The following is a 72,089-nucleotide window of genomic DNA, read 5'->3' on the forward strand; positions in this document are numbered from 1 at the left end:
AAGTACAAGGTTTGGATTCAGCATGACAGCTCAGATATCATTAATCACATAACTGATTGTTATTGCCAGTGTCCTACTGGATACAGAACCATAGGGGTATCGTGTGCCCAGTATCGTAGCCAGAATCCTTTACTATTTAGGATAGTACATGCATTTGGAAACCATTAAGCCTTTGCATCCAAAAGTCAAAAGGTTTAAGGAAAACCTCAAGTAAAATATATTTCGTTACCAACCGTCATCTTCCAGGTATAAGATATGGTCGACCATACATCTTTTTTGTCATTTTGGCACAAAAAAGGGCGCTATGTCTTGCGCGTGTACATGTTTGGACTTAAATGCCTATTTGTAAACGTAGGACTACGGAGGCTACCAATATCACATACAAGCTATCGTATTTTCTTCTTATGCCATTTTGAAACCCCATCGTTACTTAAACAACACATACGTATGATGACTGACTAATTAGTAAATTAACGATCAATGTATAACGCTAAGGCGCCATATAACATGTAATATTATTGAGTAATGTAGGGGACCTTGATTTTCGATCTAATAACATTTCTGTTTAGCAGAGCGTATAACTATTTGATTACCTTACGAAGCACTGAAGCTTAAAACGAACACATGGAAACACTTCTAGCCAATGCTCTCTTTTCAATCACCATTAAGTCCGTATCTACGCCAGAAGTCACTCTACGATGTGATTTACTCGGGATTGACACGAAGCAAAGGTCGTGTAAACATGGCCGTCCTAAGAACTGTTTCTAATATCACAAGAAAGCCATTCCTGTGATAAATCTGTCGTTTTATTTACAAAGTCTTCTAGATTTATTTTCTCCATGCGCAAACGTGTATCTTTCGCCTATAAAAACACCATCTTCCTTGTATACAGACTCTACCATGTGTAAAACGCCATCTTCCTTTTATATAGACTCTACCATGTATAAAAACGTAATATTCCTTGTATACAGACTCTACCATGTATACAGACTCTACCTTGTATAAAACGTCATATTCCTTGTATACAGACTCTACCATGTATACAGACTCTACCATGTATACAGACTCTACCTTGTATACAGACTCTACCTTGTATACAGACTCTACCATGTATACAGACTCTACCATGTATAAAAACGCCATCTTCCTTGTATACAGACTATACCATGTATCAATACGTCATATTCCATTTAAAGCAAATGTGTGCTACTGTGATAAAATTAGGCAGTGTTAAGCCATCGAGCCTAACGTCCGGACTTTTGGCACAAATGGTTACAACACTCGTCTACCAAGGGGGAGGTCCCGGGTTCGATTCCCGGTCCGGTCGCAACAAACTACTATTATCCTGTTCAGCACAATTCTGTATAAGAATCAGACCTGATTTGTTAACAATTTCTCAAAATAAAATAACTTCCTTCGCAATATTTATTTTGGTAGTTGAATTACCCGAAATGAACACTTAGTGACAGTGATATTGTTGTATTGTGAAGGAACAAGACGAGCTATCATTTCAACTCTTTGAGCCAAACGTATTTATGTTGTATTTACACTAGGGGTTTTCATAAACTTCCACTTTCGTTCGAAGGAGTCGAGTAAGCCTCCCAGTATTTTCCTGCTGTATAGCATATAACTTATTCATTTATTTATTTGGATTTATTTATTGTGTTGATTATGTATATTTAGAGTCATTTACGTCATCAAATTCAACTATCTTTAAAGAGAAAACATTCCGGAAAATACCAAAATATTCTAAAATAAGAAACGATTGGTAAAAATCACGGAAACAATGTCTCGAAAATATTTATGTAATAACCCGCATAATAGCCCGTCGTTAGTGATATGAGTTTATCATGTATAAGTCACTAGTTGACCCTGACCCGTAAATGGCGTAAGACAGTGACTCCCTCTAGAGTTCGACGCACGGGTACATCCACATGAAGGATACGCGATCTTGAATGACGATGGACATGCATTAATGATGAGCGAGCGCGCATCCCTGTTAAAGATACCCGACTGAGAATGGGAAACAGAGCAGTTTTTATTGAGTATCGATCGAAAATGTCGCCCTTTATAACGGGCACAGCATCAGCATCTGTGTGCTACCCTATAGTGAGTACCTGTTGTAACGCGAGCCTTTAGCTGGAGCTCTCCTGTACGTATAGTTATATATAGCGCTTTACCTATGTACATAATGTATATAAAACAATCTTATTAGTGATTTATTTGTGACTGCTAGTGCTGCAGGTGAACAATTCTGTCATTAATATTTGATTAAATTGCAATCAAATTATTGGAATCTGTTGATCATGGTTCTGGACGGTTCTTGGTTTGTGTAAGACTCATGTCATGCACATGCGCACACGTGTTGTTGGTGTGTCTGGGAATTCCGTTCGTTATTCTTACATCGAGAGACAAAGTCACGGAACCAAACAACCCACAACTGTACAGGTAAGTGTGATAATTACGTCTACATTGTCTGTCTCCTGTCCGGTCACGTCCGTTATAACGTCTAACTTAGTCACGAAGCTTGTGTCGTCCTACCTCACAATGATACCGCGTGGATATTGTCTGGAAAGTTCTGATTGTGTGACAAGGTTTGTCTAAACCTGATGGTATAACTATCGGATAACAAAATATGAAGATGTGTTGATGGTGATATTTCACAAGAAGGATGTTTAACGGGGTAGTGGATGCGAGGTAAGCGATAAAATGTCAAAACTTAATACATATTCGCGCAAATATATTTACAGATAAATTAAAGGCAGTTAAGCTGCTTTTTAGGTTACAAAAATCACCATTTTTTCACATTGGGATCAAATATTTAAAGCACATATATCAGTCATATATTTCAATTATGAAATGAAATAGTCTAGATGTAATTCCTTCTATAACATGAAGTACTTTAGCAAATTTACAAGAAATGGATATTTCTTTTTGAAGAGACACGTTATTAAGTTATATATTTTTTTAAACGTTTGGCACCATATTGGAAATATAAGACATATTTCGTTACATTTTCTAAAAATAATAATAATAATACATTACAGTTTTTTTTTATAGAACATACGTGTGTAGTGTATTGTATGTGTAATGTTGATACCATATACAGTAATAACTCATCGCGTCATGGTACGTGACAATGCGTGACAAATCCAGCACGAACTAATATGCGCGAGCCGGAAGTAGGGTAGACGTAGCGTGTTACCCATCACGTGATAACCGGTGCACCGAATGCCCGGATCTTTCTCTTCATCTCGTAGGCTGAACACACTTTTTTTCAAAATGTTTTATTGATGAAAAGTTGGTATTTCTATTCTATTCTCGAGAGAAATATTCCCGTTTATTGATACCAACGGACATAAAATCGTCAGTTCCTTAGTTCAGTATAGAATTATCAGAATGACATATTGCCTTTTAATTTTAATTTATCTTTGCATAACTCTGACACAGGGACCTGAGAGTATCTTACAGTCAATGTGTTTTGGACCTTTCCTAGTGTGTATAGCACATTTTCGTGTGTGTATAGCACATTTTCGTGTGCGTATAGCACATTTTCGTGCAAACGTTTCTGGGGTCTAGATTGAAATTCGATAAAAATACACATAAACTGTAACAAGTTCCCAGGTCCCTGTACTCTGTAGATATCGAAACGTACGTCACCTGACGGCGATTTAGCATTAACACCGGAAGTGAGAACTCCGCTCAATATATTAAAACTAGTACTTACTTCTGTTGAAGTGATTGTCCTCATTAAGTTCTTGATAATCACATCTTACCGCACCTTGACAATATCCTTTATACAAATATATCATAATATAAAGTGTATACAGGTGTGTGACATTTTCATTTTCCGCCATTTTACATAAGTCATAAGTGTTTGTGTAACATTTTATTATTTTGTCGACACAGTTTCGTTATAAAATATGTTTAATAGTCAATAAATCTATAGGTACATGTAACATTTTAATCTATGACTTCATCCCGTTATCTGTCATCACAAACACGACATAAAACTCTTAAAATGTTCGTGAAATCTTACTCTTTATTATCGCTTCCACAATAACCATTTCAAAGTCCACCTGCTCTCGTCACCCAAGTACATGTACTTTTAGCAGGTTCCACCTATGGAAATAATGTTGAGAGAAGCCGCCGTTATAATGTCCCTTAGTATCATCTAATTTATTCCATAAAATCAGATTAAAATCACTTCAACATCAACAGAAACAATATATCATGATTTCTTTCCCCAGAAAGTTCCTTTAGTATGTATATGGTAGTACTATACACAAATCTTTATATCACATGTAGGGACCTGAGAATATCATCTACCGGTATATATCACAGGGACCTGATAATATCATCTACCGGTATATGTCACAGGTACCTGATAATATCCTTTATATACCCCCAGGGACCTGAACATAAACTCTATATATCACAGGTACCTGATAATATCCTTTATATACTAGTATCCAGGGACCTGAACATATCCTCTACATATCACAGGGACTTGAGAATACCCTCTATGTTCCCAGGGACCTGAGAATATCCTATATATTCCAATATATCACAGGGACCTGCGAATATCAGTTTCTGTCACCAACCACAGATTTTTGCTGGCATTGTTCACAGATATGTAATCCATTTTACTAGATCGAGATACATCTGTCATACCCTAGGGTGTGATATCTCAGTCAACTATAGGGTACGTCAAATCGCACGTTCTTACAATACAATGACGTCACGGCAATAATCTAAGCACACTACGTCAAGAATGTGTTGCAGTGCAATTTTTTTCCCAATATATCATATCAAAACAGTCTGAAAAGGAGAAAAATAATCATCCCATCCCTTAAGGATGTGACAGAGAAATCATCAAGGGATGATATTCATGATTGTCTAACCCTCAACAGACCCTCGGGTTAGACAAGAAAGACTATTATCCCTCGGGTTAGACAAGAAAGACTATTATCCCTCGGGTAAGACAAGATAGACTATCATCCCTCGGGTTAGACAAGATAGACTATTATCCCTCGGGTTAGACAAGATAGACTATCATCCCTCGGGTTAGACAAGATAGACTATCGTCCCTCGGGTAAGACAAGATAGACTATCGTCCCTCGGGTAAGACAAGATAGACTATCGTCCCTCGAGTAAGACAAGATAGACTATCATCCCTTGGGTTAGACAAGATAGACTATCGTCCCTCGGGTAAGACAAGATAGACTATCATCCCTCGGGTTAGACAAGATAGACTATCGTCCCTCGGGTTAGACAAGATAGACTATCGTCTCTCGGGTTAGACAAGTTAGACTATCACCCCTCGGGTTACACAAGATAGACTATCGTCCCTCGGGTTAGACAAGACAGACTATCATCCCTCGGGTAAGACAAGATAGACTATCATCCCTCGGGTTAGACAAGATAGACTATCATCCCTCGGGTTAGACAAGACAGACTATCATCCCTCGGGTTAGACAAGATAGACTATCGTCCCTCGGGTTACACAAGATAGACTATCGTCCCTCGGGTTACACAAGACAGACTATCGTCCCTCGGGTAAGACCAGATAGACTATCGTCCCTCGGGTTAGACAAGATAGACTATCGTCCCTCGGGTAAGACAAGATAGACTATCATCCCTCGGGTTAGACAAGATAGACTATCGTCCCTCGGGTAAGACAAGATAGACTATCATCCCTCGGGTTAGACAAGATAGACTATCGTCCCTCGGGTTAGACAAGATAGACTATCATCCCTCGGGTTAGACAAGATAGACTATCGTCCCTCGGGTAAGACAAGATAGACTATCATCCCTCGGGTTAGACAAGATAGACTATCGTCCCTCGGGTTACACAAGATAGACTATCGTCCCTCGGGTTACACAAGACAGACTATCGTCCCTCGGGTAAGACCAGATAGACTATCGTCCCTCGGGTTAGACAAGATAGACTATCGTCCCTCGGGTAAGACAAGATAGACTATCATCCCTCGGGTTAGACAAGATAGACTATCGTCCCTCGGGTAAGACAAGATAGACTATCGTCCCTCGGGTTACACAAGATAGACTATCATCCCTCGGGTTAGACAAGATAGACTATCGTCCCTCGGGTTACACAAGATAGACTATCGTCCCTCGGGTTAGACAAGATAGACTATCGTCCCTCGGGTTAGACAAGATAGACTATCGTCCCTCGGGTAAGACAAGATAGACTATCGTCCCTCGGGTTAGACAAGATAGACTATCGTCCCTCGGGTTACACAAGATAGACTATCGTCCCTCGGGTTACACAAGATAGACTATCGTCCCTCGGGTTAGACAAGATAGACTATCGTCCCTCGGGTAAGACAAGATAGACTATCATCCCTCGGGTTAGACAAGATAGACTATCGTCCCTCGGGTTAGACAAGATAGACTATCGTCCCTCGGGTAAGACAAGATAGACTATCATCCCTCGGGTTAGACAAGATAGACTATCGTCCCTCGGGTTAGACAAGATAAACTATCGTCCCTCGGGTTAGACAAGATAGACTATTATCCCTCGGGTTAGACAAGATAGACTATCATCCCTCGGGTTAGACAAGATAGACTATCGTCCCTCGGGTTAGACAAGATAGACTATCGTCCCTCGGGTTAAACAAGATAGACTATCGTCCCTCGGGTTAGACAAGATAGACTATCGTCCCTCGGGTTAGACAAGATAGACTATCATCCCTCGGGTTAGACAAGATAGACTATCGTCCCTCGGGTTAGACAAGATAGACTATCGTCCCTCGGGTTAGACAAGATAGACTATCGTCCCTCGGGTTAGACAAGATAGACTATCGTCCCTCGGGTAAGACAAGATAGACTATCGTCCCTCGGGTTAGACAAGATAGACTATCATCCCTCGGGTTAGACAAGATAGACTATCATCCATCGGGTTAGACAAGATAGACTATCGTCCCTCGGGTTAGACAAGATAGACTATCGTCCCTCGGGTTAGACAAGATAGACTATCGTCCCTCGGGTAAGACAAGATAGACTATCATCCCTCGGGTTAGACAAGATAGACTATCGTCCCTCGGGTTAGACAAGATAGACTATCGTCCCTCGGGTAAGACAAGATAGACTATCATCCCTCGGGTTAGACAAGATCGACTATCATCCCTCGGGTAAGACAAGATAGACTATCATCCCTCGGGTTAGACAAGATAGACTATCGTCCCTCGGGTTAGACAAGTTAGACTATCATCCCTCGGGTTAGACAAGATAGACTATTATCCCTCGGGTTAGACAAGATAGACTATCGTCCCTCGGGTTAGACAAGATAGACTATCATCCCTCGGGTAAGACAAGATAGACTATTATCCCTCGGGTTAGACAAGATAGACTATCGTCCCTCGGGTAAGACAAGATAGACTATTATCCCTCGGGTAAGACAAGATAGACTATCGTCCCTCGGGTTAGACAAGATAGACTATCGTCCCTCGGGTAAGACAAGATAGACTATCGTCCCTCGGGTTAGACAAGATAGACTATCGTCCCTCGGGTTAGACAAGATAGACTATCGTCCCTCGGGTAAGACAAGATAGACTATCGTCCCTCGGGTTAGACAAGATAGACTATCGTCCCTCGGGTTAGACAAGATAGACTATCGTCCCTCGGGTTAGACAAGATAGACTATCGTCCCTCGGGTTAGACAAGATAGACTATCGTCCCTCGGGTTAGACAAGATAGACTATCATCCCTCGGGTTGAAGTTTTCTCCATGACACCCTCAAGGTCGGAGAAGATTATATGGCTTTCCCGTTTTACATGCTCCAAGATTTCTCTGTAACCCCGTTGGGGATGAATGACAGCACGTGCTGTTAACAATACAATGACGTCACATCGACTAAATCATCACATCATGTCAACATTGTAGCGTAAATGAATTACAATATGTTTTAGTTAATTGAACAACTGGGCACTGCGTAAATGAAATAGCAAGATTGGATAAAAATAGCCACTACCCTGAGGAGGGAGAAATCTCCAACCCTCAGGTTCGTCTAGTCCTCATCAGAATCTCGGGTTACACAACCTAGAAAATCAACCCTAGAGGTGATTCTTTTCATTATCCTACCCTTATATCAGTTCTATAAAGAACCATTCATACCTTGTATTAGAGTTGTACAACTTAACAATATCAAAGAGTATAGACACGGGAATGGTGATATTAGTGTTCTATCCACCCCATATGGACATCAGAATTAGTTTACGTTTGACATATACTTTATAGGAAACATAATTATACGTTGGAGGAGTGTCTCCACTCTTCAAGTCCCTGTGTTTCTACCCAGTTGACAATTAACTACACTTAAGAATGATCATAATGCTCCAGTTTACTTTGTGTTCTCTGAGCACCATTAGTGCCTATTGTAACGACGGTATAATGCACTAGGTTCCACGTGACTAAGAGTCTCGTCAGCCTCCAACTTCATGACCGCCTCGGTTACATTACTCAGTGTGTCGTTTGTGTTCATTAGTAACAATCGATATCGACTGTAATTACGCCAGGTTACCCGGACAGGTTACCCGGACATGTTCAATACGGGTACATTACTGTCAACAGTCCTGGAAGGACATCAACAAGACTATGTTATATTCAGTAATAAGTTATGTTAATGACATCATGGGTACGGCAGGACTTTACATTCAGTTTTACAACAGGTGTCTGCATCTGGTTAGTGTTCATATCATGGAAATACTTATGTTTTCCACAAAATTATAAACACAGTTATCAACAAAATTATGACGTCGCCGAAAGTGTTTATTGACAATAAAATAATTATTGTCTAACTCCTTGTAACAAACCTAAACTGAACTGAATTTTTGATGTAAACAACATGATGGGCATATACACACTGTGATATCGTCGACATGTTAACAAAATTAACATGAACGTGTTATCAGTGGCTTTTTACCGACCGCGGAGCGGTTTGTTTCGTTTCGATGTCACGTTGATTGCGTCAACCGGAAGTTGATTTTGGTGACGTTGACCGGAAGTGTACTGCAGGTCGACTAAGCGGTCGATATCTAGCACTCGCTCTTCGAATTCACACATACCAGAAAAGAATATCCATAAGAGAACCAGAAGTACGAATAGGCTGACCTCACTAGAACTTAAGTTCATTCGGGCCAGTTCGGTGTTGATAATTTACGCAATGCATAGTAACAATTAAAATATAGAGAAACAAATAAGATAAAAAAAGTCCTCACGCTGTCATCTCGATTAAGTGAATGGAAGCCAATCGATGTATCATACAGATATTCTAGTTCGCCTGAAACGCCGCTGAAAATTTGAACATCTCTACGGAATAAATATCATATTTAATTTCACAAAGGCGGCGTATGTTGATAATGTATCTATCACCAAACACTGTTAAATGTCAAATAAGTATTTAATGTTCTTGCGAGCGAGGCGATAGAATATGCAATAGTATAAAAGTTGCAAACACTGATGCAGGTCTAATAACAGTCTAATTATCTCTTTATCTGTATGAGTGTATTATTTATTTTTATGGAAAATGTTCACGTTTAACTCCGAATTATACTATCGTCCCGAAACCAAACGGTGTTGTCTGGTGACCCATACTTCCAACTTTACATGAACGGTTAAAGAGTGGATCCCCCGGAGAGACGAAAATGTCACCGCCATGGTGGGATAGACAGGAGATAATGAACGAGTGGAGATTTATTATATGTTAATGCATTTCCAAATTTATAACGACGCCGGATAGATGTTTGGTATTTAGTTGAAACTGTTTCTCGGCAAATGCGCAAAAACATTGTTATAAGCTAGTGTGATGTTTTACACGTGTACTCTATGTACAGTAACAGTTATATGAAGAAAATCCTTTAAAACGTACATCTAATGTTAAACAGTAGAGTTTAACGATCTTAAGCTTGTTTGGTCGAAATATTTAGGTTTTGTGAGCATGTCTCTCCTTGAAATTAGTTTCCGTTAGTAGCTTCCGGTTTAGATGTTTCGTAAACAGTTGGCGACTTATTTTTTCCCCGATTACTTTTGAGGCTGATTTTGTTGTAACATCACATCGCGAGCTGGGTACATAGTGACAAGATAACAAACACTAGACTAGTGATCTGAAGTAGCTGTAACAAAACATTTATATACAGACTGCACTCAACCCAGTCAGCGACAACTACTCCATAAATGTCACTTTGATTTGAATGGGATTACAAACAATGCGACGATCGATCGCTGTAGCATTAGATAGTGAACTGTTCAATCATCGGTGAACCTGTTTGCGAATTTTTATGTATTTTCATGAGAGTGGTTCTTTGATAACATCAAACATCCAGATGAGGTAGAAATCACAGTCAGGAGCACGCTTTGGTTCATACCAAGTCATTGACACACGCAGGCTGTCGGGGAAGGTATAACGTACGTCACATCAGTTTGTTACGACAGTCATGGGGATGTAAAATCACGGCGTAGAAACCGTATCAGTAAGGCGGGATGTACCACAAAGCTCTACTCTGATAACAAAATACTTTATTTTGTTTAGACCAAACATTTCAATCAAGGGTCCGTGTACTGTAAGTCTGTGAAACTAAGACACAATGGCATATACTCTGGTTCCCTCATGTGTAAATCCATGATGCCCGTGGAGTTTAGATTTCCGTATATCCAGGTACGATTTTGGTCTACTTGCTTAAAGTGACCAATTCAGATTGTTTTTGGTGGGGGTCATCGTCATGCGTCCGTAAACGATTTACATTTTCGATATTTTCTCAGAAACCAGGGGAGGGGATAAACTTTACTATAGTTTATAGGGAAATCACACTTATTCAACATCATTCGTTGAATTGCCAATGGACAATATAATTCAAACTTGGTGAGATGTATCAGTATCGGAAACCAGTTTGAAGCTTTGCACATGTTTGCCAGGACTGACCCCCCGGGGCTGATTGGCGGAATCAAAAGGGGTCATATTTACTGAAATATATACTTTGGTGACCGTTCAGGCCTTTGGGTCACTTGTGATATAGTCAGTACCTTAGGACTGTGTTTGAAATATAGTTGTTGGGCTGATCTATAAGTAAATTAGGTCCATACCAGTGTGTATAGAGCATTTTAGACATTGTTTGGGAAATGTAAAGATGTCCAAAGTGTAACTCTGCTGCAAACCAGCCGTCGGTAAATGATGATACTTTACTTAAATTCAAATTCAAATTAATTTTGTTTCTCTTTTCACTAGATTATGCATAGAGAAAACATATTTACCATATACAGCATACAATTATAAGCAGCTCCATTTCCCAGCCCAATCAAATTAAGACCAGACCGAGTTCCGTTTAATTATTTTTTGTACTGAACCAATATTTTTGCTGTTTCGTTGTCTGAAAAAGAAAACCAGTGGAAATCCATACAAGGCTTGTCTCACCATGGGACTGTAAGCTCCTCGGGTTACTAACAAAACCTAGCCGACGTGTTACATGTAGTAAAGTCTTGTCAATGGTATTACGAAGAAAACACTATTTTGTATCGCCGCCCGGGGACATTTTTAGTACTAATATTTCTGTTTTAACTTGGCATTGCAACAAATTGCAGAATCCTGAAGTCATATAAAGTTGAGAATTTGTACTTCACTGTTGAAGGAATGACGTATACTAGCATTCGCAACTTCTAAACAATATATATTGTCAATGGTGCGTGGTGTTTTTTTCGCACTGTACATTACGCTAATATGATTTTAGGCATGGCCTATGTGAGAGCGCAGCAATCCTGGTGCCCATGGAATTCGAGAAACAAGCACACATAATCTAGTGTACTAGATTCTAGAATAGTAAATCCCACGTTACAAAATGAATATATTGCCAACATATCTATACACTGGTTTGTAATAAAGTATATATCAACAAGAATTATGATTTAGATAACTTACTACAAAAACTAATCGTAGAATAAGTCTTAAAATAGACTGATTAAGCGATGACAAGGTGACGGGACAGCAGATCTCGCAGATGAGCAGCAGACGACAACAACAAAATTCGGAAGTCCTCTTTATTTTATGTGCTATATTTGGTAAACTTGTATGCAACTCGAACGGACCGGAGCTGCACTCGTAAAACACCGGAAATATTTTCGTTGAAAATTATACCGTTACGTTTTGAATATAAAAAATTAAGAACTAGTTCGTGATCAATTTTATCAACAAATTCTAACTAGTGTGAAATCAAACATTTGCATATTTTTAAAATCTTGATATTTTGTAATCTCCCGAGAATGTGACTTTGAATACAGTCTTGCGCAACACTATCGTACTCAGCCTCTGTATAGTTAACGGTCTGATATTATCTATCATACTCAGCCTCTGTATAGTTACCGGTCCGTTATTATCTATCATACTCAGCCTCTGTATAGGTACCGGTCTGAAATTATCTATCATACTCAGCCTCTGTATAGTTACCGGTCTGATATTATCTATCGTACTCAGCCTCTGTATAGTTAACGGTCTGATATTATCTATCATACTCAGCCTCTGTATAGTTACCGGTCCGTTATTATCTATCATACTCAGCCTCTGTATAGGTACCGGTCTGAAATTATCTATCATACTCAGCCTCTGTATAGTTACCGGTCTGATATTATCTATCGTACTCAGCCTCTGTATAGTTACCGGTCCTATATTATCTATCGTACTCAGCCTCTGTATAGTTACCGGTCTGATATTATATATCATACTCAGCCTCTGTATAGTTACCGGTCTTATATTATCTATCATACTCAGCCTCTGTATAGTTAACGGTCTGATATTATCTATCATACTCAGCCTCTGTATAGTTACCGGTCTGATATTATCTATCATACTCAGCCTCTGTATAGCTTTCGGTCCTATATTATCTATCGTACTCAGCCTCTGTATAGTTTTCGGTCTGAAATTATCTATCATACTCAGCCTCTGTATAGTTACCGGTCCTATATTATCTATCGTACTCAGCCTCTGTATAGTTACCGGTCTGATATTATCTATCATACTCAGCCTCTGTATAGCTTTCGGTCCTATATTATCTATCGTACTCAGCCTCTGTATAGTTACCGGTCTGATATTATCTATCATACTCAGCCTCTGTATAGTTTTCGGTCTGAAATTATCTATCGTACTCAGCCTCTGTATAGTTATCTATCATACTCAGCCTCTGTATAGTTTTCGGTCCTATATTATCTATCATACTCAGCCTCTGTATAGTTTTCGGTCCTATATTATCTGTCATACTCAGCCTCTGTATAGTTTTCGGTCTGATATTATCTATCATACTCAGCCTCTGTATAGTTACCGGTCTGATATTATCTATCATACTCAGCCTCTGTATAGTTAACGGTCTGATATTATCTATCATACTCAGCCTCTGTATAGTTTTCGGTCTGATATTATCTATCATACTCAGCCTCTGTATAGTTACCGGTCTGATATTATCTATCATACTCAGCTTCTGTATAGTTACCGGTCCGTTATTATCTATCATACTCAGCTTCTGTATAGTTACCGGTCTTATATTATCTATCATACTCAGCCTCTGTTTCGCTTTCGGTCTGATATTATCTATCATACTCAGCCTCTGTATAGTTTTCGGTCTGATATTATCTATCATACTCAGCCTCTGTATAGTTTTCGGTCTGATATTATCTATCATACTCAGCCTCTGTTTCGCTTTCGGTCTGATATTATCTATCATACTCAGCCTCTGTTTCGCTTTCGGTCCGATATTATCTATTGTCCCCGGATTTAATGTATTTATATATATTTTTATTCGTTTGTATTAGATTAAATTTTTGTGACAAGTAGTGTGTATGCCGTTTGCGGTGTATGATGATATATAAAATTCAGATTACAAGACATTTGTAGTATCGGGCCTTTTGAGTAACGGGGTTATACCTCGGTCACCGTGTAGGGCGTGTGTATGCATTACACATGCCTTAATTACGTGTGATGGTTGTGGTCTGGTAGAAGGGACAAGGGATACTCTGTATATACAAAACACACGACCAGAGGTTATGTCAATGGATAGGTTTAGACATTTTGTTTTCGGTTGGCCGAAAACGTACATTGCTGTATTTACCCATAAGCTGTTCACGGACTGTTACAAAAAGATTCAAGCCGATAACGATTAGTAAAAGCACTCCGAGCTACAACAGATACGTGTTTACACTAAATAGCCACGTATATGAAGGATGAATCATTAAAGGGGACACAATGAAAATAGGAATACTGTTACTATAATAGAGTTAATCTAATTTTTTTTTATTAGTAAAAAGATTAATGTTTCCTATTGCTCATTTATTAAAGAAATTCTGCAGTTTCAATATAAATTGTAAAATCGATATTAAAATGTAATTTTTTTTTTTACATATTTATAAATCTCCTATGATCTAACGTTACATGTATATCAATAATACAAAGTCACAAACCGTGTCTTTATGTATCTTGAGTCCCTGTGATATGTAAGCGTCTAAATGACGTTGATGATAGTTCTATGGATCTGGAATTTCTGAGACGGGTAAGCGTGTAAATGACGTTGATTATTGTTTATGTACCTCGAGTCCCCGTGAAATGCAAGTTTGTAAATGACTTTGGTTATAGTTTTATGTAGTCCCTGTGATATGTAAGCGTCTAAAAGACGTTGATTAAAGTTCTATGTATCTCGAGTCATTGTGATATGTAAGCGTGTAAATGACGTTGATTATAGTTTTACGTATCTCGAGTCCCCGTGATATGTAAGCGTGGAAATGACGTTGATAAGTTGTATGTATCTTGAGTCTCTGTTACATGTAAGCGTGTAAATGACGTTGATTATGATCTTACGTATCTCGAGTCCCTGTGATATGTAAGCGTGCAAATGATGTGATTATAGTTGCAATAAAGCTCCAACTAAATCTGTTCTTTCAAATATATTGTGATGGAAATCATCATCAAAGATAGAAATTAACTATTGAACACGTCTTATTTTCACTTTGAACTTATGCAGTAATTATTTACGAGAATTCATTTACCGGTTGCACCTTGCTCCGTCGGCGTCTTCAAAATGTTTATGAATATTCTACACGTGAAAATAACATTTGAAATGTTCAATTGTCCTTGAAGTGGCTATTAACAACTAAAAGACATTTATCATCCAATGTTTCGCATACCAGATGCCACTAATGGCCCCACGAACGCACTGCTATCTCCATACCTTTTAGAAGTCGTGTAAGACTCCCCATTGCGAAGGTACCCGAGGAACAACGCACCTCGCGCCGTACTCTAGTTTGTCTGTAGTATAGGGTATCAGTAGTGCACATATATAATCGCAAGCACAAAATGATCAATCGATCCTACATTCCAATTATCCCAAACCGTGTTCCCTTTACTTTACAACTTGGTTGTAATGAATGACAGGATTACCTGAGAAAATCCATACACCAGGAGGACACGGGCGACTAGATCGTCCCTCGATCATTGTCAGCGCCATGTCTTAATAACAGTTTGAGATCATGTATGCGAGACACTGGGCTATTTCCCTGAACCTTAATATATATCACAGGAGTGGAATATTGATAAAGAAGTACAGCCTGTACCTGTATTTATAGGTACAAACTTTCGTGTTACACGCGAGTTGAATGGTCACATCCCCGATCCCTCCCCTGGACGCCAACGTAATACCACTAATACTACCGTCACATGTACTGACGATAAGTTAGCCGGTAGGTCTTCCTACATCTACGTATACAGGTACGTGCATGGGGTATTACTGTGTGGTTACACGCGAGATGACAGGTGCACGTTCCGCTCCTTGATTGCTACTAATACTACTGCCGGTGCCCTACGAATAGGGTGTTTCGCTCCAACGCCCGAACACTTAACCATACTACTCGTGTTACGGCTTCAGCTCGGAGCTCAACAGTTAACAAAATTCAAACATGGAGGAAACATTTACGATACAAGTGTGTGTTTACTTTCTCTGCAGTGACGTGTGCTGACCCCCGGGACTTGATTGTGGGATTTACCTCGGAGGGTCGGGAGGTATGAGGCGTCGCCATGACACTGCTGCGGACCCTCCATCTCTGCACATGGATTACCAGTCTATTTCTGCTCCTAACACAAACTCAAGGTAACTTGTCACTATCTTTATATACAAAGTAATTTAAACCTCAGCCTTAATGTGTACGTGTGCACCCCGATACCTTCACTGTCTGGCATGATATATATATATATACTGTAGTAGTGATATTCAAATGAGTTTCCACACATTTACATTAAAATATTACCTCTCGGTAAGTATACCTATTATATAGTTTACACTTTACATAGATTGTCGACGAGCAGAACAGGTAAACACTCAACTACATGTACATGTATACAATATTGATTCCAGGTACTTTATTGCCGGGTGAGTCCTATTGCGATAAATTACCTGGCCAATAGATTAATGTACATACATGTTACGTCTTGGTTTTTCCGACTTCATAAACCACTTTTTTTTATTTTACTACTTTTTAAATTTGCTGTAGGAAAAATCATTAACTTATAAGCCATGAGATTGTGTGCGGCTGTACATGTTTTTCTCGTGCTGGATGGTTGATCTAAGGGAGCAGGAATCCATACGGACAAGTTTGAACAATGATGCACTATTCTTTGTTGATAGACATCTTCTATACCACCCACAAAAATGGTACGATGCCGGATAAAATATTTATCGGTGCAGGCGATAAAGATCGGCCATTACTGGGACCCCTCTGGGACATACATAATACACATCCAGACAATGTAACGTAATCATGACGGACACAGTTGAGTGCATTTTGGGGGGTTTACTAACAACATGAAAGTGTAAATGCAATAATTAAAAAAGAACTTTTAAATTATTGCCATATTTTAAATCTGAACACATTATAGCATTATGGATATTAAAAACCAAAACAATAATACGGGCAGGATTGTTGAAAGCTATGCCTTTGGAAAAGTAAAAGAAAAAAGATGGCTGTCTGGTTTAAGGTAGCTGTCGGATTCGAAATAAAAGATATTATCAAACCTCTTTGATGGGAGCTATGATGGCTGAACGTATTAATATTTAATTCAAAAACGAACGCTGGAGCTCTAGGGAGAACATCTTCCAAACTTTTGAAATAAAATGTGTTATTGAATAATTAATTCGAAACTAATTGTAGAAATTGATAACAATAGTGTCTAGGGATCCTCATAACGTTTGAACTAGAGTTATATTGGATATGTGACGTGTGAATTAGTCATAGAAACAAACACCTGTTCATGTTATAACGACAGCGCGGATGTCTGGGTCCACGTACCCCGACCCCCGGGCAAGGTACAAGCGAGTGTATCTGTACGCAGCCTCCTTACCCCAGATCATATATGTATGTTGTATGTACGAGTGTGTATTGATAAACTAATCTATACCGGCCTCAGTCCCGGGATGATGAATAGTTAATGCGACATTAAAATAGTCAACTGTCTGATACCCTCACATGTACCGATATAATGATCCCGACCCCTCACCTAAATCAATATCCCGATCCTCGTAATTGAAATAGGGTTACAGTATGTTGATAAGTAATTACAAATTACCATTAATATCCAGTTTTGTGAGAAGTCCGTGATAAAACCTCAGATTACCTGATTTCTGCAGTAATAAATTGATTCCATGGGAATCCTTTGAGCTGAAGCCATAGAAGAGGCCATCAAACAGTTTGTATTGAGAATCCTCAGGATTAGTCCGAAACCTTTGACTAAGACTAAAATCCGAATATGGAATTAAAACTACCGTATGCAAATTGGGGCTTCGTGATTAGATGTTATGAAAGCATGCCTTAAAAGTATCATTAAGTCCACATGACAGGGTATATGTCATTCAAACAAAGCCAAGGCAGCAACAATCGGAAATATTTCATGAGACTCCATGTTAATTTTATGTTTGTTTGTTCAAAATTAGAAAGAGCCAAGACCCATTCCTCCTTAGTGGTATTAAAATGTGTCATCACAGGCATTTATTATTGAAATATATAGAGATACTGAGCCTCATTAATAAGATAATACCAATATTCGTTTTATATATTATAATTAATCTTACAATATTATAGATGCACATTGTTATTTACATATCATGGTATCATATTATTTATTACACCCATAGTAAAATTAGCAATCATTTTGTAATATGGAATGTTACTATACATATATCGTCACTGTAATCATCATTTGATCTATTAGGATAGAATGACAGGATATTTTACAACTTGAAAATACCAAATGTAATATCCCTACTCTGAGCTTGTGTACACTATCTTGTCACTTGTAACGAGAAGTTCATAGACATGCCAAAATTGAATACCTTAATCCGAACACGACAATGGTGACGTTAGGGGAAACGTGTGTATGGCTATGTTTTGAACAGCACCTGTCTGGTGCGCGCGTGTTGGAATTTCAGATTAATTGGAAGTAATGCATAATTCAAATACTGTATTGTTGGTATTGTAGACAGGTCCTTGTATCGACGTGAAAGGTCGACCAATCCGTCTACCCGGACAGACTTCCGGCTGAAACACCCGAAATTTAATCCCAGATCATTTTTTGTGAGTGTTCGACTGGTCGTGATGACCGATTTAGACGCTTCCGTGTCCAGTTGGCGCCCTAGAATGTTAACATTGTCAGTGGTCAAGTTCTAGATTGTGTCATTGATAATTTGGGTCATCTCGAGCGCGATTCACACCCCCGGGACAGGTGCAAGTCGTGTCTGTCATGATGAACTAAGAGGGTCTTTGTCCTCTCGTTAAACTAGAGAATTGGAACCTACCCTATGAGTAATGGTGTTTGTTCAGTGGTTTTTGTCCCGTCTGTAGCGTACTGTCATTAAGTGTCACATCTGACTGATGACGGACAAATTGATAGATTCACTGACAGACACGGGTAACGTGTTAATGTAAACATCCTAACTTTGTGACATTTCCAATGAGTTTTTGCAAGTTTAAACGACGTGTCCAGTATACATTATAACACGCACACTCTCCGTTCTATACCCCATCCCCACATGGCAAAGTCCTTTCATTTAGATAATTATACAACTATTCCAGACCTTGATAATTATTATACAACCATTGTAAACCGCGATAATTATTATACAACCATTGTAAACCGCGATAAATATCATACAACCATTGTAAACCGCGATAATTATTATACAACCATTTTAAATCCCGATAAATATTATACAACCATTCTAGACCTGGACGGTATTCAGTTGTAAGACTTTTCTTCAAACCCTGTTAGAGTTTACCATAATATCGCATATTGATAATAAGAGCTAGTTACATCAATGATTGATAATAATGATGGCACCTCTCATTCAGATACAATATTGCAAGGTTGTAAAATTCGAAGTATTTGATTTGAAGATTTTCGAGATTCTTTGTTCTTTCGTAATTAAAGAATTGGGAGAAAAGACGTGAAATTATTCAGAAAAAGAGTGTAATCTTTCTTAACAACTTGTTGGCATTTCTTTTTCAAACAAATTAGTAATTGCACGACACCCCTAGTGTGAATTTTCTATGCTTTAGTTCACCACTAATTAAAATGAGAACTAATTACAATACCGGAAGAAATATTGCTGTTCAAGAATAATGTAATATTGTCATCCAATATTGATTGGGAGGTTGAAAAAACCTGCCGTGCAAAATGTTTTATTTCTGTAAAATATTCAAAAACTACAAAATGCACACAGAAAGTGCCATTTTCTAATTTGTTGTTTCTAGTGACAAAATTAAGCATGATCTGATAATCCCATTTCACATGTTTCTACTATTGAAAACTTGGAAACGGTAAAAACATTTTCAGAACCGTTTTATAAACAAAATCCGTGAAGTTATGTTTGTGTATTTTTTCGAAAATAACTGAAACATTATCCATGAATGTTTCTGTAAATAATTTTGCTATCATAAATTACAATTATATTTTAATAGACAAATCAACCGCATATGTAACGAACACAATCGTTTTATACTCTCACTTTCAGATCTGGTTTTCCTTATTTTTCTGTCTCTAACATCACTGACGCGTGACGAGTTATATAAGGACGGAACAGCTGTATCGGTGGACTTCTTCATTCATTAATCGTCCTACACTGTTTCTATTCCTAAATTCATATTTAAACGTTGGATTCCCCTGTGTGTATTTTTTACAGTCCTTAAATATTGATATAACGGTTGTATACAGAAACTCTTTTATGAATGACACAAATTTCCGACCCACCGTCATTGTTTTGTTGGGACCCAGTGTTTTGTTCTATTGCGTAGACGACGAGAAAAAATTGTATGAAAACCAATGGATTTGAAATGTGCGTATGTTATTACACAAAGGCAGGCTGGCGTAACCGTTGTTGTCGGTACCATGAAGTAGGCGAGCATGGATTGAATGAGTGATAGGACCAGTTACATCTGCTCATATGACTAACCACAGCAAGTGTCGCCAACTTTAAATTTCATTAAAGTATTTGTCACAGATGATAAAATGCACGTGTATGTTATATAATTGTTATACGCAGTTACAACAGCATCATGCTATTTGTTTCTGGTTACAAGTCAAATTGGTCGCCATACGCTCATGCAACAATTTTAGTAGGACTGTGCACGTCTTTGATTAATTTTAAATGACTGCTTGCCGAGATCAAAGTACATGTATCTGTAAATATCAATAATTTGTCCTCGGGTTCTCTTAGGATGCTTGGTCCTTGATCGTCAACGAGGCTTTTACATTAACGATGCTGATACTCCCATAGACCCGACTGGTCTTATTACATTGTTTCCCCGTGTCTTCGTATTTCTAATTAGATTTTAAATGAATATATATATAAGGATTATTAATGCAGTGGGCTGTTCAATCGGTCAATATCGGTATCATTCGTAGGTACGGAATTAACCGATGTTTGACGAGTGCTAGAAGGATCAATTGTCGGAATGGGTAGGAACGTGGACGTTACTGATCAGTCACGTGATTAAACTATTATCATCAGTTTCATGTAATGTGGAGTTAAGTTGGAAGTGACATCACTATGGACGGTGGATCGATCTCCGATTCTGCGCATTGGTTTCAAGGAAAATCATCACGACTATTGTTGAACACTTTGCTTGATGGTCAGCAGTGACCTTTAGCTAGCGTAAACAAGATATATATTTTATTTTTTAAATCAAAATATCTTTCTTTCAACAGAGCTTGATTTCACTTAACTATAAAAAGCAGCATGCACATGCACAGTTGGGTTTTCTTATCTGAATGAACATTCCCAGGAAAAACTTTATAGTTGGAAGTATTCCAAAGTAAAACAAGAGATGCATTACGTTTTCTGTATCAAAACAGACAACACAGACGAATATCGGTACTCAGCGCCTGGACGGTCTCTCTAGATATTACGTCAAACGCTAGCGATTTCTCACAAAAAATCGTGGAAACTGTCCAAGTCAAAATACGATTGAAGATAATTCGGGTTAATCAATGATTCATGTGTTGAAAACAGGGGTACTGGAAGCCCTAATGACCCTATACCCACACTCTAGTGTACTGGTAGCCCTAATGGTCCTATACCCACACTCTAGTGTACTGGTAGTCCTAATGACCCTATACCCACACTCTAGTGTACTGGTAGTCCTAATGACCCTATACCCACACTCTAGTGTACTGGTAGTCCTAATGGCCCTATACCCACACTCTAGTGTACTGGTAGTCCTAATGACCCTATACCCACACTCTAGTGTACTGGTAGTCCTAATGACCCTATACCCACACTCTAGTGTACTGGTAGTCCTGGTGACCCTATACCCACACTCTAGTGTACTGGTAGTCCTAATGACCCTATACCCACACTCTAGTGTACTGGTAGCCCTGATGGCCCTATACCCACACTCTAGTGTACTGGTAGCCCTAGTGACCCTATACCCACACTCTAGTGTACTGGTAGCCCTGATGGCCCTATACCCACACTCTAGTGTACTGGTAGCCCTAGTGACCCTATACCCACACTCTAGTGTACTGGTAGCCCTAATGACCCTATACCCACACTCTAGTGTACTGGTAGCCCTAATGACCCTATACCCACACTCTAGTGTACTGGTAGCCCTAGTGACCCTATACCCACACTCTAGTGTACTGGTAGCCCTAGTGACCCTATACCCACACTCTAGTGTACTGGTAGTCCTAATGACCCTATACCCACACTCTAGTGTACTGGTAGCCCTGATGGCCCTATACCCACACTCTAGTGTACTGGTAGCCCTGGTGACCCTATACCCACACTCTAGTGTACTGGTAGTCCTAATGACCCTATACCCACACTCTAGTGTACTGGTAGCCCTAATGACCCTATACCCACACTCTAGTGTACTGGTAGCCCTAATGGTCCTATACCCACACTCTAGTGTACTGGTAGCTCTAATGACCCTATACCCACACTCTAGTGTACTGGTAGCCCTAATGGCCCTATACCCACACTCTAGTGTACTGGTAGCCCTAATGACCCTATACCCACACTCTAGTGTACTGGTAGCCCTAATGGCCCTATACCCACACTCTAGTGTACTGGTAGTCCTAATGACCCTATACCCACACTCTAGTGTACTGGTAGCCCTAATGGCCCTATACCCACACTCTAGTGTACTGGTAGCCCTAATGACCCTATACCCACACTCTAGTGTACTGGTAGTCCTAATGGCCCTATACCCACACTCTAGTGTACTGGTAGTCCTAATGACCCTATACCCACACTCTAGTGTACTGGTAGCCCTAATGGCCCTATACCCACACTCTAGTGTACTGGTAGTCCTAATGACCCTATACCCACACTCTAGTGTACTGGTAGCCCTAATGGCCCTATACCCACACTCTAGTGTACTGGTAGCCCTAATGACCCTATACCCACACTCTAGTGTACTGGTAGCCCTAATGGCCCTATACCCACACTCTAGTGTACTGGTAGTCCTAATGACCCTATACCCACACTCTAGTGTACTGGTAGCCCTAATGGCCCTATACCCACACTCTAGTGTACTGGTAGCCCTAATGACCCTGTACCCACACTCTAGTGTACTGGTAGCCCTAATGACCCTATACCCACACTCTAGTGTACTGGTAGCCCCGATGACCCTATACCCACACTCTAGTGTACTGGTAGCCCTAATGGTCCTATACCCACACTCTAGTGTACTGGTAGCCCTAATGACCCTATACCCACACTCTAGTGTACTGGTAGCCCTGATGACCCTCTACCCACACTCTAGTGTACTGGTAGCCCTCATGGTCCAATACCCACACTCTAGTGTACTGGTAGCCCTCATGGTCCAATACCCACACTCTAGTGTACTGGTAGCCCTCATGGTCCAATACCCACACTCTAGTGTACTGGTAGCCCTAATGACCCTATACCCACACTCTAGTGTACTGGTAGCCCTAATGGTCCTATACCCACACTCTAGTGTACTGGTAGCCCCGATGGTCCTATACCCACACTCTAATGTACTGGTAGCCCTAATGGCCCTATACCCACACTCTAGTGTACTGGTAGCCCTAATGACCCTATACCCACACTCTAGTGTACTGGTAGCCCTAATGACCCTATACCCACACTCTAGTGTACTGGTAGCCCCGATGACCCTATACCCACACTCTAGTGTACTGGTAGCCCTAATGGTCCTATACCCACACTCTAGTGTACTGGTAGCCCTAATGACCCTATACCCACACTCTAGTGTACTGGTAGCCCTAATGGTCCTATACCCACACTCTAGTGTACTGGTAGCCCTAATGACCCTATACCCACACTCTAGTGTACTGGTAGCCCTAATGACCCTATACCCACACTCTAGTGTACTGGTAGCCCTGGTGACCCTATACCCACACTCTAGTGTACTGGTAGCCCTAATGGTCCTATACCCACACTCTAGTGTACTGGTAGCCCCGATGGTCCTATACCCACACTCTAATGTACTGGTAGCCCTAATGGTCCTATACCCACACTCTAGTGTACTGGTAGCCCTAATGGTCCTATACCCACACTCTAGTGTACTGGTAGCCCTGATGGCCCTATACCCACACTCTAGTGTACTGGTAGCCCTAATGACCCTATACCCACACTCTAGTGTACTGGTAGTCCTTATGACCCTATACCCACACTCTAGTGTACTGGTAGTCCTTATGACCCTATACCCACACTCTAGTGTACCGGTAGTCCTAATGGCCCTATACCCACACTCTAATGTACTGGTAGCCCTGATGACCCTATACCAACACTCTAGTGTACTGGTAGCCCTGGTGGTCCTATACCCACACTCTAGTGTACTGGTAGCCCTAATGACCCTGTACCCACACTCTAGTGTACTGGTAGCCCTAATGACCCTATACCCACACTCTAGTGTACTGGTAGCCCTAATGACCCTATACCCACTCTCTAGTGTACTGGTAGCCCTGATGACCCTGTACCCACACTCTAGTGTACTGGTAGCCCTAATGGCCCTATACCCACACTCTAGTGTACTGGTAACCCTAGTGACCCTATACCCACACTCTAGTGTACTGGTAGTCCTAATGACCCTATACCCACACTCTAGTGTACTGGTAGCCCTAATGGCCCTATACCCACACTCTAGTGTACTGGTAGCCCTAATGACCCTATACCCACACTCTAGTGTACTGGTAGCCCTAATGACCCTATACCCACACTCTAGTGTACTGGTAGCCCTGATGGCCCTATACCCACACTCTAGTGTACTGGTAGCCATAATGACCCTATACCCACACTCTAGTGTACTGGTAGCCCTCATGGTCCAATACCCACACTCTAGTGTACTGGTAGCCCTGATGGTCCTATACCCACTCTCTAGTGTACTGGTAGCCCTGATGGTCCAATACCCACACTCTAGTGTACTGGTAGCCCTAATGACCCTATACCCACACTCTAGTGTACTGGTAGCCCTGATGACCCTATACCCACACTCTAGTGTACTGGTGGCCCTGATGACCCTATACCCACCTTCTTAATTCAAAAACACATCTACTTTCTTTAGGCCCTTAATGGGTTGGGATATTCATATTCAAATTCATTTTATTCTCTTTTCACATATTGACATGATGTATAGAGAAAACATATTTACAACATAATATATACAATGAAAGTAGATCTGAAAACCTGTGTATGTTGTCTCGGGTAGGGGAAGGTTGATGTAGTGAAGACACATCTGTTAACTCATGTGACAAGTATATGGTGTTATATACACCTGGCCCCCGTATGTTTACCGAGTCTCATTGTTACTAATCTCTTATGAAAGACCTATGTATCACACCATTGGTAGTGGTCCTCAATTTAAAAATACTCATCGTAAATACGACTGAGAGATAAGTAAATATAAAAATTACATGTTTATATATAAACGTCGTAAAAAGATTGAGCTATCTGTTTAACCGCTGTAGAAGAGACCCATTGTATCGCCGCTGTAGATAGTATTGAATGTACGGTGTGTGATCGTTTCCCACTAGGAGCGCAGTGTCAAGCCATCCAGTTAATTTGGAGTATTCGTGTGCAATCGTTCATACCCCATCTAAAGGTCTTCGGTATTAAGATAAGCTCGGATACTTGGGGCATGCCTTTGATATACCATTCGTGTAAAACCCCTTCGCCTCGTCATAGTTAGACGGGGTCACAAACATCAATGGCGGAGGTCGGGAAGATACGGGGTCTTTGACAGTCATTTCCGGTTCACCTGTTTGTTTTTAACCGAATGATGTCTTCAGATCATAAATCATGCACACATTAGTTTACACTGCTGTTTACACACGTTTAATATTTTGTATATTTGAATTTATTGGGTTTTTATTTCTATTAAGAAACATTATTTCTTTTTCATTCTTCTCTCAAGATGACATGGCGGCACTTCCGGTAATTTAATGTAGTGACAATTACGTTATTGCTGGATCAAAGGTTTCGGTTGATAATGGCTGACAGGTGTTCGGTTAGAACGTTAGTATAGTAATCTTCTTTACCTCGGCATAATAAGATAACCCTCAACATATTAATACCAGTATTCATTTTGCTAAAGGCGTATAGATGTGGTGATTCGACTTCAAACGAGAAAAAAAATCAATAACCGCACCATCAAATGTATTAATTTTCAAAATGGTACGAATTGTACACATGAACGACACACACATGGAATGTCTTTTGTGATGTCTTTGAACAGGTAATAATACATCTTAAGAAGCGGATGTTTTGTTACGTTTTTAATATCTTGGCTCTGTACTAGCTTTGACCAGTTAATATTCTCGCAACACATGATCGAATATTCCCCCCGGAGTATCCTTATTTCCATTTCGCCCCCCCCCCCCCCCCCCCCCCCCCCCCCCCTCTTCCCCCAAACAACTTATATTTAGTTCGAAGAGAACGGACATAGATATTCTGTTACTTGTTTTTACCAGAGACGCAATGTTCCTCAGGTAACCCATAATGTAGGTAACTAGACACTGTAATCACATACATTTTGTATACGCAAGTATAAAATGCTGAGCGCTAATCAGGAGAAGCAACTACCATTTTTATAAACTCTGGTATGTCTCGGCAAGGGGACCGAACTCAAAGCCATTCTCACAGGGGCAAAAGCTCACATAAAGGCCAAAAGTGAGACAGTCTTATGGGAGACATTAGGAAAAGTTGCTAGAAAGAAGAGAAAATATAAAATCCCAACTTAAGTCGCCTTTTATTATACAATTTGGCAGCAGGGACAATCCTTACGTTCTGGCTGCAAAACAGGAAATGAGGGTTAAAATAGATGAAAGTGAGAGTCAGACCATATAAAGCATGCCTCTTGGGACTTATGTACACGAAGAAGTCATCCCCCTGGATACGACATTCAACTCTGTTCACACAGGTGTCTTTGTGACATGCCCAAACCCTATCAGGTAACTGTGGCGTCTAGTTTGGGATCCGAACAGAATAAGAAATTTCGTTTGGTGCACGCAGTTTAAAGGAAGAAAGAAACAAAACAAAACAAAAAAGAAAAAGGAAACCAAAACCATTGATTATATAATGTGATCTTTATGTTTTCCTTTTCTGACATTTGTCTTTATTCAGCCGTTTTAAGTAGTTTTCTAGTGTAACATTGTGACTGTATAGTCAGTATGCCCCTAGGTCCACTTTCTCCCTATGGATTATAGTGTAACATCGTGTATAGTCAGTACGCCCCTAGGTCCCCTTTCTCCCTATGGATTATAGTGTAACATCGTGTATAGTCAGTATGCCCCAAGGTCCCCTTTCTCCCTATGGTTTATAGTGTAACATCGTGTATAGTCAGTATGCCCCTAGGTCTCCTTTCTCCCTATGTAATATAATGTAACATCGTGTATAGTCAGTATGCCCCTAGGTCCCCTTTCTGCCTATAGATTATAGTGTAACATCGTGTATAGTCAGTATGCCCCTAGGTCTCCTTTCTCCCTATGGTTTATGGTGTAACATCGTGTATAGTCAGTATGCCCCTAGGTCCCCTTTCTCCCTATGGTTTATGGTGTAACATCGTGTATAGTCAGTATGCCCCTTGGTCTCCATTCTCCCTATGTATTATGGTGTAACATCATGTATAGTCAGTATGCCCCTTGGTCTCCACTCTCCCTATGGTTTATGGTGTAACATCGTGTATAGTCAGTATGCCCCTAGGTCCACTTTCTCCCTATGGATTATAGTGTAACATCGTGTATAGTCAGTACGCCCCTAGGTCCACTTTCTCCCTATGGATTATAGTGTAACATCGTGTATAGTCAGTATGCCCCTAGGTCTCCTTTCTCCCTATGTATTATAATGTAACATCGTGTATAGTCAGTATGCCCCTAGGTCTCACTTTCTCCCTATGGTTTATAGTGTAACATCGTGTATAGTCAGTATGCCCCTAGGTCTCCATTCTCCCTATGGTTTATGGTGTAACATCGTGTATAGTCAGTATGCCCCTAGGTCTCCATTCTCCCTATGGTTTATGGTGTAACATCGTGTATAGTCAGTATGCCCCTAGGTCCACTTTCTCCCTATGGATTATGGTGTAACATCGTGTATAGTCAGTATGCCCCTAGGTCCACTTTCTCCCTATGGTTTATAGTGTAACATCGTGTATAGTCAGTATGCCCCTAGGTCCACTTTCTCCCTATGTATTATAATGTAACATCGTGTATAGTCAGTATGCCCCTAGGTCCACTTTCTCCCTATGGATTATGGTGTAACATCGTGTATAGTCAGTATGCCCCTAGGTCCCCCTTCTCCCTATGGTTTATGGTATGTTACACTAAGCTCGGTTGAAATAGAGGCAGTCGGTGCCTCCTAGACATCCGTCCCCGTACGACTTGTTTGGCTGAAGGATTTTAAATCTAAGCCATACGATACTCTACATGGACAGTAAACGTTCAGAAACGACGATCAAAATATCCTAACGCTCAAAAATTAGATAATTACCCAATTTGAGTAAGTGCCCGTTCTTATACGGACCAGCCTGAAATGTAACGTAAAACTTGTGGGGTATTTAACCTGCACGAAAAATGTTTCCTCTTGAAATGCTAAGGAAATGGTGTCGATTTCAAGAAAATATTGCGACAATTATTCGCGGTCTGTAGAGCCAGAGCTCGTAATCTGTATAAATCAATGTCCCAAAGAAGTGTTTAACGATCTCGTGCTCACCCGGGCAACGTCGATAGTTGAGAGTGTGGACAAACTAAAAGGTTTACATAGTAATAATCAGGGCTAGTTAATTGTTATCGCTGTTTGTCCTGTTAGGTAAGAGTTCAGAAAAGAAAAAACATTGTCATTCTGAGGATTGTCTGGAACCCTTTATTTGTTTACATTCCGGATAGGATCATTATTTTAATGGTCTCTTATTACATCTGCTCATCCGTCAAGGAGGAGACCCGGGCTGTAAATTTAAAGGAGGGTGACTGCATGTTGGGCTGTTACAGACCTACCTTTTTAAATAGAGCAATTGAAGCACCAACAATAAACTTGTACATATGAAACTCTCGGTGGTCGGGACGGAGAGCGCGATTGGTCTCGCTGTTGGAGGAAATCGGAGTGCCCGGAGAAACCCACGTGGTCGCATACCTTTCCATGTCCGATCGCATACCTTTCCATGTCCGATCGGAGAATCCAATCCCGGTCGCGTAGATGAAATGCAATTGCGTCACTACTGCGCCAACCGAATACCCCGGTGTGGAGCGTGTACCGTGTTAAATGTAACTTTCTTTATAACGACGACAGTTTTATTCCGGTTTAACATATTCTACGGATTAATATGATCTATACTTAATAACTTTGTATCTACAGTATATTGTTGTGACATCTCACGCGTTGGTGTGACGAAGTGTTCGCCTCCGTGAGTGAGACTTGGGTTTTTTCCCGCCCGAACGAGGAGGGTTTCTTTTCTTCGAGTTGCGAGTTGCGAGTTACAAAATGCGAGTTGTGAGTAACAAAATGCAAGTTGCAAAATGCGAGTTGCGAGTTACAAAATGCGAGTTGCAAGAACTCGCAACTGACAAAAAGTAAACCTCCTGAACGAGACATGAATACTGTAGTGGGTCGACTGGTTTGCCCGTTGTCAGTATAATGTGACCTGATGGGGTGTTCTGTTGGTTGTCTTCGGCAGTATTCTCCAGTGAGGTAGCACTATAAGTCGACGTTAGTTCTACGCTATCATAATAGCCTCTGATCGCCTGAAACATTTCGAGCCATGCCTTTTGTTCTTTGATGCATCGAAATGAAACTTGGGCATTAAGTATCGAACAGGCTCTGTAAGTTGAACAGAAAATTCAGCATTGTCAACAAAATGGCTGACATGTCGTGGCTTCTGATTTAGATATTGTCAGATTTTGAATGAAAAAAATGGTGTGTATGTAGACTATAACACCAGAACACCAGAAATATAATTCAGACGTCCGTGTTCTGATTGGACAAAATGACAGCTATTTGATGGCATATGTTTGACAATCTGACTAATATTCAATGTTCGATTTAACTCCATTCCTACGGAGGTAAATTGAGCATTGGACTTATTCTGGTAGTATGTCGAAACTTAAATGTTTAATTTCCATCGAATTTGGTATTTAGCTGTATTATGACTGATAGAAAAATATGATGGCTTCTATTAGCTTCAATAGAGACTGCTGATGTCGTTTGGGGACTTATGTAATTGGCTGCGTTATCATTAGAACTTTCTCGTTCGTTTTAGTAATGGATCTGTAATAGAATTTTAACCACGACAAAACATAAACACCTTTAATTGTCCGAGGATGGATTATTGGACTTCAGATAATAAGAAACCTTAGACTACTACAATAAGTACTTTGTTTTAGTGTCTATAGGTGTTAAACGTCCCCGCAACACCCAGCGTCACATGACGACGGATGTTTTAAAAGTATTTCCGGTATAACGAATTCAACTTAATAAATCTCATGTAGTTGTCTTATATTGAGGCATGTATTCTTTAACGTTTGGTCATGAAAAATGAATACGAAATTATGATTGAAACTTCTCCTTCAACAGGCAGACATACACACTATCATGTATCAGACAATCCTTTGAATCTGAATTCATGAAACATACTTTTATGTTATTAAAACATGTACCCCTTGGTTAAGTTACAATGTATATCATCATGTTCCTTGACTGGAAACACGTGTACAATTTCGCTTGGCCTAATCTTTTAGTTTGAGTGTACTTAGAAACATTATACTGACCTTGGTCTATAATTACGAGATATTCTGACCTTGGTCTATAATTATGAGATATTCTGACCTTGGTCTATAATTACGAGATATTCTGACCTTGGTCTATAATTACGAGATATTCTGACCTTGGTCTATAATTACGAGATATTCTGACCTTGGTCTATAATTACGAGATATTCTGACCTTGGTCTATAATTACGAGATATTCTGACCTTGGTCTATAATTACGATATATTCCTCCACTACATAAATTAATATCGATGCGAGAGGATGCATATAATCAAGTAATTGTGGTATTTTTATCATAACAATTGAAATAAGCCATTTAATTGTTATTGTAAAAAGCAATTGGGCGTTTGGAAAGTCGATTTATACACCTTATATTCTGCTATTACGGCCTTGCGGCCTTTCAGCTGACGAGTTTGTACATCCAAGTCTCCCTCCATATATATATATTCTGTGGAAGTTTATCACGTGATTATGGACGATATACGACTTTCTCCCCACCACAGTATAATAGAAATATTGCCCCTAACTGTAATAGTTCGTGTTGATATATTAGGAGTCAGGTGGCCTGGCGAACAATAAATCGTTGGGGTTCGACTCGTCTGTATTGTGATGGACTGTTACACTCGGATGTTAATAGGACCATTTACGAGGAAGAAAGAATAATGAGCATGTGATATCTTGTATTTCTTTTAATGCAATAGAGCTAATTAATTAAGATTCCAGACCGACGTATGTGAAAATCCATCTACGAGTATTAACTGATGCTACCACAAAACTTCCATATAAACATGTTTTTTGTGTTTTTTTTCTTGCTATACCAGATACAGCAAAACTATGCCGATGATTCTGTATTTAATGACACTCTCTTCTATGCATTTTCTTTATTAAAAGTCCTCTTACTCTATATATACAATGTATATCATACCCAAGGGTTCTGCTGTCGATTTACCTTATGTTCCAAACATAGATAATATGTTATTCTTGATTTCTAACGCCAATATTTTCCTCTGGGGAACCTTTCTACGACGTCATATGCAGGGATACGTAATATGTGCATTATGCAGATCGTATGTATACTCGGAAATCGATTTTCAATATGATAGATCAATAGTTCTGAGAAACAAATACATAGAATGAGGTTAATCTGGAAATAATTGTCTTTAAATCACAAACAAACATTGAGCATTGAAAAATGACAACAATATTTACAAGTGACATGAATTTTGGCCCATTTCAAGGTTTCGTTTTGTATTTTAAAGCCATAACTTCCTGAATCACATAATTGTTTGTTGCTTAATTAACGGTTTTTTATGTATATATATATATTTGTGTTATATTTCTAGGGTCCCAGTACCGGATATCCGTTCCAGAGGAATATATTGCCTTCATGGGGGATCTCACAATAACGTACAGTGTACCAATCAATGTGTCCATGCCCAACGCCTTCATACGGGTACTTTTCTATGGCGTCAAAGGACGACGGGAGATCACCACCATCAAGCTTTCCGTAGGACAGTCAACCGGAAGTGGGCGCGTTACATGTGGAGTAATAGAAGTTGCCGGTCGCCATCTTTTGGAAATGTATATGTATTTAGACGGACCGTTATTGACATCCAAGGAATTTACCGTGAGGTGGCCGGAATTCCATTTATATCTTCCTGAAAGACATATAGCTCAGACGACGGAAGTGAAACTTCGGTATACATCGGAAGCTAAGTGTGTTCCTCTGTTGGAGCAGTATTCGTTCCAGATAGATTTGGAATATAGACCGGAAAATCAGTTCGATCCTTCCTATTACACCACAGAGCCAAGAGTGCTTCATTCGGAGCCAGTGCTTGATATTTCCCAGGCGATAACAAATATATCTTACACTTGTGGTAGTTTTGACTTTAAAGGCAGCTATAGAGCGTTTTTACGCAACAGTTACAACAGAAACTTGACCGTTGCTAGGAGTAACGTAATGGACGTCCGATGGAGTGACGCATATGACGTTCGGATATCCTCTTCCAGTATTCACCCGTGCCAGGGTCACCTAGCGGTGTTGTATGAACACCCGCAGTGTTCCGGTACACATGATAAAATCCGGATGTACGTGTTACGTCGTGACCTATCTGGGTCACTAGCAGCCCCCCTGGAGCGGGTTTACGTCACAGAGAGACACGCCCACCCCGATAAGACGTATGTTGTATTCAAGTGCAATTTGTTTCCAATGGACGTCACAGCAGTCGGATTCTGCTTCGTCTACGTCACCATGTCGAACACCGACCTCGTGGTGGAGCAACACAGCTCCTGTGTATCGGCGCACGAGGGAGCAGGTAAAGAAGGGGGTATGGAGGGGTTAGGTGTTGATTGACGGGATGTTGCCATTATTCTTATATAGTCCAGATAGCTGCCATGGCAAAAATTGTTTAGAAAAAATCCTAAAGTAATATTCGCCTGACTCTGTATATTATTTGTTCTCTGAAGATCCTTAAACTAAGGGAGACCATAGTAGAGAATGTGCTAGAGAATGTGCTATGTCTACCATTAGTGATTCAACCTCTAAAACGAAGGGATTACAAGGTGCCATGCCATATAGAATGTTCTTCAGGTCATCCATTTCATTGATTTCAAGTGTCAAAAAAATCCTAGCAAATCAGTTTTACGGAAATAAATGTCATAAATAACTTACTACCAGTACTAAAATACGCTCTCAAATATGAATAAAATTGACGTGATTTACGGTAGTCTTGCTAAAGTCCTAGATTTTGTTTTGAAGCTAGGACTTCTCAATTTAACACATGTACAGTTACTTAGCTTTTGAGTGTTGTCACTAAGATCAAATACAATCTGTCCCATAAATTCCCTTGCATGTACGACAACGTATGTAACTACCACTTGCATAGCATTGACATAGACTAACTCTACAGGTTATCTTGGTCGTGTCCAATCGACTTATGGATTTAATGAAATTCCTGCACTCTCGATCCTGGTATCGTTTACCAGGTCATTGTAGTGTTTATACTGTCAGAAAGCAAATATTGGATGTTATCGATACCTTCCGCCTAATCACTGACGGATACAGCTAGAAACAGTGTCGCGGAGTAGTATTGATCAGCCTTATCACACATCAAACGGCGGAGGAAGACAATAAAATCCCCGCTTGTCATTCCAATATCCTCTCCTAACAAAGCCTCGGTCTGACCTCGTGGTAGCAAAGCGTTAATGTTGAGTGCATGTCATGATAGCTAGGGAATCGAAACTGTTTATATCGGCTTTTATAGCGTCCGTTTTTATTTGGTCTGTCATTGGAGTCCTCCAACTGATGGCCGTCTCATTATTGAACGACAAACAAACCTTGCCAGTGATGTATGACCCTAACCATGCCTCGGACATTTTATTTACTGACAGTAGTTCATTATTTTCTGACAAAAGTAACAATGGCTACAGTATGGCGTTACAATACAATAATACAAACATAATGCAAAGCTAATAAGCGTCATAAATGAACCATTATTAATACGATTTTTTGTGTAGTACTGTACCATGTTATAAATCAGGTATTATCCAGGATATTCTACTGTGGTCATACATATATAACGAGTTACACCTAAGTGGATGTCAACGTTTCGTTTCATCTCGATAATCGGCCATAAATTTTGGTCAGCGCACGTTTGAAAGGGAATGAGCTGAAGTATGCTTTACGCTGAAATATTTGCTTTGAATAAACGCAATACGCGAATATCACAACCAAATAAAGTATCTTGTGATTTGGACTAATAATTGATATTATATTTTGTAACAACAAAAACTAATTAATTATTTATTTTAACCAAATTTATATACCATATTCTGTGTAAAGATTGGGTCTCATTTCCATGCAATTTTTTTCAACGTCCCGGTGTTTTCCGACAAACATCAGTTCAGGTTCCGATATTTGCCGGAATTCATCAAGATGCTTCCTGTCCAAATACCCCTACGAACCAAGTGTATTCGAAGTTGCGTTAGTATGGAATTTTTCATTTACTGCTCGCTAGGATTGGCGCGTGCCTTTACTGATTATGACTATGAATCGGCATTTATCGTATCTTTGCCAAATTGACAGTTGGAAAACAATCTCGTGTCAATCGCCATCTCACGGTGGTCTAGTTGAGAACAAATTGCAATAACATCACATTTATAGGGTCAAATGACGAGCGACCTTCACGAGTCGTTTATTCAAGTGTAAAATGAATCCAACCCTGTCCCGTTTGTCGAGAATACTGGCCAGTCTTTTCAGGTGTAGGGTGACATAAATACGTCTGGTTATATTGTGTAAGATTTGGAAGGCAATTATTTAAACGGCCGAAGACTACCCCGAGAGAGATAATATTTACCTGTGTATACAGGTGTATATACTTGCCTGGCTGATATATGAGACAGACAAATCAACAGTTCTGTAAGGAAGTGGGAACGTCCTTTTGTTGTGTTATTCAAATACAACGGTTACAGCAATTAAGAACAGTCTTTTTACCACCGAAAGCATGTAATGCCTGTGTGTGTTTAAACCGTTTGGCCTAATGTTTAATACATATCTAGCTCGTGTCATCAGCATAATTCATGTATATATATATAATTGACTTGCGATATGGATATAAGAAGATGAATATTATATTTCTGGCATGTTTGCACTTGTAAATAACATAGAATCCCCTTTTTTCAAATACCAGTTTTAATTCTGATAATAGCTTTCTTATGCACTTTTCGAATAGTTCTTGAAAAGGAATGGCCAGTTTGACTGTATACTGAGACACAAACATGACGTCGACCCTTTTTTCTGGTAATTTTCCACGTGCAGCAAAAGAGCCTGTTGTAGAGCTTATAGACATTTTATTCTACCTAGATATTAACCTTTAAGGTGTTATTTTCCTTGGTCTTATTAAGGCTGAAATTGTCAACATTGATAAGTCGATCGAGAACTATTTATAGTTATACCGAACCCGTACAATCTCGTCAGCAATATTGATTGATAAAATGTCGTAAAGAGGATTTGTCGTAAAAGGAACGTGATGTCGTAAAAGGGACGTGATGTAAATTAACAGTCTATATAAGGAGCACACATACACAACAATTTGGCATGAACACCGACAGATAGCGTAGTTTATAGCAGTTTTCAATTAGTGAGTAATGAATGAAAGCCCCTCGTCATAAAAGTTGGTAATTAGTTGTGGTAATTATAAGATGTCGTTATAGCGCGGGACGTGGCGGACATGACAGTCCTAGTAATGACGCGGTGTTATCGGAATGATACATGATTACTGGAACCGACTGAGGATATCCGAAAGACACCTTTACCTACGAACAGTTGAACCGACTGAGGATATACGAATATCACCTTTACTGACGAACAGTTGAACCGACTGAGGATATCCGAAAGGCACCTTTACTAACGAACAGTTGAACCGACTGAGGATATACGAAAGGCACCTTTACTGACGAACAGTGGTGAAAAGGTGTTTCTGGCATTAAACCGTAAATCCAAAGATACGTTATTCTTAGTACCTATGAATTGTACGTACTTGATCAGTTAGGAAGTGTTATATAATAGATTGTCACGAGAATATTTTTGAGATTAGCATGTCGATTATTCTGAAAGTCCGCTACTATGACGGCGCGATCCCGCGTATATTGGACATTCATCATGTATGTCGTCGAATAAACAGACTGACTTCACATATTTATTCAGGTTGATTTTTATGCCCCGCCATTTAAATAGAAACGGGGCATATAACCCTTTCCGTCCCGCCCGCCCCGACCCGCCCCGATCTGAATCAATGGCATATCTTGAGAATCTCGGGACAGACTTCTATTACACCATATCTTATTATAACATCAAGCTCTACGTTATACACTAACCCAAGTTTCCTCTGACCACGGCACCAGATCTGGTCGTGCTGACAGCTATATTTGTCTGTTATATGGACCAAACAACAGAAATGTATCCGTCAGAATGACGAAGTCTGGGCCCTACCCCAGACATCTAACTATTAGAATGTCTAAATTATGGTGTCAGGGTCAGATGAAGATTGGGTTAGTTGTACTCCGGATCTCTCCGGTGTTGGAATCAGTGTCATATTTCAGAACCCCTCAATGAATTTAGTTCATATTAACACCATGTCTTATGTTGTGGTGGTCATTGGTCAAGAATCAAAGGTCAGAGTGAAAACAATGTGTTGTCATGTTTAGAATCTCTCGACATATTTAGTTCAAGATTACATTGTGTATTTACATCATAGTCAAGTTATTTGCATAGGAGTCGGGGCTCCCCATTCATATCTAAAAGCCATTTTCTAGTTCATTCAGAAATATTTTTTTTTTATTTGATATGATATTAAAACATTAATCTTGTTTACATTGTCTGCATTCTTTTTTGGAATTTCATTGGAATCTTATCATTGACGTAAGTAAATTATGCACTTCCGGTATCGTACCTACTTCCGGCTGTGTTGCATCTCCCAATAATTTCGCCAATTTTTATTTTAATTCGTACACTTTACATGTTGTCTTGTTTGTTTTTAAAAATCAAAACTCGATATTTTAAGTTTATTTTGAATGCTGCATGTTTTAATTTTTGTTGGTATCATGATGTTTACTTTATAGCTGTTCTCAGTAAATCTGACCTCACTATGAACTTGATACCAGGTCTTTGATTTATCCCGGGCCACCGAAATCATCCAATTATGTTTCGTTTTGTGTTAATGATGTTTTTGTATTAAATAGTAATTGTATAATTTCTGTTTCTTATCACCTTACATCGTGATCTGTGTTATTATTTTTACCACGGAAGCAATTTCATTTAGAAAAATAATATATTCTTTAAAAGGTTTATAACAAAACTTTGAATTCAACTGCTCCATCTTCTGGAGTTTGTTTTTTTATATTACGTGTACGGCAATTGAAATGTCAAAATTATTTTGGAAATTGAAATCACTGCATGTGGTTCATATTTAATTCTGTCATTCTCTGCTTCGATTGCCACACATCACGTGCAGAGAAAAAGAAACGGTGTTGATGTGATGTTTGACGTTGTTTGTAGATTGACGCTAACACGAAAACACGTCAGTAACCCTGACGACAGACTGGCAAGGTTATAAAATGATTTTTTTTGTCTGTCTCAGTTTTGCCGATAGATGGCGGTTGGAGCGAGTGGGGCGCCTGGAGCACGTGTTCGGTGACGTGTGACATGGGGAAGAGAAGCCGATACAGGTCATGCAGCAATCCCGCCCCGGCGTACGGAGGGCAGTTCTGTAACGACTACCCGGTCCAATTCGAACCCTGCTTCTCCCTATGTCCCGGTTAGTATACAGTCCTAAATAATCAAATAAAATTATGGATTTAATTGTCAGCATCATTTTCCTTTATGATGATGTATGTGTTGAAAACATATCTTGTGTTTGCTTTATTTGAGAAAAAAATATGTTGTCGTTCGGTAACCGTGGGGGATTTCAACCCAGAGGCTTGTAATTCAATCATGTAGAACAAGATTCCATAGAGATTCTAACACTGGCTTAAAATACAATTCTACGCCCAGAATCTGATAAAGTATTAGATCTGAAAATGGAAGTTGCGAACTTCCAGGTCGAATTTTCATTTTACAATCAGTCTCCCATAAAATCCGCAATCCGTTTCCTTTTCAAAGCGTGCATTATTTACAAGATGGCGGCTGTTCCTGATAATGGGGCCTTTCAATTGACAACTTGGTACCCTAATCTACAAATTTATGATCACTCTGGAAAGCTTTTTATGGTCTTACACGGTTTTATTTAATTATATTGATTTCAGCACCAGGATTATAAACTGTATATTGTTGTATGGGTATTATTGAACGATCTACAAGAAAGTGCCTCATACTTCTTATGTATATTATGTTTTATTAAACTATTTGGAGTATGATGTACGAGTGATCTGTGATATTTAATTGTTAAATTTGAGTGCTTTGAATCACCCTTAAGTTATACATATTATGACGGAATTGTTAGCGATCGAGTAAACTGTTGAAGTTGTGGCAGGCATGGCCGACCAGTCTACAAATCTTTGCGATCTGACACAAAAATCGAACAGACGGCTGATAAATATTGGTGTTAAGATGTTAGATGGATCAATGAGTCCATCAGTAGCATTAGGGTAATACCCAGGGGTGTCACGTGTCAACCTCACGTGTCGTTACCTAATATGGTTGGTGGTTGTGACGCGATCAAAATCTGGATCGTTGAGGTGTTAAGAGGGCGCTCGGTTCACCAGAGTTGCGGAATGTCTGTGATATGTAACTGGAATGTACTATTGATAATTGTATCTGTTGAGTGAATGATCAATTACAAGGTTTAATTAATGATTGTATGAGGAGATACGTGTATACCATGTATGGTACTGTATCGTAATCAATATCTTACCTCTGTGACGACGTTTAAAAGACCTCTTTGTGGTAAACACATGTAATGCCAAATTAGTGAACCATTGAGCGACTTATTACTGACTCGTAAAGAGGTGTGTCAAAGCATTGATGAACCTTCCAGTTACTTGTTTCTGACTCAGTTAGAAGTGTGTCAGTGTTTTGGTGAACCTTCTAGTCACTTGTTTCTGACTCGGCCAGAGGTGTGTCGCAGTATATGTGAACCTTTTAGTTAATTGTACTGACGCGGCAAGAGGTGTGTCATAGTATTGGTGAACCTTCTAACGTGGCTAGAGGTGTGTTATAGTATTGGTGAACCTTTTAGTTAATTGTACTGACGTGGCTAGAGGTGTGTTATAGTATTGGTGAACCTTTTAGTTACTTGTACTGACGTAGCTAGAGGTGTGTTATAGTATTGGTGAACCTTTTAGTTACTTGTACTGACGTGGCTAGAGGTGTGTTATAGTATTGGTGAACCTTTTAGTTACTTGTACTGACGTGGCTAGAGGTGTGTTATAGTATTGGTGAACCTTTTAGTTACTTGTACTGACGTGGCTAGAGGTGTGTCATAGTATTGGTGAACCTTTTAGTTAATTGTACTGACGTGGCTAGAGGTGTGTTATAGTATTGGTGAACCTTTTAGTTACTTGTACTGACGTGGCTAGAGGTGTGTCATAGTATTGGTGAACCTTTTAGTTACTTGTACTGACGTGGCTAGAGGTGTGTTATAGTATTGGTGAACCTTTTAGTTACTTGTACTGACGTGGCTAGAGGTGTGTCATAGTATTGGTGAACCTTTTAGTTACTTGTACTGACGTGGCTAGAGGTGTGTAATAGTATTGGTGAACCTTTTAGTTAATTGTACTGACGTGGCTAGAGGTGTGTTATAGTATTGGTGAACCTTTTAGTTAATTGTACTGACGTGGCTAGTGGTGTGTCATAGTATTGGTGAACCTTTTAGTTAATTGTACTGACGTGGCTAGAGGTGTGTCATAGTATTGGTGAACCTTTTAGTTAATTGTACTGACGTGGCTAGAGGTGTGTTATAGTATTGGTGAACCTTTTAGTTAATTGTACTGACGTGGCTAGAGGTGTGTTATAGTATTGGTGAACCTTTTAGTTACTTGTACTGACGTGGCTAGAGGTGTGTCATAGTATTGGTGAACCTTTTAGTTACTTGTACTGACGTGGCTTGAGGTGTTATAGTATTGGTGAACCTTTTAGTTAATTGTACTGACGTGGCTAGAGGTGTGTCATAAGTATTGGTGAACCTTTTAGTTAATTGTACTGACGTGGCTAGAGGTGTGTTATAGTATTGGTGAACCTTTTAGTTAATTGTACTGTCGTGGCTAGAGGTGTGTTATAGTGTTGGTGAATCGTTTAGTTAATTGTACTGACGTGGCTAGAGGTGTGTTATAGTATTGGTGAACCTTTTAGTTACTTGTACTGACGTGGCTAGAGGTGTGTTATAGTATTGGTGAACCTTTTTGTTAATTGTACTGACGTGGCTAGAGGTGTGCCATAGTATTGGTGAACCTTTTTGTTAATTGAACTGTCGCGGCTAGAAGTGTGTCTTAGTATTGGTGAACCTTTTAGTTACTTGTACTGACGTGGCTAGAGGTGTGTTATAGTATTGGTGAACCTTTTAGTTAATTGTACTGACGTGGCTAGAGGTGTGTTATAGTATTGGTGAACCTTTTAGTTACTTGTACTGACGTGGCTAGAGGTGTGTTATAGTATTGGTGAACCTTTTAGTTAATTGTACTGTCGTGGCTAGAGGTGTGTTATAGTGTTGGTGAATCGTTTAGTTAATTGTACTGACGTGGCTAGAGGTGTGTTATAGTATTGGTGAACCTTTTAGTTAATTGTACTGACGTGGCTAGAGGTGTGTTATAGTATTGGTGAACCTTTTTGTTAATTGTACTGACGTGGCTAGAGGTGTGCCATAGTATTGGTGAACCTTTTTGTTAATTGAACTGTCGCGGCTAGAAGTGTGTCTTAGTATTGGTGAACCTTTTAGTTACTTGTACTGACGTGGCTAGAGGTGTGTTATAGTATTGGTGAACCTTTTAGTTAATTGTACTGACGTGGCTAGAGGTGTGTTATAGTATTGGTGAACCTTTTAGTTACTTGTACTGACGTGGCTAGAGGTGTGTCATAGTATTGGTGAACCTTTTAGTTACTTGTACTGACGTGGCTAGAGGTGTGTTATAGTATTGGTGAACCTTTTAGTTAATTGTACTGACGTGGCTAGAGGTGTGTTATAGTATTGGTGAACCTTTTAGTTAATTGTACTGACGTGGCTAGAGGTGTGTCATAGTATTGGTGAACCTTTTAGTTAATTGTACTGACGTGGCTAGAGGTGTGTTATAGTATTGGTGAACCTTTTAGTTAATTGTACTGACGTGGCTAGAGGTGTGTTATAGTATTGGTGAACCTTTTAGTTAATTGTACTGACTCAGATAGGGACGCATGTCACTGATCTCGGGAATATGTCGATGTTGAACAATGGTTACTTATTACTGACTCGGCTAGGGGTTAGGGTTAGGAAGTTTTATACCTTCAACACAGTGTGATTCTTATTACTTGTAAGTGGACTTGCTGTCCAGTTAGGCTTATGAACATCTCAGATCAAACTCCGAATATGGCCACTACATGTAGTTTTAGCGACAAGAAAGTATCACATCAGAAAAAAGAGGTATTACAAACATTCATACCATAAAACTTCTTATTTAAAAAAAATGGTGATATCGATGTAAATCGCGGAATCTAGAAGTTTTGGTCAAATTGTAATCGGTGTGTATCTATTGTATGCTTTTGTACAGCTTTAACTCACGATTAAAAAAAAATGTCTGGGAATTAATTACTTTATCCGGTGTGAAGCCAACACACACATAGACTGGTTATGACAAGCTATAATAATATGCCAAAATGCCGTATTTTCGAAAATGATGAATTTAAATCTAATTTTGTCTGATCAATTACCCCAACATAAACATATCATGTGTCTCGGCCCCCGTGCTTATTTCCACAGCGGTAATGATTTGACGCACCATTTCTGGTATACTATACATAGCTTGTGTGATCCCGTGCGAGATCAGTGGTAATACAGCGATGATCAAAGGAAGATATCACAGACAATCATATCAGAGAAACTGGATATTCTTCGATTTTTAAATTTTGAAAAACAATCTGTTGGCTTTTGTTGTTAGTTTTAGAAGGTGGTTTTACCATGAAAGGAATTAAACGGACGTATTTTCGCGCTCGATGAACAGGGAAGACATCGTCTTGCATATAGCGGACTGGAGAGGGCACTGGGATAATTAACGTCTGACTGACGAGGTTTATTGTCTGGGTATAGTATTACACTCGTACACCATAACTACTGTCTAGAAGGGGCTTAACAAGAGACGAGCTTAACGTATTTTGTATTGTAGAAATATCGACTTTTCCTCCATGTACCGTATTGACAAAGACTTAGTTAAAATTCTTCCGATTGGGTCTAGTATACTTTAATAGGTAATAAAAATACTAATCATAAAATATTAGAAACACTCGCACATGCCCTTTTGATTGTATATAGGTGTGAAAAGAACATGTTCACGGCACCAAGCTATAAGATTGATGAGGCGACTAATGTGTGTATAAAACAAGCGGGGATTTGTTATTCAAGGACACAGAAATCTCTTCTTGCTCCATTTTAACACTTTTTTTTTCTCTTCTACCAACGCTGCTGCCATCTATGCCTTTTGTAAATAAATGTTCCTCGTGAAATGCACATCGTGTTGTTGGATACCGTTACGTGCAAACTAGCGCACGTGCTGTTGGATACCGGTACTTGCAAACTAGCGCACGTGCTGTTGGATACGGTAACGTGAAAACTAGCGCACGTGTTGTTGGATACCGTTACGTGAAAACTAGCGCATAGATGATAAGTGGTTTATTTCGAGTACTGGTGAATAACGCACGTCTTTATGATATTTTCTAGAAACTGCGGCGGAGTGTTCAATTTTCAATTCGATAAAAGTCAATTATTTTTTTGTATTGAATACAATGTAGTATAACTTTTGTGAATGTTTGGGCCGCTAAGGTAAGTTTATTAAATAAATAATACATTATTCCTTCTCAAGAAGCACAGAAACGGTTTTACCTTGAGAGCTGGTAATGAGGCTGACCTAGCCAGTTAGCCCTCTCTCCCCCAGTGCCAACGTAATCGCCTTACCGCGACTTTTACTACCGGTCTAATATGGTGTTATATCGATCCAGGGGAGGATAAATGGGTGCGTGTGAAAACTACATTGGGCTGTTATGTTTGGGGGGACGACGTCGACTTGTTCATTACCAGCAAATATGTACGTGTCCTGGTAATACGGTAATGGTTGCCTGTCGTCCATGTCAGCTCATTACATCCGCGAATTTACACGCGCGACCATGTTCATTACATACGGAGAATTGATCGTTGAGAGTCGTCTCGGCAGTAACGACCAATCAGTTTTATGTCATCGCAAAAATGGAAAAAAAATATTGGTATTGAGGACATCCTTTTGAACTTTTTACTGCACAACTGCATTGTCATCTAAGTGGAAAATGCTCCTGTACGTAGACAAACCGATTAAAATACAGATTATCATTATCGAGTACAACCAACATCGGGTGCCGAGGGGAATCAGACACTGGCAAAAGTTTGATTGGATGGTTGAAATGTCATCCGAGCATGATCCCTTCCCGGTACATGTATTCCAATGGTATAAGCCTTGCACTGTCTGTCTGTCGCTCTGTACATTTTTTGTATGATTTGTATGATAGAAGTTATATGACGCAACCAATATGATATTTAAGTTATATAACTTCTATCATATTTACTTTACCAACCTCAAACAATATATATGATAGAAGTTATATGACGCAACCAATATGATATTTAAGTCATATAACTTCTATCATATTTACTTAACCAACCTCAAACAATACATATGATAGAAGTTATATGACGCAACCAATATAATATTTAAGTCATATAACTTCTATCATATTTACCAACCTTAAACAATATATATTCTCCATTTTGTAGCCGACGAAATAAGGATTTCAGATGGCCGTGTGTGATACTGTTGTCATTTAATGTTATAACCTCCTTCTGCAATCTCTGGAACAGTAACGCTATATATATAGAATAAAGTTAAAATGTCCATGTGACGGTAAATAATAATAATATAAAAAGCCAAACACAGATCTGCTGTCTTCCTAGTACTTTCGCGGCTACATTCTGCCGCTCTTCAGGGGATTTACTTTCGCGGCTACATTCTGCCGCTCTTCAGGGGATTATAATCCCCTGAAGAGCGGCAGAATGTAGCCGCGAAAGTACTAGGGAGACAGCAGATCTGTGTTTGGCTTTTTATTATATATATACATCTTTATCTGTGGAGATGGGAAGATGAGTATCTAAAATATATTTATTTATGTGTATTTTCTATGGGAATGCTGATATGTTACATGAAGATTTTATTCACGGTACATATCTGTTAACGGTAACGCAGAATAACACACTATAGCGTTAAGGTTTCTGGGAATATGTCGTTATTGTCAGGAATGGTTAATGTTAAAATACTTTGGGCACCTAACCGGTGTTAAGGATGGCTGAAACTTGCGAGGTCCTGTGTGTAGGCTTGTTTGTATTCATATACATTTTTGCCATCTATCATGTTTTACGTTTTATTTCAGATGCTATACCAGATACCCCATTACACTCTCCAACGTATAACCAGGAGTGCGCGTGCGGCTGCGAAATCAAGAAACAACAAGGGGAGATAATTGGGACAGGACGGTGTGACGGATTGTCACTTTGGTTACTGAGTGTGGACAAAGAAGAGATCATCAGACTTAATTTTCAGTATTTTAAGCTATACGAGGACAAACAGTGGATTAAGATACGGGATGGTGATAGTGTGGACTCAAATCTACTGGCTGTTAGCTTCGGCGGTGTCATTGTAACGGAAGTTACGTCATCATCTAATAAAATGTTAATTGAATTTATGAGCAAGACTGAAACCTATCATTCGTCCAAAAATACAAATTCATCCTCATCCTCATCTTCATCTACCAGATCATTCCAGCTGATACCAACCAGGAAAATCCACGTCCATGGCTTCATTGCCAACTTCAGTTCCATACGTAAGTGTTTAGCTATTCACTTTCTACGTTTAGCATATTTCTTGATTATATCTCGCATAGGCTTTTTTTCTATCGTGGGAAGCATTTAAAACGTACTTAAATCATTCAATACTTGTTTTTATAACTTTCCCGTCGTCAAGACCGACGACAAAACTTTATATAGTGACAATGGAATGAAAAGATTTTCGATCTCGCGTACCAAACACCCATGTGACCATGATCCTGATAAACATTTAAACAATAATCTACATGGAGGGGATATAAAGTGTTACCCACGCCCATTCGTCACGTCACGTCCAATTTCGAAGCAGTGCCATCTTTTGAGAACCTCTCATATTATGAGCATTATAGCATCAAGTTCTGGGCCTGGTCACATTCTGTTGGTCATCGGTTAAGACTAAAGGGTCAACGGTCACCTTTGACCCCTTCTGCATGGGGCGGCTCGCATTGTTGCATTGCCATTGGGATTGGGCCATCCATTCCTTATAGATGCTTCTGCTTGTTAAAACCCATCTTTAAGGCTGTAAGGCATGTATTGTTCGATTGTCTTGATAATTCTGTATGAAATCAATATCTATCTATAAATACAAATACGATTGAAAGATTCCGTAGGTACTCCAATATATTGAATACGATATCCTCCCATAGTAAAAGGCATATCCTTTGTACTCGACTGACGTAATTCTGTCAACTCGACAATATGCAAAGTCAGATCAAAGGGAGGCCTTGTTAGGTAGGATTAGTGTAGTTACGATCAGCGGAATATTGACTGCGTCAGTCTACCTAGTCGAACGACCGCTGTTAACCACCTACCTAGATATAAAAAATGTCCTACCACGTGGTCTATATTTCTTTGTCGCCGTATCGACCGTACGATACAGCGGGTCGGTTAAAGTAAATGAAACATTAAATTGAGTCATCGACATGTTTACAAGTCTTATCGTCCTGTGATTCTTTGCTGGTGTTTGTTTAAGTTGCTTTAAATTTCGTACATTAGAAGGAAAGGTGATTTTCATTTCAGTTCAGAAATTATGATAAGATAACTTAAGACAATGTTGAAAGATGTGCCATTAGCCCGCGTTAATCAATATTATTGTTATCCCGGATACAAAGTTTTTGGAAAAATAACAGAAAATATGTGTTTTAATGTCATATCAGTTTTGATGACCTTGGACCACAGTGATAGCATACTCCATTTTTCCCAAGGTGAACGGAGGGTAAAAAAGGGGTAGGAGTCTAACGCCCGACCACGTCGGTTTTCTTTTTCCGGGAACTCCATTTTCTCAAAGAGTAATATCCCTAGCGAACTTCCTTCGAGGCCAAAACATATATAACTTGTACTGGAAATGTTTTAAAATCAACAAAGTTTATATAAATTCGGTGCCTACTCGTTTATCTCGTTTTTAATTGGAGACAAATATTTAGTTCGCTTAGAGAGTATGGTAAAATGAAGATGATTTTTGTTTTAATTCTGACCACTTTCTAATTTTCTCATCACCAGCTCGAAACTACACTACAGTGCTGACTGCCGTCCCGTTCCAGACTTTGCCACCAGAGGGCAGCATATGGAAAAGCACCGTCACCATCGTTGGTATTTCCTTGTGTGCTATCATAGTGTTGGTGGCTGTGGTTGTCGCCTTTTACCATAAGTGTGTTCGCAAGAGGGATCACAAGTATTCCATGGCTGGAACGGTCGAAAGCCCTAGCCACATGGCAAAAAGTACAAGCATGCATAGCACGCCAAGTCATCATAGCGCGTTAAGTGGCATTGAAATAGACTATGACATGGAGCGCCCTCTTACGGGACAGAGTAAACAGAAATCAAGAGCATCGTCGATATCTAGCATACGAAGCAATGGGCGGAACACTAGTAATAGGAAACGTTTGAAGAGTAAAACTGATCATGACTCTGTCGGGGGAAGTCCCAAGCCCCCATCTAAACATTATTCACCTCTCCCAAGTCCTCAAGTACAGGCAGCAAAGACCGAGGAAGGAGATGAGAAGAATAGTCTTTTCAATACTAGTCCATTATTAGGCCGTCGGCCAAGGTCACCTAAAGTACATCCTTCATCCAAGTTTAAAAACAATAAAGACGTCAAAAGTCCATTATCTCCGCCATTGACAAAACACGAAATGTTAAAGCGAAAACGTTTTGACAGTGAACAAAGTCAGGATAGAACTCCCACGAACGGATTCATGGAGAGAACACGGGGCATGGACAGTCTTACTGCTACACCCCTGTCCACGGGATCAACGACTCCAACAACCAAAGTGCTATGTGCTGAGGTACACCCCGTCCAGCGAGAGAGTCCTCAGTTCACCAAACTCGAGTTCATGGAAAAACTCGAGCCGGAAGAGGTCCGAAAACCCGGATCTGGGACGTCGGATGATTCTCAGACCCCGGACAATTTGTGCAAGGAACAAACGACATCTTTTATAAACAAACCTGACTTTATGAGAAGAAATCCCGACAATCCGAAGGAAAAACCTCGCCGACCCACATCACTGACAGAAAGTTATAGTATGAATGCTATCCTGCCTCTTAATGGTTCTGATAAGAAAAGCACGGGTAGTAATACCTCGCAGAAAATAGTGGCTCCTATTGATAGACATAACGATTTACCCAAACCAGACGGGCAAAGTCCGAAAACTCCACGAGAGTTATGTTCTAAATCTTCTACTCCGAAAAGTTGTCGGAGTTCCCGGAGTAGACTGACATTGTCTCCATCTCGTAGCGCCACGACCCCGTCTGACGGTAACCTGGAGATGGAATATGATGATTTTATCGACTACGATGACACCTATTCGTATTTTGATCCAATAGAGACAGAAAAACTCCAGTGGCGAGGCAAGGAAAAACTCAGCAAGATAGTTAGCGCTGATGATGACTGATGCGCGAACATGGTCACAAATTATCATGACTTGTGTCACTCGAAGGCAGTGAAAACGAAAACCATGACTGTTACGTCATCGTTTGTGTCTGGGGTTTGTGTAAAACGTCACATAATCTAGTCTACGTATGTATAATTCAGAACTTTTTGAGATTTTGAGAAAGATGACGTTCGGTACTTTTATGAGGTCATTTATTTCTCAGTGTGGTGTAATGGATGTTTATACAAGATGCGCTTATAACAATGTACAGAATTCACGGTGACATACGTTACGAAATCTGTGTTCTCTTTATCGGTAAACAAGTACAGGTGAATGCCATGTTGTACTGAGATGCCAACATATCACACCGCTGGGTAAACCAACCAGAAATGAGTCTTTTCAACATTAATCAAATCGAGCTGCATTGCTGTCATGGATACCGACATTTTGATGTGCAGATTTCCTCCCCTACACCGTCCAGAAAACACATTAATATCTTGTTTTTACACAGGAGTTGTATTGGTATCACTGACCATATTTGTCACAATTACGAGTTCGGAATTTAACAAAACCGTGTGCCTGTTTCAAGACATTGGTTGTGAGTGAACTAGCATGGCCGCATTATTTTCCAGTATTACACCGTCGCATATACAAAAGGTACGCCATCTTGCCCAGAGTATTTTGTTGATGTCTACGCAGTTTTCGGGGATGGCCCTCAGTTTATTAGACATGTATAAATAGGACATATGCTGTCATTAGTACCAGATAAACCGATGACTGACGGCTTCCTGTTGAAGGCGGTTCAGTCAGTTACTCTGACATTAATATTGTTTGCGCGATTAATGTGTCAAATAAATCGTTAAGTAAGCATTATTAAGTTCTAGATCAAACAAGGTTTTTATTAAATCATAGTTTTATGTATTAATTTAATTTTGAGGGAAGTTGCTTACATATATTTCTTATATTTTTACGGAGGGGAGATAACTCGGCCATTTTGTGTCAGTTAAAGGAAGATAACCGGTACTTTATGGACTCGGTGGAGTGAGACCTTGACTCTAACGTAGAAAAAATTGCAATAACAAGTACTTCTTCTGACCAACAAGAAAATGGAACCATGTTTACAAAATTCAGAAAAATAAGCAATTCCCAAATATGATTAAAACACTTCCAATGGAGAAGTGTCAATTCAATATCAGGATGGTGCACTTGGCAGCTATATATGAGCACATTGCAAAATCTACAGGTACCAGAGGCCTCTTATACATATCACAGAGAGAGAAAACAGATTTTCGTAAGATAGCGATCTAATTTTTCAGATGTATTTCAAAACGCATTTTTGTCGTGATATTGTGGAGTATTATTTTCTATGATGTGTCTTATTAAAATGAAAGATTTATTTATTTGACACAAGATGAAATAAACAATAAAACATGAACGATGGTGTATTGGTATTTAATGTCTTAGGAAGATTTCAACAGCAATTTGGATTCTTTTGTATTCATAATCCTGATCTGGATCGTGCTAAAACAACAGAAATCCGGGTCTTTAATACGCTCAGCGATAGCGAATGCACTTAAAGGTTTCAGTGTAGGTGTATTTTAACAAACCGGCCACTCATCTATGTCTGATTATTGTTGTAAACGTTCTTCAGGTGTTTTAAGGAAACATACACTCGGGGTGTAATCGTCATGTGATAGAGTGTACTCGGGAGTATATATCTCCTTTATAAATCCAAAGCTATAGAAAACCTAGAAAACGAAAACGCTCGCACAATGGTCATTCTAGTCAGTGCCACTCAAGAAAAATTTTCTGTAAATTCTTGGAAGAACCACCTTGGAGTGATACCCCTCACTTACTGTGCACGACACCTTGAGGAACAGAACCATTTAGTTCCGTTACGATATGTTGATATAAGTGATCGTCTTGGATTACATTTGATTACAGGGTATGGCCACTCTTGTATGCCGAGGAACCATCCTTACACTCGATAGTACAGGGTTACGCTCACTTCCGATCTCTGCGCCCCTGGATTATATGACAAAACTGCAGGCACAGTCATCGCAGCCTTGTGGGAAAAAATGAAGATCCGTTGATGTACATACAACAAACGAATTTCGATTTAGCAATACCTCTAGACTGACTGGCTATACCATTAGTTGTCGCTCCTTTACTATGGCTGTAGAATATCATAGAAGCTTACTTTTATCCGGATCTGTAAAACCACTGCTTGTAAGGTTGTTTGTCAACCCTCGCCAGCTTTTGCTTCCTGAGGTGAAAGGTGTCAGTCGGACGAACGATGGGCCTATTCCTACTTCTTTTAATACTGCATCTCGAAATGGTTCTAATTCTGTTCTAATGAAGAAAGGTTGTTTAGGGTGATAGGAGGGAACCGCATGCGAGAAAGTGTGCTGACGTCTTCGATTTTCTGAATAGTCTTAATATTTCCAATGTAAGATTCCAATGGCTCTTCAGATGCATTGGGAAAGGTATCTCCCAGCAACGCGACCTCAATAGGTTGTTAGGTACTGCCCTTAGACGAAGGAGATTTCTTAAGTCTTAGCGTCAAAGGACTTCATTATAGAAAAATTGAACGTTCCCCTTTGGTCACCGGAAGTAGCATTTTCCTACAGACTAGAGGATACGACTTCCGCAACACGCCACACAGACAAAACTGATAACTTTGGAATATATCCTATATTTTTTCGCTCCCGAGAGTTGATAAGCGTCCTGGACTCAACCCGTGTCCAGTCAGATGAGTATTCTAACTCATATTATGTCATCGATATAAAGCCAACAGTTGTCTCCGTTCGGCCGTTTTGATGCAGTAACCATGAACTCTTCGGAATAGCGGAATACTTTTGATAACAAATTCCTTTAACTGACTACCGGTTAAATAAGTTTGTTTAATTTCATGAATAACAAACAGACGACGGATAAACTACATTATGTAAAACCAAAAAACTATCACGACTCCGTGATTCCGTCCTCCGATTAATCTGATTTATAACCGTCATCAGTTCATGACTGCGTCACAAGGCAAGGATTGGCTAGGTGTACTTATCAGACTGTCCTCGGAGATCTAGAACGTTGATGCTCGTTTCGAGGTACATGGTGACATCTGCAGAAGTAAAAGGGATGTTTGTGTAGTTTATCGCTACCCACTCACTGCCAGATCCCCGTCTATATATATTATAAAGTTTAGGGACACACCATGCGTAACAAGGAATCGCATCTCGCAGTAATCACACAGCATTATATTAACATACGGGGTTTCCTAGGGCACGATAGTTAACTTGAACCAAGAGAAGGATTAGTGCACATTCTCGGTAAATCTCGCCAAGATGAAGAGAACACGACCGAGAACAAGATGAATCCACCACATGCGGTCTGTTCGTCTACACCGGCAATCAAGTTCATCTATTATCAAATGTAATATTTCAGACAAATATCTTGACGGACCTGCAGATATTAACACATGCCTCGGGAAGTCCTTGTCAAGGCACGTCTGAAAGCAACATTAAAAAAAATAAACAAAAAACCACCAGGCTCGTCCTTATTTCATAAAAGAAAAAATCTGGCCTAACTGGTCCAAATGGTCCAACCGGTCTAACCGATAAACGAAAGCGGCGATGACCGTGCGTTGACGGCCAGTTCTTCTTACTTCCGCTAAATGTGTGGCATGAAAATTTGTTCCGAGTTTTGACCATAGAATGATGTTCTCGTGTCAAAGACATCTCGCCTGATGACGCCTACATTATATAAGAGATTTACAGAAAGTCCAGTGAAAAATAACACTGAGAATATAGCCGTGCGGACCGGAAGGGTAGGCGTCTTCTGTTTCATAAGTCAGATCCAAGCAATGACATGTGAGAAGTGTGACGTAATGGCATCGGCCTTTATATCATATCGCCCAAAGATATTTAGTAAGTATTCAAAACAGTCCATGATGGCATTTGTAAAAATTGTCCATAGTCTTCCTTACTGTCTCTCAAGGTGATATTCCTTAGCAAATTTGATTATCTATCACCCCAGCATGTTCGTTAGTATGTTAATGTTTGCTGGATATATGTCAGGTATGGGAATTGTCGGTCAGAATGTCTAACTATGGTATAAGGTCAGAAGAAGCATGAGGGGCCTCGATAGTCCAGTCGGATAGAGCGCCGACCATGCAACCCCAGGTGAAGATCCGAGGATCGAGTTTCGAGGTTCGACGTTCCCTACCTGTGTTGATTTGTGTGCCTCGGGAAGCTGAGAAACGGAACGGTCTGTACTGTTGTGGCTGTGTCCTTGGGCAAGACACTTTACCCTAATTACTCTGTCCATGGAATGCGACGGGCCTCTCGTATGCTGTTCAACGAGTTAGTCACCAACTAATTAAAACAAGGAACCTCACCTCAAAATGACCCTTGGCTGTTCACGGGGCGATTAACCCAGCAATCAAATCAGAGGAAAGTCGGACAACTGTCAGGTGAAATTAAAAACAGTCATTCGAGTAAGGATTTTGCACGACTCAAAAAAACGATATAATAACCTGGCATTTCATCAGTTTCATTATGAAAAGGAATGTGTGTCAGTTATGCTGTAACACATGAAAAGTCAGTATGTAGAATTGTCCTCAGTTTCTGATTTCGTCCTTTAGAGTTGACACAGTGTCATTTTACCATGACAGACTTTTACTGTACAGTTGTTGTCTGCTCTGTCGAGATTAGATTGATACTGTTGTCCATTAAAGCGTTACGAACAGCTCGGTCCCGACTATCTATGTAATCGCTTCATTGACTTCAATTTCCATTAAGATGTTCATTTTTTATATCTATGCATTTTAATCTGAAGGATCGGTCTACTAACCACGGGTTTCGCCTCGCCTGGGTTCCTCCAGTCTCATGCCGCACATTGTTACACCGCGTGGTCATTGGGTGGTCAGCGGGAGTTACGGATCATTAAACAAATATATTTCACTGGTGTGGCGTTAACTTACAAGGAAAATGGACCACATCAATAATTAGATGCTCCTCACCCGAAGGGGGAGAGGTCAAAGACTCGATCCCAGGGGCTAGTCATGCTAATTTCACACACCAAGGTTGTGTTTTAAGAAAACTATCATCAAATTAAAAATCATAAGACCTATAACAGACATTAACGACGACATAAACCTCCATTATACCTCTTTTGACCTGATACTGTATACGTCCTGGCTGTTATATAAAGATGTAGTTTGTATAGCTCATGTATGGGTAGTATTTTCTCAGTCAGTTGTTGTTCTTTTGCTAACCATACTGTAATTATAAAGTCGAGGAAATACATGTGAGATGGTTAATAGTATACAATCAATATACCTTATGCTAGACAGTTCGTTCGGAGTACACTTCACTTTGAACATGTTCAGCACGTCATGCTTATTGTCATTAGTTTCACCGTGTTCCGGATTTTAAAAAAATGAAACATTGCTATGAAAATATAGGAACATTGTCACAAGCTATATATAAATAGTAACATTGTCACAAGTTGTGTACAAATAGGAACATAGTCACAAGTTATATACAAATAGGAACATTGACACAAATAATGTAAAATAAGATCATTGTCTAAATAAGACAAGTTAAATAAGATCAAGTTATACACAATAGAAAAAAATGTCACAAGAAATAGGAACATTGTCACAAGTTATATACAAATGGGAACATAGTTACAAGTTATATACAAATAGAAAAATTGTCACAACAAATAGGAGCATTGTCACAAGTTATATACAAATAGAAAAAATTGTCACAACAAATAGGAGCATTGTCACAAGTAATATACAAATAGGAACGTTGTCACCAGTTATATACAAATAGAAACATTGTCACCAGTTATATGAAAATAGGAACATAGTTACAAGTTTACATACAAAAGTAGAAATATTGTCCAAAGCTGCACATACAAAAGGAACCATTGTTTTCTCATAAAGTTCTACATACAAATTGGGACATTATCAAAAGAGGATATTATTGTCGCTTTGAAATAATTCACACATATACATAATTGTTTGACCTGTCCTCTACCTTACAGGGCTCCGTTCTACACACCAAAAGGTAGCACAGCATAAGTATTGTATCATTTAATGAAAACAACCCCCTTTAACTGACAAACATGCTAGATGATGTAAAATAAATATGAAAGACTGTTTTGAATTATAATATCATCTATGTATATTCAACACAATTCAGAAAAGAAACGTCAGCAACTCTCATATTTCTGACTCGTCGCTCACAGACCGCTCCAGAGATATGTCACACAATTATAGTACAGGAGTGTCGTGTTTAGTAGAGCAACGTGTCTGGTGTCAAATCAACCTCTATCCATATCTGTGTACTGGCGCAGGGTTATCCGGAATTAATCGGAAATCGTAAACCAATTAATTCTGTAATATAAGTTTTATAAGCCACCAGTCCATCTGTCGTCTGCCATATACTGTAATATAAGGTTTATGGGCAACACAATAAAGCAAAATATGTCTGACTTCAATCTGTATTGTACAAATACAGAGGTATTCTCGTATCGCAGATAAACGTAATCTCTTCATGAAATGTGCTGACTGGAATAAATATCTAGATACACTGTTCACCACAGGACCGTATACAGAAGTCAGCCAGGTAGCTGGATGGAGGGATGGTAGTCAATGCATAAAATGAACAAAACATGTGAAAGAACTGAAATCACGTACCGGTATGCATACAAATTTTAATAGTTAAAAACTAATGTAAACTGTTTACATTCATATATATATATATATATATATACCTATATACAAATGGCATTATTGAGCATGTTTAATGATTTCAGTCGTTAACAGGAAATACGAGGGCAACTCAGTGAATTATGTCTCTACACGGCTCCCATACAAACAGGCAGTACGATTGCACACCGCCTCGGCACACCGAAATAGCCATGGAATGCAAGACACGCGCAAACATTTAACAAAGTCCGACAAGTATTGAACATGATCGACATCGCTTGATGGTGAACGCTAAATGATAAAATGAAGGTTGAAACTAAATTTGTTTAAAATGTTTTGCACATATATCCTAAGACAGATACGAAATGACACTTCTAGTGGTTCAGTTGGAAGAAACAGCACGGTCAGGCAGGTCATATGTTTGTCACACGCGACATTCTTCCCAAGTGCTTGGAATTTAAAAGATCTGTGGCTGAATGAACCTCAATTTGCTGGCATCTGACCAAGCGTTTGAATTGTACTAAGATCCTTCTGAAATTTTAATCAATTGTAACTTTATGTAACGTGTAACCTTCTACATTACTACATGGGGCGACATATGATGTGCTTCTTTAAATCCAAAGGGCGCCGGTTTTGTCGAAATATTAAGTTACGACGGTATAACGTGTAAGGAGCACAAAGAAAGTTTTCTCTGACACGTATTCCCTATTATTCACGACATTGCTTGATCTAACAAAAATAGAATTGTATAGCGAGTCGCTTTCGAAACAAGAGAAAGTAAGACAGGTTGACCAAACACCTTGTTCACTATACCCAAGTCCATGTGACGTGTTCTTGCTTCCTTGCCAAAGAAAATAAATGCCCTCTAGGAAATAGTATCCGGACGTGCACTAGGTGGTGCCACAGGGGCTTGGCACGATTTTCCAAATGATAGTCCATATATATATGTATATAGTATCAAGGGTAGTAACTACAAAGAGGGGGAAGACGAACGTATTTAAAAAAAAAAAAATTGTCGTATTCTGCGGGTCAAAAATCTTAGTGACACATACATTACCTTAAAGAGAAATGTTTTATCTTTCCAATGAGTGTTCGATGAACAAAATTGGCCAAGTATTATCCAAGTTATGACCTGACGAATTCGGAAATAGATGCTGAAATGGCTAGGTCGGAATCTCCCTGTCCGGTTGAATAGTCGCCTCGCCTCTAATGGGTACCTCAATAACCATTCAGAAATCGAAAAATCGACGCTTGCAGCGGTATACAGTAACCATAACTATGTCAATATAGGATGTCGGTTGGTTATGTTATCCGTCATGTGCCGTAGCCAATTCCATATTACATCACCGAGCTTACCGTCCTCAAAAACAATCGCCATCTTTCCCTTCATTCGGAACGCTTCTTGGCTGTACGACCACTGTAACGACATAAACAAAGTCACGAAAGGTTGGGGAAAGATGGCGATTGTTTTTGAGGACGGTAAGCTTGGTGATGTAATATGGAATTGGCTACGGCACATGACGGATACCATAACCAACCGACATCCTATATTGACATAGTTATGGTTACTGTATACCGCTGCAAGCGTCGATTTTTCGATTTCTGAATGGTTATTGAGGCACCCATTAGAGGCGAGGCGACTATTCAACCGGACAGGGAGATTCCGACCTAGCCATTTCAGCATCTATTTCCGAATTCGTCAGGTCATAACTTGGATAATACTTGGCCAATTTTGTTCATCGAACACTCATTGGAAAGATAAAACATTTCTCTTTAAGGTAATGTATGTGTCACTAAGATTTTTGACCCGCAGAATACGACAAATTATTTTCTTTTTAAATACGTTCGTCTTCCCCCTCTTTGTAGTTACTACCCTTGATACTATATACATATATATATGGACTATCATTTGGAAAATCGTGCCAAGCCCCTGTGGGTGGTGCGATATTCCAATGTCTCGCCACTAAGGGAGACTACCACGCAACGTTTACGTTATGTATACCAAACACGATACTTTGAGGGATTGTAATTATGAAACTAATGACAGAATGTATTGTCAATATACAACATGTGATATCCCACAAACGATGGTACGTTATCTACTTCTTGTTATATAAACAGTAAACAGTTAGTGCTAAGGACGGCATTATATGGGAGATTCAATAGGCTACGTTAAAAGTCTATTTTATTTTCAAAATGAATACCCCCAGATTTAAATCCTATTATTGAGTTCAATTTTTGCATTTCTCCAATTGCTATATTCAGTCAGAATAACTCCAGTTTATCTAGACTAGAATCTCTAACACAATTTTTACAAGAGGCCCAACGGGATTGTATCGCTCCTCACTTATTCGTAACTACTCGGCCGATTCCGTGCCTTCCATCTAACAGATGATCGAAGAGAATCGCCCGATGTGTTCCAAGTGTCGATGTATTCTGCAGCTTATGATAATATTTAGTCGGGGCTTTTAAGATATATTCCCGTGACCTTCCATGTTGGTTTAGGCTCGTCAATGTGGATACCAAATTACCACCCTTCCTTCTAGTAAGTTACAAGTCAAATATCACAAACCTGGGCTTCTTGGACATTCGGACGATAGTATATAAAGTTTGCAGCACAGCTGACCGATATGACGATGAATGTAGCCCAATATCCTACAACCTTTGAAAAACAACAGACAATATCGACAAAATAACGAAAGAGTAATTCAAATACAAGTAGAATAGGACCATGCGTTCCGGGAGGTTAGACACCTTCTGTAAATCTAAGTCAAATCAAACTTGAAGATTATAAGATGTGACAACGGAACGCGTATCAACCAACATCGAACATGTCTGAATTCATATCACTCAAGCATATGGAATATTTTCAAATGAGATAATTATTTATGATGTCGACCATGAAATATTTCAATGTTAAAAATCCATTATTTTTCATGACTAGTGAGGATTTATTCTTCGTCTTGGCGTGTTATTGGTCAAATATCATCTAAGGTTTCTGGTTTATTCGAAAACAGTAAGAACTTCAACTCCAATATAGAATCTACAAAAACCGACAATTTAACTGGGTATCAAATAAACTGAAACATTACAACAGCAAAAAGACAGACCAACATCTGGTCTTCCTGAATGAATGAATACGAAGTCATATTCACGATTTTATAACATTCCAAATATGACACGTAGTTTACTTTTTAGCAACATCAATTTTCTTTTTCCATCTCATAAAATGTAGCAGTACAGCTTCTGCCTTCCTTTTCCAAAGTTCTTTATTTCTGTCTCTGGGGATGTCAACTTCTTTTCTTTGAGAAAAAAACAACAACAACAAAAAACAACAAAAGTTGACACTAAAAACTAATTATGATGTTACATGTATAATCTTACCTTAAAACTCATCCTTAATAAATACCACTATAGTGCATTGCCCCGAGAGGTGAATATTACGTGTGTGTATGTAGAGCGCCAACCGGTGCAATCCAAACAAAGGATGAACGTCTACAGAGATTATTAACAGTCACTACACATTCATACACAAATTTTATAGCATCTTAAAGGGAAACTGCATAAAAAATGATCATGTACCTTTGTAGCCTTTTAAAGGGAAAATGGATCAATAATGTTCTTATCTAGCTAACAAGGCCCGTAGCATATCAATTTATTGCAACGTGTCAATTTGTTACAAAAATAGGATTAACAAATTGGAACGATTAAAAAAATCTTGCGTGCGAATTCGTTACAACGTGTCAATTTGTTACGAAAATAATTTCAACAAATTGACCCGGTGTAACAAAATGGCCACTGTATATGTATTTACTGCTGTTTTCGTTTCTGTCATGGCTTCCTTACCTGTCTCTCTCATTCCTTCTCAAGTCTTCTGTTAACCATCAAACAACTGGTGTTTTCCAATGTCCGTTTCTCCCAACCCATAACTAAAACAAAAACCAGTGTATTGTTAACGTAAATTTAACGAACCAAACGTATATTACGTGTGTGTATGTAGAGCGCCAACCGGTGCAATCCAAACAAAGGCTGAACGTCTACAGAGATTATTAACAGTCACTACACATTCATACACAAATATTATAGCATCTTAAAGGGAAACTGCATAAAAAATTACCATGTACCTTTGAAGCTTTTTAAAGAGAAACTGGATAAATAATGTTCTTATCTAGCTAACAAGGCCCGTAGCATCAATTTATAGCAACGTGTCAATTTGTTACAAAAATAGGATTAACAAATTGGAACGATTAAAAAGGATCTTGCGTGCGAATTCGTTGCAACGTGTCAATTTGTTACGAAAATAATTTCAACAAATTGACCCGGTGTAACAAAATGGCCACTGTATATGTATTTACTGCTGTTTTCGTTTCTGTCATGGCTTCCTTACCCGTCTCTCTCATTCCTTCTCAAGTCTTCTGTTAACCATCAAACAACTGGAGTTTTCCAATGTCCGTTTCTCCCAACCCATAACTAAAACAAAAAGCAATGTATTGTTAACGTGAAAAAGAAATGTGGTCTACACTGACCTTAGATAATCTAGATAATAAACAGTTAATACGGTATTACTTGGGGCTTTCAAAATGCCATTACACACGTACAAAAACATGTCTTGTTTTCTTGTCTTTTTTTTTTTTTTTATCTTTTATGTATAACTAGTATTTGACCTGGTCACCAAAATATCTGATAAAATCTTTCTATCAAAAACAATATAGATGAAGCATAACAAAGGCGTTGTGGTTACTTCTTGCATACTGAATCGTGTATTGTATCTTCTCCCTTATACGTGGGCTGTATCTTCTCCCTTACACGTGGGCTGTATCGTCTCCCTTACACGTGGGCTGTATCTTCTCCCTTACACGTGGGCTGTATCGTCTCCCTTATACGTCGACTATATCTTCTCCCTTACACGTGGTCTGTATCGTCTCCCTTACACGTGGGCTGTATCGTCTCCCTTACACGTGGGCTGTATCTTCTCCCTTATATACGTCGTCTGTCCGTGAGGAACCCACATCATGGCTTGGGACTGCGTGGAGAGATTCCTTGCAATCACATCTTTTAACAGTTGCTAATCATCAACTTAAGGATGAACAACCAAAAAAGGTAACCTAAGGGAGGTAACTCGTGTGTGTGTTTTTTTTAACAACCAAAGGATGGTAACCTAAGGGAGGTAACGCGTGTGTTAAACTTCATACAACCAGAGAGAGGTGTCCTAAGGGAGGTAACCTAAGGGAGGTAACCTAAGGGAGATAATCTAAGGGAGATAATCTAAGGGAGGTAACCTAAGGGAGGTAATCTAAGGGAGGTAACCTAAGGGAGGTAACCTAAGGGAGGTAATCTAAGGGAGGTGTCCTAAGGGAAGTAACGCCTGTGTGAAACTTCATACAACCAGAGGGAGTTGTCCTAAGGGAGGTGTCCTAAGGGAGGTAACCTAAGGGAGGTAATCTAAGGGAGGTAATCTAAGGGAAGTAATGCCTGTGTGAAACTTCATACAACCAGAGGGGGGTGTCCTAAGGGAGGTAACCTAAGGGAGATAATCTAAGGGAAGTAACACGTGTGTGAAACTTCATACAACCAAAGGATGGTAACTTGGGTATGGATTTTCCATACAATTTCATTGATTTTATTATATTTCCTTTTGTGCCACTCTCCTCCTTAATACAATTGCCATGATAATGGGCTTATGCCAGGCCAGTGTAAAGACCTCCTGTAATAATGATTAACGATAACCATTAATTACATGCACACGTTGCTATTAAACAATGTGTACTAATGAGCTAACTCTCACATATTAAAATAAATTGACATTGAAAAAACACAGTTTAAGTCCCTTAACTGGACATCCACATCATGTCACTACCACTTAATGACCTTACCAAAGCCTGTTACGTATCGATAGAATAAAAGCTATGCACTATGAGTATGAATTATATTTTGTGTATAAAACTACTTTGTGTGACAGAAAATACGGTTTAGAGACCAAAAACATTCGATATTGAAATATCAATTTGGATTTGAAAACAAAAACTACAAAAATACTGCAATAAATAACTAAATAACTAAATAACTAAATAAATAAATTCGTGTTATCTGTGTTGTATGTGTTAAGATTTCATTGCTACAATGAAAATCTATTCCGGGTTTGGTTTACAAAAAAAAATAAATAAAAATAAAACCAGAAGCAAAAAAATCTTTGTGCCAAAAAGTGCAGGTATCAATGTGTAATCTTTGACGTCGTGTCCCTGCAACGTTACGCTTCACAAGACGACGCCATTGTTTATGGAGTAGCCAACGCAGTTTTCCGTTTTCTGATAAAATAAAACTTCCTTCAAGTAAGCATTGTATAAAAAAGGAAATTTACATCAGGAAAAATAACCTCATTTTCTACCATCTCTTTGATTGACATTGAATCTCTAACAAACTAATTACTGGTTTTAAAAATAACCAATTTTGAAGAATGCTGACATTAAACTATTTATCAACATTACTATACAACGTGTAAAACTGTGTCCTGGCACTATCATTACTTATCACTGGAACTTCATACTTGAAGTTGTTTTGGCGATGTGTCAGGTATCAAAAGAAGGTCACTCTGACCTACATTTTGACTTGGACCAACATCAAAGAAATCGTTTTTCTGGGCTCATTCAACTCACCTTATTTATAACGAACGGATCATCTATGCGTGCTTGGAATATATCAGGTGGGGAAACCACATTACCGGGCTGGTCAGCCTGGCCGGGCAGCGAGCATGAACGTGGCAGCAGCCTTAATGAATGTAGCGGGGTTCCTGCGCCGTTTGTCTCATCATTATAAGAGTATTAAGGACGGTTGGATCTTGTCCCAGATTCGTATGCACATCAAGTGAGATTGGGGCTTTACAGAAACGAGCTCAAATGAGCGGTGACGTAAAAACCACATGAGTCGCGGCATCAGCCTAACGTAATGTAGGCGGGTTCTTAAGGCTTTTGACGTTTGTCTTAATATTTCAAGAGTACATGTACTTAGGTATTCGGTTAATAGAATTGACATCGAATTGAGATATATACATACCTATACATATAAAAACACACACACACACACACACACACAACGCATCTCGCCGAGTGGGTTGACATTCAGAATGGTCTTTTAAAGGAAGTTCAAATGTCTCGATCAAGATCCGCAAACACAAGCAATTCGCATGTGAAATATGAAAGGCCTATCTTGTAAGTTAGCATACAGCGGCCAAGATTAAAGCTGTTTTTTTTGTTGTTGTTTTTTTCAAATGAACGGTCAAGGTGAGCAGGTCCACAAATTCAGAACCGATGGAAAGGTCACAATAATCACACGTCAAATATCTATTTAATAAGCTGTATCCTGTATTGATAAATACGTATTTGTTAAAACGTTTACATGCCTGTCTATGGATGCCGAAGCCGGGGGTATAGAAATAGTTCCACCGAACTTTATCCTGGTGAGCTACCTTCCTCAATTGGTGTTTTTGATAAATCAGACAAAACCTTACCCTGAAAATAGGTCATTTATATGAGACAAGATTTGCAGACGACAGCCAGAATGATTCCAGTATACCATCGCCTACTCCCCACTTCGTTACAGAGGGTATAAACGGGTCGAACGATTTACCCCCAAAACACCCCAAAACACTATTCGATGAGTGTTTTCGAAAATTGACACGTTTAGTTATTATCATTAACAGTAAAATACTTTTATCACGATCTAAAAACTTGTAACTCTCACATTAGAAATTGCAATTTTCAATGCACATATATACGCGCTTGCAACTCCCACGGTATGCTGCCAATGTGATTGGGTATGCTGCCTGGAATTTATGTTTATTCTGGGCATTGCAACAATCTACGATGCATGTTATCATTGTGATGTTTTAATTGTTACTATTGATTCTGATTGTTATATATAGTTGAAAAAAATAACTCTTCTGAGTTGAAGTTGTATTGTTACAAATACGACTCTACATAAAAATCATTGTTTCTTAATACATTGTACATCATATTTACTTCCCTCAGTTTCACATTGTCAGTGACAGCCGACGGGTAAGGCTGATTTGGTTGGACGAGAGGAAACTCGGGCATCATCATACATGTCTAGGAAATGTAGTTGGACGTAATTTATTTATCGTGGATTAATTTAAGAATCAACCAATTTTTTTTTTTTTATTTCGAAACAAACGTCGACATGTGCCTCCTTAACTTTGTGCTAAATGCAAGCCTCGAATGACCCAGATGAACTTCCGGAACAATCACTTCCGGAAAAAATGTAAACAAAAACCTCCCAAACAAAAAGGCTTGCTACCAGTTTCGTCAGATATTTTAGATGTTATTTGGTGTGATTAAGGATTGACGTTTCTAGATCTCATTGAATTTATATCTGTACATTCTTATATTTCAATATAGGTTATCAAATCGAAAGCGGCACTAGCTGACGGCAGGTACTTATATAGGTAACAGGCCGATCGCGAGGTGGACTGACTTTTGAATGACGTGGGGTAACTAAGTGTATGTATAACTTACTCTAAACAATGTACCGGCGCTATTTGGATATACTAAAGACTTTCATTTTCGGAGACACCGCTACACCGACCGACGATGGACTTGAGTCAAAGAACGAAAAAGAAGAAAGCGCTCGTGAGAGTAATGGACAGAATGCAGAATCAATTATATCGGACGAGGTCCGGGCGATATGGGAGAAGTAAGATTGTGGCATGAATACTGTTGATAGATGTTGGTGAAATTACACTGTTTTTTTTATAGAGAAGAATTAAGGTCATGTAAAACATAATTTCGTTTTCACTTTTTTTGCATACTTGCATCTCGCACCGCTTAATTATATTATTGTAAAGTATTACCGCGGTAATTTCTCTACTGGGCTCGGGTACCTGCAGTGATCAGACAAAATGTGAAACTCTTAATCTCCTCAGTATAAATAGGCGTACAGAACTCTGCCTTCTGTAAAAATAAAGTGTTTCAAACTGGAATATACAACACTAGTAAGTTTTATGTTAATGAATATCTAAGTGCATTTTATTTTTCATTTTTCCCCCTTTTTAGTGAACAGCAGAGATTGAAGACAAATGTGATCGACTCAGATGCAGATGTTGTGAAGCAGATGCGACGAGCTAGAGAACACGACCAGGAGGGCATACGACGTCAATTTTACCTTGGAGGTGTGGACATCTCATTTGTAAAGGGTGATAATGTTAATGCCTGTGCTGCATTAGTAGTGGTCAGCTTTCCAGGTCTAGAGGTGGGTAAAGCAGGGTCTGAAATTATGTCTACAAATCCTGAATCCTATTTTGTTAAGTACATATTAGATATTAGATACTATGTATACGTTCAAATAAAAACTTTTCAAATTACTTATGAAATAAAGAAAAATGTGGACAGGGCTCACAAAGATATACCTCCACCTCCCTCATACCGAAAACAAATCTGTAAGAATACATGCATAGAGTACAGGTCATACCGAAAACAAATCTGTAAGAATACATGCATAGAGTACAGGTCATATTACAGAGCTAGAGAAAATTTCTATATATATATATATCAGAGGGAATTCCAATATAAAGCCTAGTGGGAGGATGTTAATGTCTTGAGAGCGTGGAGTCACTAGTTCAAACCCCAATGCAGGCAGGTTAATATTTTACTACTCATTTTTTTCTTACAAATCTACCCAGGGGTTCATTAGGTATTTTGTACACAAGCTTTTTATTCTGAAGTGGTCAAGGGTTTTAACATTGACTGATGACCACCAACATCTAAACAGGTGTAGGATTTCATGCTGTGCTATTATGTAAAAAATATGAATCTGTAAATAAGGGGAAATTTGTAATAAAATTAATTTCTTACATATTTATAATATCAGATGGTCTGTTCCTCAATTCTCACTGGCTTAAACATGGTTACATAGAGGTTAATATTTTGTAATATTGACCTGATGTTTCCGTTTCTAGAAACACCAAATCAATATTGGGTTTTTATGTCATAATCATATTGTGACAGCACAATTAATGCCATAGTGTAAATTGCCTTTTATCAAGATAAATATAATGCAATTCTACACAGAGGCTTTTGCAAACATGCAAGTCTTATATAAATTAAGAACCTTTGATTTGGTCAATATGGTATTGTACCAACCTGGTAGAATCTAAAATATTGACCTCAGGCTTACATGTGACTTACGTTTCTTTAACCAGTCAACTAATTATAAGTAACTATGTTGGTCCTACTTTCAGGTTGTTTATGAAGATTATGAGATGATCAAATTGACTGCTCCGTATGTGTCTGGGTTCCTAGCATTTAGAGAGGTGGATTTTATTGTGGCTTTGTATAGAAAAGTCGAGAAGAATGACCCGGAACATACACCAGATGTAAGCTACACTTGTTTTATAGGTCAACAAATGTTATCATCCACAGGATTTATCTCCCCTTATAAATCAAAGGTAAGTTACACAACATGGGATTGATGTACATGTATATGGCTTTTCTTTCACTCTCGTCAGTTATTTTCAAAAGTTACAAAAAACATGAGCTTTAGCAAGCTATTCTCAGGATGAATTTTCCGGATCGGGAAATTACCAGCAGACCATCCATTGATAATTTAGTTGAAGGTTAATTTCTTTTTGAAAGAAAATAAACAGTTACATTGCATGTATAATTAAATGAAAGAACTGAATTACATTGTGATATGTTTTTCTTGAAGTTTGATCCTTTGTTTCAGGTCATTCTTGTGGATGGTAATGGGATTCTACATCATCGCCGTAAGTAAAGATTTCAGACTGATGTTAACGTGATCTGATTGAGTATTGATTGAAAATTGCATAAAAATACAAAATGTATGATTAAGTAAGAATGTTTTTATTTTCTATAGTTGCCATGTACATGTATTCAATGAAACAATCTGGTGTATTTCAAAGATTACCTTTGATATGAATTCCCTATATGAATGTGATACAGATTTATTACACTTTATTACAGGTAAATAGGAGTACATGTAAGGTATAGTGTTTTATGTACAAGAACAAAGTTGAATGTGTAGGAAAAGATTTGGAAACTGAATTCAATGATCATATGAGGTGTAACATGTATTTTCTATAAATTCAAAAGTAATTTGGCTGTACATGGACTTGCAGAATTCGGGCTGGCTTGTCATCTAGGTGTGATTTTGGACATCCCATGTATAGGTGTAGCAAAGAAGTTGTGTCAGGTTGATGGTTTAGAAAAGGACGAAGAACATTTAACCAAGGTTTGTAGGCTTGTAGATTGTCCTTGAGCAACACATTGCAATAAATAACAAATTGATTAAATCCCTTAACAACTATCAGATATATATTTGTATTGTTAATGTTGCCAAAACTAAAGTGCTGGTACCAGTATCGTAAATATACTACAACTATGGCCAGAATGTTTCTTTTTTACCATTAATTTACCTTTATCTACATCATGTTAAGAATATTTCATGTTGGCAAAAAATACAGGTAAAAAGTAAAAACTTTTAGTAATTATACCTGCTGTATAAACTATTATATATAATTAGTACACTGTACCTTATGGAAGAGTGACTTTATTTCTGTCTGGATTAGATCAAGGAGCTGAATAAGGGAGGCGATATGTTCCCACTGATTGGTGACTCAGGGAGATGTTTAGGAATGGTGAGTGTATATGTTAATGAGTCCCCCACTGGGAACTGGGTTAACGTACATGTAGGTGAGGTGTTGTGTGATGTAACCTAAGTAGGTCACTCTGACCTGTATAATAGAAAAGTTACATACATGGGGCTTGGGTTCACCTAGGCAAGGCATTATGTCATGTAAAGTAGGTCACGCTGACCTTCATTTTGACTTTCATCAAAGAAATGATTGTTTATGTACTACTGGAACTTCATACTTGAGGCATGGGTTCATCCTTCTTGTGTTCACTTGCATTGAACATCTGATGTCTCCTACTGAAATTAGTGATATTCCTTTATTTACATGTATACTACTTATTACTGAATCTTGTTGGCCTGTCAAACATTCATTGTGTAGAATTAGTTCCCACCTGAATTTATCAACTGTACATTCTTGGCATATAATTTGACGTCCTGGGGACTGTAATTTGTTAATTGTCTTATTTTGTTTGGAAGATGATTACTGTAAATCACTTATATTTTATGTATGATTAATTTTCACCTTGAAATCTGAGAAGAGGCCATCATGAATTCAAATCCTTCGGAATTATTTGTACAAAAATAACACTTTTGGATGACCACCAAAATATTGGTCATCGTTATAGGGAGTCTTGCTGAGTCCACTACTCTTAAAACTCATCATTTACTTTGAAGTAATTTCTAGATCAGCATTTGCGTAATCATGTATTCACAATATGTCTGAAAAGGTAAAAATTCATGAAATAAAATATTTATGAAATCTAAGTGGTGTACAGTTACTGTAGTTCTGCAAGGAAATTGAACAGTTTAATCTAATTCAATTTAGAAATCAACTTTATTCTGCTGTGAAATTTGCTTGAAGCTTACATTTTAAATGTCTCATACATCATTGCAGTGTTGACATGTTTTCAGACTCTAAGGAGTCATGATACGAGTACCAACCCCATCTATGTCTCCACGGGACACCGTATCTCTCTGGACTCGGCGACATGGCTGGTCCACCAGTGCTGTAAATACCGAGTACCAGAACCTGTCAGACTGGTAAACACCTACATACATCACGTTTATTGGATCAATAGATAAGATCTGATATTTTCATCAGAAGTTGTCGTAGTATGAGACATTATATCTCGTATTAGATCCTTATAATGATTCTTCTGTGGCAAAATTAAGTCATCGTGATTCAGGACAACTACTTTAGAGCGTTTTCTAATTATCTTTTTTTTCTTTCTTTATTTCTAGGCAGATGTCAATTCCAGAGAATACCTGAGGAACAATTTTAAAGCAGACAAACCATCAGATCCAATCAATGATGTTTGAAGACAGCTTGATATATAGTGGTTTAAATTATTTTTTTCATAAGACATTATTAACTTCATTTGTACAGCCTCTAATTTTAGATGATTTAATTTTGTTTACAATTATACATTTAGATCAAGTGAAATGTTTTGAAAATGTCAAAAGCACATAAAAGTCATCTAAAATTGTTTCAAAAACATACTTCGGTCAAAATGTTATCCATGGACTATCTATGATAAGATTTATGGAGTTTTAGAGTGCACAAGCATGCACAGAGATGATTTTTCTCTCCATTTAAAATCTATAATGAGGTAAAATGACTTTTTAATGGACAATTAAGAATTTCTTAATACTTAATTGACATTTCAGTCTAATTTTTATTAGGTCACCTGAGATGACGTCCATAAACAATTTACATTTTCGACTTCTCCAAAACCGCTGAACCAAATTCAATGAAATTTGGCGGAAAGCTTATATGGCTAACGGTCAACCAAAATTGTGAATTATAAGGTACCCACCCCCCAGGGGCCTGAGGGGTGGGGCCAAAAAGGTTCAATTAGACTAAAACTTCTTCTCTACTCTCAGATATGGTGGAATCAAACACTCAGGGGGCTGATGGGCAGGACTAAAAAAGGTCAAATTGACTGAAATTTCAAAAATCTTCTTCTCTACTCTCAGATATGATGGAATCAAACACTCTTTATAGATGGAAGGGGCTTTACCAAAATTGTGAATTTCATGACATTGGGGTCTCACGTTTGCCCCTAGGGAGGTAATAAACTTTATTATAGTTTATAAAGGGGAATCACATTTTTGACTATCATTTGTTTGATTTCTATTGGAATTAATTCTAATTTGGTTAATATTAACAGCATGGGATGACAGTTTGATGGTATGCACATGTTGGCCCTGACTGACCCCTAGCTTGGACTGAAGGGGCCAAATAGGGTCAATTAAATTAACTGAAATATTTCAAATCTCAGGTGACCTTTAAGGCCCATTGGCCTCTTGTGGGTTTTTTTAATACATGTGCTGTACTTATAACATTGTAAGTTTGATTTGTGTCTTACATACAAATAGTGACTGCATTTTAGCCACCTCCCCAATTTTGGTCAATCTTTTTTCACTGAGAGGGCTTATTTGCAGTAAATATGATAACATAAATGAAAAATATCAGTCAATTTGTAAAAAAATCTAGTTTAAAATAAATGTATTCATTCATTACCTTGTGTAGCTAAGATACACAAAACATATCAATGTCTGTGATAACATATTTCCATGACTGCCTGTATTCTACCACTTGTTTGTTTATAGATTTTTAAATAAATTTATGTTGTTGAAAAAATTATATTTTATGAATAAATTATAAAATTTTCTATAGATATGTATGCTTTGTTTTTGTTGGTACTGTAGTGAAAATCGGGGGAGTTATCTCCCTTGGTTGGAGCTCATTCCGCACGTGAGCTAGTATAAAATCCCGCGGGGTGTCAGAGAGCGGTCTCTTTGATCCTGAACCCTGCAATGCACACATACAGCCACTAAACGTGAGTACTCGTCACTGTATTGTATGGGTTTTGGGATACGGGAGCATTCAATAGTCTTCTAGAGAAGGCTGGTGAGAACCCTACACCAGTTTTCTCTACACTGGTGTCAGAGTGTGTGAGAATTTCACGCCAAATTCTATTTTTTTTTCTACATGTTTGTTCAACTTAGTGTCGTCCTGTTCCGGACAGCACGTGTCAGCGCCATTTTGTTTTGACCTGCACATGTTGCCTACGGAGCAGAACGACACTCTGTCGGACTATTAGGGTGTTTTTTTTTGCTAACTATTTGTAGGTTAGGGTAGGTTGGAACGATTTAATTGTCGTTCCAACAAACATTTTTGTTTTTTTCGTGTTTTTGCTGGTACACTTGATCGTGTGGGCCGCCCATATCGGCGGCATACAAAGGCCGAGTGTACAATTATACAGTGACATAGGTTTTTTTTTAATTAGAAATTAGTTTAGGTAGTTATTTTTATACGGCTACGCACCTGTGCTGTGGGCCGCCCATTATATTTTGGCGGCGTACGGAGGAGGTGTGTTATAATCGCACGTATTTTAGGTTAGATTAGTTAGTGTTAGGAAACTTATTTTTAGTTATAGGAAATTAGTGTTAGGTTAGTATTAGGATAGCATAGATTAGATATAATTACATGTATTATTGGTGTTATTTTATATAGCACCACACAACAGTAGCCACACAGAGATAAACACATGTAAAAACTGTGTTGTTTATTTTCACACCACCCATTTTGCATATATAAACTGTGTTGTGTTGTTTACTTCTACACCACCCATTTTGCATATATAAACTGTGTTGTGTTGCTTATTTACACCACCCTGTGTTATTTATCATCATATTTAAGACATGCCCTGCATTAATTTAAGAGAAGCAACAGAGGAGGAACTCTGTTCCCTCCCAGGTATAGGGGAGGTGTCAGCAGGAAAGATAATAGAGATTAGGGGAAATGGGGATTTAACTTTGTCTGCCCTAAAGGAAATCAGGGTTACAAAGAGTACTTGGCTAGAATGGATAGGGCAGGGGAAAATTACAGGCATTAACTTAATGCCAACCTCACCACCCCATTCACCCACTCCCTCCAGAGAGTCACACTCTCCTAGTAAAAACTTAGAAAGTCGCCTGGATAAACAGGACGATGCAATGAGGGACATGAACCTCAAATTTACAGAGTTATGGGGTAAGCTTGATAAATTTATGGTAGACAGGGGGACAGCGGAACTCTTGAAGGAGGAGTCCGCTGTTACCAGGTCAATTCCTGGTAAGGTGGTACAACCGGGAACAATTCAGCTAACCACCCCTAGTGGGGCGCAGTACATCCATGACCAGGTACCACTAGACCCCCAGCCCTTAGAACCCACAGTTCCTGACTTTCCGCCAGTATGGGGGGAACCCACCCAACAACGGGAGGCACCAGGGGGGTTGGTCATGTCGGGGAACCTTCCACAAGGTAACCCTTATCTGGACAGCATCATAAATGTACTACCTAGGGATGGTCGATACATAAGGGATCAAGTTACCTCATACCCTCCCCAATCTAAAGCCAATACATGGGGGATACAGATATCGCCTGAACAACAAGACATTAAAACATCTTGGGGTTTTCCAGAACCTCAGAACAACATGAACAGTTCTGTGGATCAGCCACCGGTATCTATGGGCATTACCAGATCCTATGTTGGGGACAATCTACCAAGTCAAGGTTATGGATTTCAACCAGGTCCCCAGGTAACAGGCAGGCACCCAGTATCTGCTGGAGTCCAGACATTTGCTGACTTAGACCCTTTATGTTCCAGGGACCTGGGTGGTTATGGTGGTAACATTACTACCAATTTACCACCGAATGATTATGGGGGGTCTACACCCATACCACACCCACAGATACATGACATGCCCACAGCCCCTGTATGTAGGCCCAATGTAGAAACTCCCTTATTAGGGTACATAGATGGCCTCAGTATACCAAACCGTGTTAAACCGGATAACTCAGGGGATAGTAAACCTCCTCCCAATATGGGAACAGAGACCCACGTGGGGAATACAGCTGTTAAGTATACCCGTAGAGGTTCAGTAGACAGTCAGTCAATATACCATAGAGTCCCAGGGGGGGGGGGAGGCACACATATGATAGGCATAATCGGGACGACCACGGTTCTCGGCGCGGCTCAACCGATCGAGGGGCCGCTGACAATAGGCGTGCCCGCAATCCGCGTCGTGCCCGAGTGGAAAACCGCCGTGCCGACTCATCGGACAGTGAACCATCTGACTTAGATCTCTCTAGTCAGGAGGAGCCTAATGTGGAGTCATCCAGTGACAACCTCAACCGACATCGGAGAGATGGACACCGCCACCACCGACATCGCAGTAAAAGCCCGCAGCGCCACAAGATGCCAACATTTACTGGTAAGGATAGATGGGAACCCTTCATCCTAAAATTTGACCGCATAGTAGCCGACAACGCATGGTCAGAGCGTAAGACAATTAACCGGTTCTTTGATTGTCTAAGCGGGGACGCGCTAGAATATGCAGATAAACTACCCGGCGCGCTCTCCTTTCATCGGCTAAAAAAGAAGATGAAGGAGAGATTCAGTGACAAGGATGTACCTGTAGTAGCTAGGCGCGAGCTCCAGTAT

General features: G+C 39.1%; 2 protein-coding genes across 4 annotated transcripts; both read left to right on the forward strand.

Annotated features, from left to right (window-relative positions):
- The first annotated feature begins 2,197 nt into the window (after positions 1 to 2,197).
- On the forward strand, positions 2,198 to 49,653 carry LOC117329288. 3 transcript variants are annotated; one of them, XM_033887157.1, is made up of 6 exons: positions 2,198 to 2,448; positions 15,990 to 16,133; positions 32,113 to 33,084; positions 37,906 to 38,082; positions 44,898 to 45,347; positions 46,849 to 49,653. In XM_033887157.1, exons 2-6 carry the CDS (start codon positions 16,061 to 16,063, stop codon positions 48,237 to 48,239), a joined length of 3,063 nt encoding a protein of 1,020 aa, XP_033743048.1. In that variant the 5' UTR covers positions 2,198 to 2,448; positions 15,990 to 16,060; the 3' UTR covers positions 48,240 to 49,653. The 3 variants fall into 3 exon arrangements, with proteins under 3 accessions (XP_033743048.1, XP_033743049.1, XP_033743050.1); XM_033887158.1 differs by lacking the exon at positions 2,198 to 2,448 and adding an exon at positions 2,501 to 2,697; XM_033887159.1 differs by lacking the exon at positions 2,198 to 2,448 and having other exon boundaries at positions 15,510 to 16,133; positions 37,918 to 38,082.
- A 13,534-nt stretch (positions 49,654 to 63,187) lies between these two features.
- LOC117329289 (endonuclease V-like) lies at positions 63,188 to 68,482 on the forward strand. Its single transcript, XM_033887161.1, has 8 exons — positions 63,188 to 63,642; positions 64,002 to 64,197; positions 65,186 to 65,320; positions 65,671 to 65,710; positions 66,083 to 66,195; positions 66,533 to 66,601; positions 67,510 to 67,638; positions 67,840 to 68,482. Exons 1-8 carry the CDS (start codon positions 63,473 to 63,475, stop codon positions 67,915 to 67,917), a joined length of 930 nt encoding a protein of 309 aa, XP_033743052.1. The 5' UTR covers positions 63,188 to 63,472; the 3' UTR covers positions 67,918 to 68,482.
- Positions 68,483 to 72,089: the final 3,607 nt, after the last annotated feature.

The sequence above is a fragment of the Pecten maximus genome, chromosome 6 (assembly GCF_902652985.1).
Source record: "Pecten maximus chromosome 6, xPecMax1.1, whole genome shotgun sequence".
Lineage (NCBI taxonomy): Eukaryota > Metazoa > Mollusca > Bivalvia > Pectinida > Pectinidae > Pecten > Pecten maximus.

Bases quoted from the DNA above. Each gene is read 5' to 3' on its own strand.
- LOC117329288 (XM_033887157.1), top strand. From the start codon at position 16,061: ATGACACTGCTGCGGACCCTCCATCTCTGCACATGGATTACCAGTCTA. The intron at 33,085-37,905 runs GTAAAGAAGGGG...TGTCTGTCTCAG, and splicing joins ATCGGCGCACGAGGGAGCAG to TTTTGCCGATAGATGGCGGT. The intron at 38,083-44,897 runs GTTAGTATACAG...GTTTTATTTCAG, and splicing joins CTGCTTCTCCCTATGTCCCG to ATGCTATACCAGATACCCCA.
- LOC117329289 (XM_033887161.1), top strand. From the start codon at position 63,473: ATGTACCGGCGCTATTTGGATATACTAAAGACTTTCATTTTCGGAGAC. The intron at 63,643-64,001 runs GTAAGATTGTGG...CCCCCTTTTTAG, and splicing joins GTCCGGGCGATATGGGAGAA to TGAACAGCAGAGATTGAAGA. The intron at 66,602-67,509 runs GTGAGTGTATAT...ACATGTTTTCAG, and splicing joins CAGGGAGATGTTTAGGAATG to ACTCTAAGGAGTCATGATAC.